Source organism: Mustela erminea, chromosome 16, assembly GCF_009829155.1.
Source record: "Mustela erminea isolate mMusErm1 chromosome 16, mMusErm1.Pri, whole genome shotgun sequence".
NCBI lineage: Eukaryota > Metazoa > Chordata > Mammalia > Carnivora > Mustelidae > Mustela > Mustela erminea.
Window position 1 is genome coordinate 42,957,820 of NC_045629.1, and position 71,541 is coordinate 43,029,360.

Consider the following 71,541-nt stretch of genomic DNA (forward strand, 5'->3'; position numbering starts at 1 on the left):
ATGGAAGATATTAGAGAAACCCTCTCGAGAGATATAAAAGCCCTTTCTGGAGAAATAAAAGAACTAAAATCTAACCAAGTTGAAATCAAAAAAGCTATTAATGAAGTGCAATCAAAAATGGAGGCTCTCACTGCTAGGATAAATGAGGCAGAAGAAAGAATTAGTGATATAGAAGACCAAATGACAGAGAATAAAGAAGCTGAGCAAAAGAGGGACAAAGAGCTGCTGGAACACGAGGGGAGAATTCGAGAGATAAGTGACACCATAAGACGAAACAACATTAGAATAATTGGGATTCCAGAAGAAGAAGAAAGAGAGAGGGGAGCAGAAGGTATACTGGAGAGAATTATTGGGGAGAATTTCCCCAATATGGCAAAGGGAACGAGCATCAAAATTCAGGAGGTTCAGAGAACGCCCCTCAAAATCAATAGGAATAGGCCCACACCCCGTCACCTAATAGTAAAATTTACAAGTCTCAGTGACAAAGAGAAAATCCTGAAAGCAGCCCGGGAAAAGAAGTCTGTAACATACAATGGTAAAAATATTAGATTGGCAGCTGACTTATCCACAGAGACCTGGCAGGCCAGAAAGAGCTGGCATGATATTTTCAGAGCACTAAACGAGAAAAACATGCAGCCAAGAATACTATATCCAGCTAGGCTATCATTGAAAATAGAAGGAGAGATTAAAAGCTTCCAGGACAAACAAAAACTGAAAGAATTTGCAAATACCAAACCAGCTCTACAGGAAATATTGAAAGGGGTCCTCTAAGCAAAGAGAGAGCCTACAAGTGGTAGATCAGAAAGGAACAGAGACCATATACAGTAACAGTCAACTTACAGGCAATACAATGGCACTAAATTCATATCTCTCAATAGTTACCCTGAATGTTAATGGGCTAAATGCCCCTGTCAAAAGACACAGGGTATCAGAATGGATAAAAAAACAAAACCCATCTATATGTTGCCTCCAAGAAACTCATTTTAAGCCCGAAGACACCTCCAGATTTAAAGTGAGGGGGTGGAAAAGAATTTACCATGCTAATGGACATCAGAAGAAAGCAGGAGTGGCAATCCTTATATCAGATCAATTAGATTTTAAGCCAAAGACTATAATAAGAGATGAGGAAGGACACTATATCATACTCAAAGGGTCTGTCCAACAAGAAGATTTAACAATTTTAAATATCTATGCCCCCAACGTGGGAGCAGCCAACTATATAAACCAATTAATAACAAAATCAAAGAAACACATCAACAATAATACAATAATAGTAGGGGACTTTAACACTCCCCTCACTGAAATGGACAGATCATCCAAGCAAAAGATCAGCAAGGAAATAAAGGCCTTAAACGACACACTGGACCAGATGGACATCACAGATATATTCAGAATATTTCATCCCAAAGCAACAGAATACACATTCTTCTCTAGTGCACATGGAACATTCTCCAGAATAGATCACATCCTCGGTCCTAAATCAGGACTCAACCGGTATCAAAAGATTGGGATCATTCCCTGCATATTTTCAGACCACAATGCTCTAAAGCTAGAACTCAACCACAAAAGGAAGTTTGGAAAGAACCCAAATACATGGAGACTAAACAGCATCCTTCTAAAGAATGAATGGGTCAACCGGGAAATTAAAGAAGAATTGAAAAAAATCATGGAAACAAATGATAATGAAAATACAACAGTTCAAAATCTGTGGGACACAACAAAGGCAGTCCTGAGAGGAAAATATATAGCGGTACAAGCCTTTCTCAAGAAACAAGAAAGGTCTCAGGTACACAACCTAACCCTACACCTAAAGGAGCTGGAGAAAGAACAAGAAAGAAACCCTAAGCCCAGCAGGAGAAGAGAAATCATGAAGATCAGAGCAGAAATCAATGAAATAGAAACCAAAAAAACAATAGAACAAATCAACGAAACTAGGAGCTGGTTCTTTGAAAGAATTAATAAAATTGATAAACCCCTGGCCCGACTTATCAAAAAGAAAAGAGAAAGGACCCAAATAAATAAAATCATGAATGAAAGAGGAGAGATCACAACTAACACCAAAGAAATACAAACTATTATAAGAACATACTATGAGCAACTCTACGCCAATAAATTTGACAATCTGGAAGAAATGGATGCATTCCTAGAAACATATAAACTACCACAACTGAACCAGGAAGAAATAGAAAGCCTGAACAGACCCATAACCAGTAAGGAGATTGAAACAGTCATTAAAAATCTCCAAACAAACAAAAGCCCAGGGCCAGACGGCTTCCCGGGGGAATTCTACCAAACATTTAAAGAAGAACTAATTCCTATTCTCCTGAAACTGTTCCAAAAAATAGAAATGGAAGGAAAACTTCCAAACTCATTTTATGAGGCCAGCATCACCTTGATCCTAAAACCAGACAAGGATCCCACCAAAAAAGAGAGCTATAGACCGATATCCTTGATGAACACAGATGCGAAAATACTCAACAAAATACTAGCCAATAGGATTCAACAGTACATTAAAAAGATTATTCACCACGACCAAGTGGGATTTATTCCAGGGCTGCAAGGTTGGTTCAACATCCGCAAATCAGTCAATGTGATACAACACATCAATAAAAGAAAGACAAGAACCATATGATACTCTCAATAGATGCTGAAAAAGCATTTGACAAAGTACAGCATCCCTTCCTGATCAAAACTCTTCAAAGTGTAGGGATAGAGGGCACATACCTCAATATCATCAAAGCCATCTATGAAAAACCCACCGCAAATATCATTCTCAATGGAGAAAAACTGAAAGCTTTTCCGCTAAGGTCAGGAACACGGCAGGGATGTCCATTATCACCACTGCTATTCAACATAGTACTAGAGGTCCTAGCCTCAGCATTCAGACAACAAAAGGAAATTAAAGGCATCCAAATCGGCAAAGAAGAAGTCAAATTATCACTCTTCGCAGATGATATGATACTATATGTGGAAAACCCAAAAGACTCCACTCCAAAACTGCTAGAACTTATACAGGAATTCAGTAAAGTGTCAGGATATAAAATCAATGCACAGAAATCAGTTGCATTTCTCTACACCAACAGCAAGACAGAAGAAAGAGAAATTAAGGAGTCAATCCCATTTACAATTGCACCCAAAACCATAAGATACCTAGGAATAAACCTAACCAAAGAGGCACAGAATCTATACTCAGAAAACTATAAAGTACTCATGAAAGAAATTGAGGAAGACACAAAGAAATGGAAAAATGTTCCATGCTCCTGGATTGGAAGAATAAATATTGTGAAAATGTCTATACTACCTAAAGCAATCTACACATTTAATGCAATTCCTATCAAAGTACCATCCATCTTTTTCAAAGAAATGGAACAAATAATGCTAAAATTTATATGGAACCAGAAAAGACCTCGAATAGCCAAAGGGATATTGAAAAAGAAAGCCAACGTTGGTGGCATCACAATTCCAGACTTCAAGCTCTATTACAAAGCTGTCGTCATCAAGACAGCATGGTACTGGCACAAAAACAGACACATAGATCAATGGAACAGAATAGAGAGCCCAGAAATAGACCCTCAACTCTATGGTCAACTAATCTTCGACAAAGCAGGAAAGAATGTCCAATGGCAAAAAGACAGCCTCTTCAATAAATGGTGCTGGGAAAATTGGACAGCCACATGCAGAAAAATGAAATTGGACCATTTCCTTACACCACACACAAAAATAGACTCAAAATGGATGAAGGACCTCAATGTGCGAAAGGAATCCATCAAAATCCTTGAGGAGAACACAGGCAGCAACCTCTTTGACCTCAATCGCAGCAACATCTTCCTAGGAACAACGCAAAAGGCAAGGGAAGCAAGGGCAAAAATGAACTATTGGGATTTCATCAAGATCAAAAGCTTTTGCACAGCAAAGGAAACAGTTAACAAAATCAAAAGACAACTGACAGAATGGGAGAAGATATTTGCAAATGACATATCAGATAAAGGACTAGTGTCCAGAATCTATAAAGAACTTAGCAAACTCAACACCCAAAGAACAAATAATCCAATCAAGAAATGGGCAGAGGACATGAACAGACATTTCTGCAAAGAAGACATCCAGATGGCCAACAGACACATGAAAAAGTGCTCCATATCACTCGGCATCAGGGAAATACAAATCAAAACCACAATGAGATATCACCTCACACCAGTCAGAATGGCTAAAATAAACAAGTCAGGAAATGACAGATGCTGGCGAGGATGCGGAGAAAGGGGAACCCTCCTACACTGTTGGTGGGAATGCAAGCTGGTGCAGCCACTCTGGAAAACAGCATGGAGGTTCCTCAAAATGTTGAAAATAGAACTGCCCTATGACCCAGCAATTGCACTATTGGGTATTTACCCTAAGGATACAAACGTAGTGATCCGAAGGGGCACATGCACCCGAATGTTTATAGCAGCAATGTCCACAATAGCCAAACTATGGAAAGAACCTAGATGTCCATCAACAGATGAATGGATCAAGAAGATGTGGTATATATACACAATGGAATACTATGCAGCCATCAAAAGAAATGAAATCTTGCCATTTGCGACAACATGGATGGAACTAGAGCGTATCATGCTTAGCGAAATAAGTCAAGCAGAGAAAGACAACTATCATATGATCTCCCTGATATGAGGAAGTGGTGATGCAACATGGGGGCTTAAGTGGGTAGGAGAAGAATAAATGAAACAAGATGGGATTGGGAGGGAGACAAACCATAAGTGACTTTTAATCTCACAAAACAAACTGAGGGTTGCTGGGGGGAGGGGGTTTGGGAGAAGGGGGTGGGATTATGGACATTGGGGAGGGTATGTGCTTTGGTGAGTGCTGTGAAGTGTGTAAACCTGGTGATTCACAGACCTGTACCCCTGGGGATAGAGTATTATGCCTCCATCAGAAAGGATGAATACCCAACTTTTGTAGCAACATGGACGGGACTGGAAGAGATTATGCTGAGTGAAATAAGTCAAGCAGAGAGAGTCAATTATCATATGGTTTCACTTATTTGTGGAGCATAACAAATAGCATGGAGGACATGGGGACTTAGAGTGGAGAAGGGAGTTGGGGGAAATTGGAAGGGGAGGTGAACCATGAGAGACTATGGACTCTGAAAAACAATCTGAGGGTTTTGAAGGGACGGGGGGTGGGAGGTTGGGGTACCAGGTGGTGGGTATTATAGAGGGCACGGATTGCATGGAGCACGGGGTGTGGTGCAAAAATAATGAATACTGTTATGCTGGAAATAAAAAAAAAATTAATATAAAAAAATAAATAAATAAGAAATAAAAAGCTAAAAAAAAAAAAAAGCTATGAAGAAGAAAAGGTGAATATTTAATTGATCTCAAATTGGGAAAGGGCTTTCAAAATATAAAAGCAAAGTACAATGATAAGTACTAATAAAATGGACCACATAGATGTACATATCTATTTGTTTTAAACCACAAACTTAAGTTACGAATTAGTGAAAAATATCTTTAGCAAATATAATTTGTTCAACAAAAATTTATTGACTGTCTATTACATGTAAGACACTATTCTAGTTCCTGGGCACTCACTGGTGAATGATGCAGCAGGTGTCTGAACACATGTAGTCTAAATGCTAGCAGGACAGACAGGCACAAATTGGACTCATTATCCAAGCAAGGCCATACTTATAATTGTGATCAGTGCTACAGAGAAGTATGGGTTATCAAATAGAGAAGTGATTAATGGTGGTTCTGCATCTTGCAGGCTATCTAAAAAGAAAAAAAAAGTATTGTAACTTTTATAATAACAAAGCAATAAATATGTAAGAATTTTTGAAGAAAATAAAAATTTGAGGTACCCTCTTTTTTAATAATCAAATATATATTTTTCTGTAATGTTATCTAAATAAAAAGGAAATGTTTCTGAAAATTATTTCAATGATTCAGTTACTTTTGGAATACAGATCTGGACATAATCTAATAAATGACTGAACTTTTCACTCCATGGTATTTGTCATAGAAACACTGTATTCATTAGTTCCTGCTCACCATCAGAATGAAAAGTATTTCCAAAAATTGGTGATCTGAAGACACATTACTCTTTCTTCCCATTAGGCTGAGCCTTTGAGTATGTTAAACTACACAAAATTTTCTTTGATGCAAATATAGTCTCAAACAGACTATTTTAAAAATTTGCTTCTGTGGGTTGAAAATATAAGAGCACAATGAGCTATGATATAACACAGATTTTGACTGTGATATTCTTTGTTAAAAAGATAAACATATTGTTTCAGTGACCATTACAGCTAATAGTCAAAAGAGATGCTCCCAACTCTTTTCTCAGCAGGCTAACTATTCCCAAAACAATTTCAAGAAAACGCTTCAATGAGAAATTTGGAGTTTTCAGTTTCAAGTGATGTCTAGCTAGCTGTTCCCTGGAGAACAGGCTGATTCCAAGTCTTGAGAAGAGTAGGCACAAGGTGAGTCTGGGACATCTTGTGCCAAAACCTAAGACACATTTAAGAGTGAGAGCACGTCAAACGCAGCAGCCAGCTGGAAGGGCTCCCACTGGCCAACTCTTGGGTAACTGGAACATCAAAAAGAATAATGGCTGCAATCATTTGTAATACCTTGACTAAGCAAAATCCAACTGCTCACTAAAAATATCTGTGAAGACTCAGAGAAGCCAGTATCAACACTGAAAACAAAGAAAAAAATTCATATGGATAGAACTATGACGCTAATATGTGAAATACAACTGGTTGCTAACACATGCTTTTAAAGTTCAGAAAGATAATCTTTCAGTCCAAAGGATGAAAAAAAAAGTTATAAAGTATGCCCAAAATATAGTAGTTTGAAAATTTTTAAATTTCTGTCAGAAAAAAAAAATGGTCATTTATATTTAGTTTGATCCTTTTAAAAAGTTACTAGGACCAAGACATGAAATTAATGGGCCATGAATAGAATATAACTATTGTCTTCACATTCATAGGTGATATTTATTTAATCATTTTAAAGATCTTATTTATTTATTTGTCAGAAAGAGAGACTGAGAGAGAGAGAGACAGCACAAGCAGGAGGACTGGCAGGCAGAGGGAGAAGCAGGCTTCCTGCTGAGCAAGGAGCCCAATGTGGTCCTCGATCCCAGAGCAGAAGGCAGACCACTTAACCAACTGAGCCACCCAGGCATTCCTCATGGGTAATATTTAATGTACAGCAATTATTATTAGTTAGCAGTCATTGAATACTTGTGGTTTTCTAGGCATTGTGCAAATGTCTCACGTTTTCATTTAATCTCCACAGCAACATATGAGGTGGACACCAATATTGTCACCTTTGTGCAGATGAGAAGCTTAAGAATCTGTAAAATGAGGACACCTATAACTACAGTAGTAATAGTAGTAGTAGTTGTTGCAGCATCTACTTCACGATAATTTCTATCGTGCATCCAGAGTTGAGCACCACTACATTGTGAAGACTGGAGAAAGTAGTATAATACAATAAAAAATGTAAGGACTTCCAAGTAAAGATAATAGAATAAAGCTGGATCACAGAATCCTTTCCCTCGGATATCTGACAAAATAAGCAAATAAATAAAGATCACAACAAACTAGCAAAAAAATTACAAGCAAAAGTAAAACACAGTAAAAGATACTAAATCATGTCATAAACCTTGAAAAGTTTCAGCCATGACTGGATCATAATTCCATATCTTCTTCCAATGGATAGTTATAAGGTTTAACTTATATAAGTATAAGGGGAAATAGTGACTTGAACTAAGTCCTGGGAATTCTCCCTTTTATCCACAAATTTTTAGAGAAGTGAGAAAAGAGAGTAAATAGGCAGCTCAGAGAAGCATCAAGGAAAATCAATGACAGTAGAATTTTTTACTTTTCATTCAAGATTTCCCCAGGGCCCGCAACCTAATTCACATTAGAATCACCTGGGAAGCTTTTTAAAATTACCAATTCCAGGCTGCATTCCAGATAAATTATTATTTTTATTGTTAGGACACAGGCATTGGTATATTTTAAAGCCCTTCAGGTATTTCTATTGTACATCCAGAGTTGAGCACCACTACACTAGAAGAATCTCTTGAAGTAACTGCATCCCATGGGCACATGCTGATATCCCCCACCATAAGCATAGGATCTACTGCAATTACATGGAGAAAGCCCTGACAAAGGATATTAACAAAGACATCAAAATATAATAGGACCCAGGTCTTCCAACAGAGGAAATATAAAATATATCAAAAAACCAACTAGCAAATGGTTGATTTTAATATTACTATATAAATTACTACATTAAATGTAAATGGTTTAAACAAATCAATTAAAGACAGAGGCTGTTCAGTGGATTAATAAAAATCTAACTATATAAGAAACCCATTTTAAATATAAAGACATAGATAAGTTAAAAGTAAAAGGAAGGGAAGGGTTATACCATGTTAACACTAACGAAAAGTATATTAATATCAAACAAAATAGTCTTCACATTAAGGAATAGTACCAGAGATAAAGAACAGTATTATACAATCATCAAATTGTATACACTTATGCAATCATCAATTCATCAAGAAAATGTATCAATACATTAGATAACATATATATATATATGAAACTAACAACACAGATTCAAAATGAATGAACAAAACCTGATGGAACTGAAAGGAGAAAAAGAAAAATCTATATAATTACAGCTGGAGATTTCAACATTCTTATTTCAATAAACTGCAGAGCAAGTAAAAAGAAATTCAGGGGGCGCCTGGGTGGCTCAGTGGGTTAAGCCGCTGCCTTCGGCTCAGGTCATGATCTCAGAGTCCTGGGATCGAGTCCCGCATCGGGCTCTCTGCTCGGCAGGGAGCCTGCTTCCCTCTCTCTCTCTCTCTGCCTGCCTCTCCATCTACTTGTGATTTCTCTCTGTCAAATAAATAAAACCTTTAAAAAAAAAAAAAAAAAAAAAGAAATTCAGTAAGGTTATAGAAAATCTGTAATACAATTCTACCAATCACTTGACCAAATTAGCATTTATATAACATTCAACTCAACAGCAGAGTACAAATTCTTTTCAAAAGCGTATGAAACATTCACCAAAATAATATTCTCTTTTTAATTTTAATTTTGTTTTTAAAATTTATTTTTAATTTAAATTCAATTAATTAATATATAATGTATAATTTGTTTCAGGGGAACAGGTCTGTGATCCAAAAGTCTTACATAATACCCAGTGCTCATTACAACATATACCCTCCCCAATGTCCACCACCAGTTACTCCATCCCCTGTCACCCCTCCAGCAACCCTCAGTTCATTTCTAAGATTAAGAGTCTCTTATGGTTTGTCTCCCTCTCTGGTTTCATCTTGTTTCATTTCTCTCTCCTCCCCTACAATCCTCTGCTTTGTTTCTTAAATTCCGCATACCAGTGAGATCATATGATAATTGTCTTTCTCTGATTGACTTATTTCATTTAGCATAATATCCTCTAGTTCCATACATGTTGCAGAAAGCAAGATTTCGTCTTTTGATGGCTGCATGATATCTCTCTCTCTCTCTCTCTCTATATATATATATATATATATGCCACATCTTTATCCATTCATCTGTTGACGGACATCTAGGCTCTTGCCATAGTTTGGCTATTGTGGACATTGCTGCTCTAAATATTGGGGTGCATGTGCCCCTTCAGATCACTACCTTTGTATCTTTGGGGTAAATACCCAGTAGTGCACTTGCTGGGTCATAGTGCAGCTCTATTTTCAACTTTTTGAGGAACCTCCATACTATTTTCCAGAGTGGCTGCATCAACTTGCATTTCCACTAACAATGTAGAAGGGCTCCCCTTTCTCTGCATCCTCAACAACATCTGTCATTTCCTGACTTGTTAATTTTAGCTATTCTGACTGGTGTGAGGTGGTAAAATATATAAATTTCTGAGCCATTAAAAAATCCTTCAGGTGTGCTTGGCTGGCTCAGTCAGTAAAGCATGTGGCTCTTAATCTTAGGGTCATGAGTTCAAGCCCCACGTTGGGCACAGAGACAGAGATTACTTTGAAAAAAAAAATCCTTCAACAAATTTGAAGGAATAAAAATCATAAGATGTATATTCTCTGATCATAACAGAATTAAACTAAAAAAATCAGTAACAAATAGATCTGTAAAATTTGAAAATTAAGCAGTATACCTCTAAATAACCCAGGAGTCAAAGAGGGATCCACAGGGAAATTTTAAAATATTTTTAATTAAATGAAAAGAAAAACACAACATATTCAAATTTGTGGATGCAGCAAAGGGAGTACTTGAGGAAACTGCATAGCATTTATATATTATTAAATCATATATTAGGAAAGAACAAAGGTTTAAATACCATGATATAAGCCTCTATCTTAAACTAGGAAAAAGGGGTGCCCGGGTAACTCAGTTGTTAATCGACCACCTTCGACTCAGGTCATAATCCCAGGGTCCTGGGATCCAGCCCTGCATTGGGCTCCCTGCTTAACTGGCAGTTTGCTTCTCCCTCTCCCACTCCCCCTGCTTGTGTTCCCTCTCTTGCTGTGTCTCTCTCTGTCAAATAAATAAATAAAATCTGAGAGAAAAAGAAAGGAAGAAACAAACAAACAAACAAACAAACTAGGGGAAAAAAGAAGAACAAATTAATCCTATAACAAGCAGGAGGTAGAAAAGTAAAAGAAAGGGAGAGGGAAAGGTAGAAAGAGAAAAGAAACCAAATGGGACCAAAAGCTTGTTCTTTGAAAAGATCATTAGAATTGATAAACCTCTAGCCAGACTAATATAGAAAAAAAAAAAAGAGAGATAGAGAGAGAGAGAGAAGACATAAATTACAAATCTCATAAGTGAAAGAAGGACCATCATTACTTGTCCCACAGACATTAAAATACTGATGATGGAATATGACATATAATTGTGAACTTATAAAGTCAATAACTAGGTGAAATGGACTGATAGGGAGCATTGAGTCAATGTAAAAGTACAACTGAGACTAAACCACTGTATGGCTTTCAGTTTCAAATATATTGTTAGTAAAGTTGATAATATAAAAAATAGTATTATTAATAAAAACAAAATGTGGGCGCCTGGGTGGCTCAGTGGTTAAGCCGCTGCCTTCAGCTCAGGTCATGATCTCAGGGTCCTGGGATCGAGTCCCGCATCGGGCTCTCTGCTCATTGGGGAGCCTGCTTCCTCCTCTTTCTGTCTGCCTCTCTGCCTACTTGTGATCTCTCTCTGTCAAATAAATAAATAAAATCTTTAAAAAAAAAATGTGAGGAAAGGGAAGTGATAGAAAGTATAAAGATGCTAATTTCTTTATTCTTCATAGCAGAGTTCATCATAGAACCTGAAACTGAACTACATGCTTATAAAATACAAAAACTTCATGGGCACCTGGGTGGCTCAGTGGGTTAAAGCCTTTGCCTTTGGCTTAGGTCATGATCCCAGGGTCCTGGGATCAAGCCCTGCATTGGGCTCTCTGCTCAGCAGGGAGCCTGCTTCCTCCTCTCTTTCTGCTTGCCTCTCTGCCTACCTGTGATCTCTGTCACTCAAATAAATAAATAAAATCTTAAAAAAAAAAAAACTTCAATTCTTAATGACTTCTGTAATATCTCCTTTTTTAAACCTTAGATCTTCTAAAAGCTAACATCTTGTGGGATGACAAATTTATTTTCTGAATTTTAAAATATCCTTATGCTCTATTTTTTCCTCTCTCATTAAATTCAATAAAATTTATTTTAATTAGAAACCATTTCTAAAAAGTATCCTATTTTCCCCCAGTTTCTAAACCTACAACCACAAAACTTACTACAAAATTATAGTAATCAAGACAGCCTAGTACTGGCATAGAGATTAGGGTATAAATCATATAAATCAACATAAAAATAAATGGAAAAGAGCTAAGATCCAGAAATAAACCCTTATACTAATAATGGCCAGTTGATTTTCAACACTGAAATGTCAAAATATTCCAGTGAGAGAAAAAAATAGTCTCTTCTACGATGTTCTCAGATGACTAGATATTCACATGCAAAACAGCAATTTTTTAATTTGAAAAATTAAAATTTAAAATTTGAAAAATTTAAAATTGAAAAATTGAAAAAATTTCAACTCCTTCCCCATACATAAAAAGTAACTCAAAATTGACCATAGACAGAAATGAGGTATCAAAACTAGAAAACTCAGAAGAAAATATAGGAGTGATTCTTTATGACCTCAGGTTAAACAAAGCCATCTATGTCTAAAAAACAAAGGTAACAAAAGAAAAATCAGATAAATTGGATTTCGTCAATATTAAAGAATTTTGTACTTCAAAAGATGCCTCCAAGAAAGTGAAAATACAATTCATATAATGGGAGAAAATATTTGCAAATCATGTATCTGATAAGGAACTTGTATCTAGAATATATAAAGAACTTTCATGCCCAGCAGGAACTTTCATAACCCAGAAATAAAAAGACTAATAGCCAATTTTTAAAATAGGCAAAGGATCTACATAGACATTTCTTCAAAGAAGATATACAAATGGCCTATTGGGGTTAATATCCAAAATATATGAAGGACTTATACAACTCAATGCCCAAAAAAACAAACAAAACAACAGAAAAAAAACAAATAATCCCATTAAAAATGGGCAGAAGACCTGAAAAAATTTTTCCAAAGAAGATACACAAATGGCCAAGAGATCCATGAAAAATGCTCAATAGCGCTAATCATCAGGGAAATGTAAATCAAAACCACAATGAGATATTACCTCACATCTGTCGGAATGGCTAGTAACAAAAAGACAAGAAATAACAAGTGTTGGTGAGGATGTAGAGAAAAAGGCACGCTGTGCACTCTTGGTAGGAATGCAAATTGGGGCAACCACTGTGGAAAACGGTATGGAGATTCTCCTAAATATTAAAAATAGAATTACCATAGGATCCAGTAACTCCACTACTGGGTATCTAACCCCCCAAAATGAAAACGCTTATTCAAAAAGATATACACACCCTTGTGTTTATTGCAATATATTTATAACAACCAAGCTATGGAAGCAGCCCACTTATCCATTCATAAGTAAATGGATAAAGATGTGATAAAAAAGAATTGTGATCTAGCCATTTCTAACAACATGGATGAACCCAGAGGGTATTAACGCTTAGTGAAATAAGTCAGACAGACAAAGACAAATACCATATGATTTCACTCATATGTGGAATTTAAGAGACAAAACAAATGAACAAAGGAAAAAAAGACAAGCAAACAAACAAACAAAAAACCAGATTTAAATACAGAGAACAAACTGGTGGTTGCCAGGAGGAAGTGGATGGAGAAATGAGTGAAACAGATAAGGGGAATTGAGAGTACAGTTCTTGTGATGAGCATTGAGTAATATATGGAATTTTTGAATCATTACATTGTACACCTGAAACTAATATAACACTATATGTTAATTATACTTCAATTTTTAAAAATAAAGAAAAAAAGACAAATAGCCACTAAGAACATGAAAAAATGCTTATTATTAGCCATCAGGCAAATGGAAATCAAAACCACTATGAGCTATAATTTTTTCCCACTAGGCTAGCTATAATCAATAAAGTCAGAAAATAACAAATGTTGTGGAGCACCTGGGTGGCTCAGCTGGTTAAGCAGCTGCCTTTGGCTCACGTCATAAACCCAAGGTCCTGGGACCAACTGAGGGAGCAGGGAGCTTGCTTTTTCCCCTGCCCCTACGTCTCTCAAATAAATGAATAAAATCTTAAAATGAAAATAACAAATGTTGCAAAGGATGTGGAGATACTGGAGCCCTAATACACTGTTAGTGGGAATGTAAAATGGTGCAGCCACTTTGCAAAGTAGTCCAGAAGTTCATCAAAAGGTTAAACAAACTGTTACCATATGATCCAGCAATTCAACTCCTAGGTATATACTCAAGAAAAATACAAACATATGTCTACACAAAAACTTGTACAGAAATGTTTATAGCAGTAATATTCATAATAACCAAAAAGTAGAAATAACCCAAATGTCTATCAATCGATGAATGAGTAAATCCAATTGGCAGATCCATACAATGGACTGTTACTCAGCAATAAAAAGAATAAACAACTAATACAGGTTACAACATGAATGAAACTTGAAAACATTATCCTGGGGGTTGGAAGGGTAGGGATAGGGTGGCTGGGTTATGGACACTGGGGAGGGTATGTGATATGGTGACTGCTGTGAAATGTGTAAGCCTGATGATTCACAGACCTGTACCCCTGGGGCAAATAATACATTATATGTTAATAAAAAAAGAAAAGAAAAGAAAAGAAAACATTATCCTAAGTGAAAAGTCAATCACAAAAGACCACAGGTTATATTCTAGTTACAGGGCATACTGAGAAGAGGCAAGTCTATAGAGACAGAAAGTAGATTACTGATTGCCTAGGGCTGCGGGAATTGAGAAGAAAGGGAGAGTGACTGCTAATGTGTATGTTTCTTTTTGGGGTAATAAAAATGCCCTAGATTGATTGTGGTAACGGTTGCACAAATCTGTGAATATACTAAAAATGACTGACTTGCACACTTTAAATAGGTGAATTATGTGGTATGTAAATTATATCTCAATAAAACTATCTTAAAAAGGAGGATTAGGAAAATAAATTGTAGTCATATCCATTAAAAATGTTTTTTCACATTAATGCCAACTTGATTTGTCTTACATATCTATAGGCAAGTTTCTCTTGGTTTCAAGTAATTTGATCCACTCAAAATATCCCTAGTTAAAATGGTTTAGAATTGTCCCAGCTGTAACCAAATAGGCTCTCTGCTCTGCAGCGAGCCTGCTTCCCTTCCTCTCTCTCTGCCTGCCTCTCTCTCTGCCTACTTGTGATCTCTGTCTGTCAAATAAATAATAAAATCTTTAAAAAAAAAAAAAAAAAGAAAAGAATCTGTTTAAATAAAGAAAGAAAGAAAGGCCAAACTATGTATGGGAACTTGACACGTGACACATAAAAATCAGCTGGGATGGGGGAGGGGCTGAATAATTCAATAAATTAATCTGGTACAACTAGTTATCCATATGGAAGAAAACAAAATTAGACCCTTCCCTTCTAGTACATACAAAAAAAGATTCCAACTAGATTAAAGTCTAATATTAAAAACTTGTTCTGCAAAAGTTATTACAAACATGAAAAGATAAGCCATCTCTTACAGACACTCTAGAGAAAATAAAGTGCATATACATTGCAGCATACTTTATAACATAAAAAACTGGAAACAACCAATATTCATCAGAAGAATACAAACACTATTTATACAATAGAAATCTACACAGCACTAAATAAACCTCTAAAACATAATATGTTAAAAAGTAAATTTCAGGGATGTCTGGATGGCTCAGTGGGTTAAGCCTCTGCCTTCAGCTTGGGTCATGATCTCAGGGTCCTGGGATGGAGCTCTCTGCTCAGCAGGGAGCCTGCTTCCCCCTCTCTCTCTGCTTGCCTCTCTGCCTACCTGTGATCTCTCTCTTTCTGTCAAATAAATAAACAAATAAATAATCTTTTTAAAAAAGTAAATTTCAAAAAGGTATGTAAGTATTATGCCAATTATAAAAAGTTTAAAAACATAAAAAATTCCATATCATTGATGAAAACATACATATAAGAGAGAAGTGTATAAACAGACATGTAAAGAATATGTACCACTTTGAAGATAGTGATTATTTTAAGAAAAATGGAATGAGGGAACAAGATGAAGGGGTAGGTAGGGTTTTAACTTAGCTGGAACTCTTGTTTATTAAAAAAAATTTGAAGCAAATATGGTAAAATCTACCTTATGATTATAAAGGGGTAAGTTAATTATTTTCTGTATGTTTGACATATTTCATAATGTAAAAAACATTAAATAATGCCCAAAATAAAAATTTAAGACACACACAAAAATCCTATTTTTATAAGATTGCCTTCATGTTTCCCATATGTATGTAAGTGTATGTGTGGATACATATAAATGCTCTACCTCTACCTAACAGATAGCTAGATATCTAACAGATAGCTAACAGATATCTAACAGATAGCTAGATAAATCATTCTAGAAAAATAGATACATAGATAGACTAGAAGACATTCACCCAATATGAACATAAAATTTTATCACATAATGCTGGCAATTTTTCTTTATTAAACTTTTCGAGTTTTGATGGACCTTCTAATAATGAATACATATTCATTTTTTTCTAAAAGTCAAAGAACTTTGCTTTATTTTTTTCCATATTTTATTCAGATTTCCTTAGTTTTTACTTTTTACCTAATGTCCATTTCCTATTCCAAGATCCAATCCAGGAAACCACATTACATTTAGTTGTCCTATTTCCTTAAGCTCCTCCTAACTGTGACAGTTTCTCAGACTCACCTATTTTTGATGACCTTGACAGTTTTGAGTACCAGTCAGATATTTTATAAATTGTCCCTGTATTTGGATTCATCTGATGTGCTTCTCACAATCACCCTGGGGTTAAGGATTTCGAGGAGGAAGCCCACAAGTGTAAGTTACCATTATCATTACATCCCATAAAAGGTACATACTTGTAACTTATCACTGTTGATATCGACCTTAATCACCTCGTTGAGGGGGCGTTTGTCATGTTTCTTCACTGTAAAGTTATTCTTTTTCTCCCTTTCTTCAGAAAGAAGTCACTATGTGCTGCCTACACTTAAGAAGTGGTAGTTAACGCTTTTTGAGGCCAGAGAACCTGCATAAATTATTTGGTATTCTCTGCACGGGACATCTGTCCCCCTTCCCCTTACTTATTTATTCTTTCCTTCATTCATTCAATCGTTGATCTCAACGCGGACTCAGGGACCTTTGATTTTCACCTCAGGTTATAATCCATCACTATTGTATTTTATTGCTCATATTTTTCCAGCTTTGGCCACTGGAAGCTCTTTCAGTAGGTCATTGTGTTCATCTGACATACCGCCCTTCAGTGTGTGGTTTTTTTTTGTTATCAAATTTTCAAAGCAGTATGCAAAAAGGTAAAGATATTAATAATGAGAGAGATGTTAATAGATCTACTACTAGTGCTTAGTACTGGGGCGCCTGAGCAGCTCCGTTAAGCATCTGCCTTCGGCTCAGGTCATGATCTCATGCAGATCCCTGCATCGGGCTCTGATCTGCAGAAGAACCCCATCTCCCTTTGCCTGCCTCTCCCCCTGCTTGTGCACTTGCTCTCTTACTCTCTCAAATAAATAAATAAATAAAATCTAAAAAAAAAAAAAAAAAAAAAAGGCGCTTAGTACCATATGAGCACAAAGACCTTAATCAAAAGAAAAATTACTGATACAACTTAACAATATTAGCTCAACAATATTATTTTAAAAATCCTATCTTATTTTTTGAATTTTCCAAATTAGAAACCACTGGCTGGTCTATGATATTAATGGGAGCTAACCTTTGTGGACTCACCATGTCAAATATCCTGCTAAGCACTTCGCATCTACTGCCTCATTAACCCTCACAACAACCCCGTGGCTAACCCTTGAGGAACGTAAGACTGAGTTTCATCGCTCTAGGAGTTAAGGATCGCGCTTCTCAAAGTATGATTTTGAAAGAGGACTTTACTTTCATTTTCTCCTTATGATTTAAGTTCCAACTGATTTAAGTTTCCAACTGATTTAAGTTCCTCCTGACTTAACTTTGAACTGAGGCAGAAGACCCAGCTGGCAAAGCATCCCTTGATGGGAATCAAACTCTCCCCTGCCCCCGAGCAACAAGGACTGCCCAGATGCCACCAAGACTCCCCATGATCAACTCCAAGACAATGACTGACCTGACCAGTATTGCCCACCTACATGGACTCACCAACCTTTGTCACCCATTTTCCTTACATAAACCTACCAGTATTTTCAGCACTTTGGAGACAGTCTTTGTGATATTAGTCTGCTGTCTTATCAGTGTCCATCTCAGGGATAAATCCCTTTCTTGTTTCACTGCCTTGTCTCTCTGCCTCTGGATGTTGATAGAGGTGAGTGGCTGAACCTGGTCTGCTTGGGACCCCTGGATCCAGCTGCTCCTGCCTCCTCAGGCCCTGGCTACAGTCCCTGGAACAGCGGCATCAGTATCTCCTGAGAATTTGTTTATGAATGTATATTCTTGGCTCTCACTGCAGACTTCCAAATCAGAAACGCAGGCTGGGGCCTAGAAGGCTGTGTCTTCACAGGCCCTCTAGATGACTCATGCACATCAACCCTCTAGAGAGTGATTAAGCTGGGCTTTAAATTTAGGGATGAGACCTTACAGCCCATCAAAGCCCATGTGCTTAATCACTTAATGATACTCCCACCTTAATATACTAAGAAAGCCAGTTGTAGGTGAGTTCTCAAAAACTCAAAAACTGATAATAAAAAAATAGGAGTCTGAGGTGGGGCAGTTTCATCCTTTGCCCTTGGCTTGCTGCGCTTGACCAAATAATGTCAAGTACTACATTTACCACTAGAGGGAGTGCTTATATCCCCTCAAATAGTGAATCATCAAAGTAAAAATAAACAAAATCAAACAAATAAACAAAACCATTCGCTAGAGAGAGGTTTTTTTTGTTTGTTTGTTTTTTTAACCTGTGTATCAGCATTAAAACAATTTGCTAAAACTATCTGCAAATGCCCCTCGGAACAATGTACTACTTAAACTAGAACCCCTAGATGATTTTACTAGTTGCCAAGCACATTTAGATACGGCCTTAAGAAAAACATATACTGGCAACAGGTCTCTGCGGGAAAGGACGATATACGACCTTGAAGCTGCACAGCTGGGGATACCCGGCTAGCTCAGGCCGGAATGCCGCCTGCTTCCTTTGTCCGTTGTCTCTCCTTTCTCCTCCCAAAAGCGCCTGTTGTTAGTTAGATGTGTCCTTTGAATGTGCTTGTTTTACTATAAACTTTACCCTCCTTCTTGTTTGTCCACAAGACATGTGACTAATGTTTGACCTTCATCGACTCTTGCGTTGGTTATGGTTTCTATCTAATAAAAGTGAGACCGAGGAGTTGCTTGGTGCAGCAGTCTTTTCGATTGTTGTCCCTTGCTCCCTTTCTCTTGTAGCTGACTTGTTTGTGCCTAATTCTTCCCCTGTTCGCTAATTGGAAGCGGCAAGTGGCACCCTAACAGGGACCAGAAACAAAACAGGAGAAGAAGCCCCAACGTGATGAGTTTTTGCACGGTCGTGCCTTTTTCCCGCTGGTGAGTTGTGGGTACTTATCGCAGGGTATGGGTCATCTAGAGAGCACAAACGATTATCACCCTCACGTTTGCTTACTGAGATGGCTCCTAAAGGCAGGAGGAGCAAAAGTCAGCGAGGGCCAACTTATGGAGCTTTTAAAGGTAATTAAAGAACATTGCTCCTGGTTTTCTATATTAGGGCCTTTAGATTGACAAATATGGGAAAAAGTAGGTCATGAGTTAAAACTTTCGTATACTAAAGGAAAACCAATCCCAATGACTCTATGGCCTACTTGGACCCTCATTCGCTCCGTTTTTGAGCCTTTACAAACCCCTGATTCGGAGAGTGATAATGAATGTTCAGGAGAAACTAAAAAAGAGGAACCTGAACATGCCATTCAAGAGGAGAAAGAAAATACTAAGGTTATCAGAAAGGAAATAAAGGAGGAATCTCCTCCTCCTCCAATAACAGAACAAAAGTTGCAAATGGCACTTCGGCCATTGGCTCCACCCTTTCATAAGAAGGCACCATTTAATGAAAAAGATGAAAAATACATGCTATTGGCCATTGAAAAAGGCCTCCTTGAAGCACAGTGAGCGGGAGACCTAGATCCCTTACATTTTAATTTCCCAGTTATTATTACAGAACATGCCCTTCCAGGACATGATCCTAACAACCCTAATGGTATCTATGAGGCCAAACACGAGCCATTTCCCTTCAAATTATTGAAGAACTAAAACAAGCAGTACAAAACTATAGAGCTAATTCTCCATTTACAATGGGAATCATTGAAGGCATCGCAGAAAGCAATTGACTTACTCCGATTGATTGGTCATTGCTAGCAAAAACAGTTCTATCTCCAAGTGAGTTATTACAATTTAAAACATGGTGGCAAGATCACGCAGAAACAGCAGCTGCCCATAACAGAGTTCGTAATGTTCCTATTTCCATGGAACAGCTCATGGGCATTGGGCCATGGACCCAGGTGCAAGATCAGGTACTAATGAATGAACAAGCTATTGAGCAGCTCTGGCATTGCTGTTTAAGAGCCTGGTAATACTGGATTAGATATCCCCATTCCCAAAGATTATCTTTTTTTTTTTTAAGATTTTATTTATTTGACAGACAGAGATCACAAGTAGGCAGAGAGGCAGGCAGAGAGAGGAGGAAGCAGGCTCCCCACTGAGCAGAGCCCGATGCGGGGCTCGATCCCAGGACCCCAGGACCACGACCCGAACCGAAGGCAGAGGCTTTAACCCACTGAGCCATCCAGGCGCCCCTCAAAGATTATCTTTTAATGCCTACCAAGCTTCCTATTAAAATTCCAACTAATATTTATGGCCCTTTATCAAAGGGAACCACTGGGTTACTTTTGGGGAGATCTAGCCTTACTTCAAAGGGAGTACTAGTTCACACTGGCATTATTGATTCAGATTATACTGGTGAAATTTCAGTGATGTTAACTACTGTGGCTGCATACCATTTTCCAAAAAGGAGACTGCATTGCCCGGATGTTAACTTTTACCCTATCTCCAGGGTCAATCTAAAACAAAGAAACTCCAATGGGTTTGGAAGTACTGGAAAAACTGGAGCATAATTTAACTGAGAGAATTTATCAAGATAGACTGATTTGTCATCTTAAAATACAAGGAAAGGAATTTTCAGATCTAATTGATACTGGAGCTGATGTCTCTATCATAAGCTCATTACATTGGCCTAAAAAGTGGCCATATAATTCTTCTTCTGTTACTGTTACTGGATTAGGAAAGGCTGGCAATGGGCGTCAAAGCTCCAATATTCTTTTCTGTGAAGGACCTGAGGGTCAAAAGGGTTATTTACAGCCATATATTGTAGACTTACCCATTAACCTTTGGGGTTGAGATTTACTAAGTCAATGCGAAGCCTCTCTGGTTATATCTTCCCCTAAGGAGGATTCCCAGATTTTTCACTGAGGGCCACTGCTCCTGAACCCATTAAGTTAAATTGGAAGAATGACAAACCCATTTGGGTGGAGCAGTGGCCCTTAACACAAGAGAAATTACTTATTTTGCAGCCTTAGTAGAGGAACAGATTAAAAAAGGACATATTGAAGAATCTCACAGTCCTTGGAATTGGCCAGTTTTTGTTATTAAGAAAAAATCAGGAAAATGAAGACTTTTAACAGACCTGTGTGCAGTTAATTCTGCTATCCAACCCATGGGGTGTCTCCAACCTGCATTGCCTTCGCCTAATCTAGTCCCACGTGGATGGCCAATAATTATCATAGATTTACAAGATTGCTTTTATACTATACCACTTGCTAAGGAAGACTGTCCCCATTTTGTTTTCACTATTCCCAGTGTAAATTTAAAAGAACCAGCCAAACGATATCAATGGAAAGTTCTTCTACAAGGAATGTTGAATAGCCCCACTATCTGTCAGGAGTGTGTGGCAAAAGTTAACACAGCCAGTTAGAAATCAATTCCCACAAATTTATCTTACCCGTTATATGGATGATATATTAATGTGCAGCCTCGGACAACATGCAGTTGCAGGATACATTCAGAATGCTCCAATTGCAATTTGAAAAATACAAACTAATTATAGCTCCAGAAAAAATTCAAGTCACCACACCTTTCTCATATTTGGGGTTATTATGGACAGGGCCTCAGTTAAACCACAAAAAGTTCAAATCCGTAGAGATAAAATTACAACCTGGAACGATTTGCAAAAATTATTGGGAGACATTAATTGGATAAGACCTAAAATTGGAATTCCCACTTAGGCTTTACAGCACCTATTTGCCTCTTTAAAGGGAGATCCTAATTTAAACAGCCCTAGGACCCTATCAAAAGAGGCCTTAAAAGAATTACAATTTGTTGAAAGCCAGATTCATTCAATGCAAACGGATAGAGTCCAACCTGAGATACCGTTAGATCTTCTCATTTTTCATACCCCACATACACCCACTGGGTTATTCAGAAAAAATTAATTATAGAATGGATTTTTCTCCCAAATAATACTGTTAAAACACTCTCTACTTATATAGACCATCTTGGCAGTATTATTCAATTAGGAAGAAAAAGAATTCAGAAAATACAGCGGTATGATCCGCAGGTTATTGTTCTGCCTTTAAATAAGACACAAATTGAAATGGCATTCCAAAATAATTTAAATTGGCAAATTGCCCTTAGTGGCTTTACTGGAAACACTTCTCATTATCCCTCTTTACCTGTTGTTTCCTTTTTAAAACATACTGCTTTTGTCCTTCCTAAAATTACTTCTAAAAATCCAATAACAGATGCCCTACTTACTTTTCTGATGGCTCTGTCAAAGGTAAAGCTTGTTATTATGGTCCTACTTCGAAGGTCCTATCTACTACCGGTCTCTCAGCACAAAAATCAGAATTAATGGTGGTTATTGCATTGTTTCAAGATGTACATTCTGCATTTGATCTGTTATCTGATTCTTTGTATACAGTATATGTTTTACAGCATATTGAAACTGTTACTATTTCTACTTCTGATGTCTCCCTCCATTCATTATTTCATCATTTACAATCCCTCATTCATCAGTGTTCTGTTCCTTTCTATGCTATTCATATCCGAAGTCACACTGGCCTTCCTGGGCCATTAACTAGAGGTAACAAAATAGCTAATTCTCTTATTTTCTCAGCTTTTCAGGAAGCCTCCGATTTTCACTCTCTTGCATATTTTAACCAAAAAGGACTTCGGCACAAATTTTTCTATTACTAAGGAACAAGCAAATTCTGTTGTTCACTCCTGCCCTTCATGTGCATCTGCCTACACAGCCAGCAGGTATCAACCCACGAGGCATAACAGCCAATGAGATATGACAGGTGGATGTTACTTACTCACATCCCTTCATTTGGGAAACAACCTTTTGTTCATGTCACTAGAGACACACATTCTTGCTTCATTTGGGCTACAGCTCAAACAGGAGAAACTGCTGCGCATGTTACCAGACATCTCCACTCTGCTTGTAACAGTTATGGGAATGCCTAAAGCCATAAAAACTGATAATGCACCTGCTTATGTTTCCAGTAAGTTACAATCCTTTTTTAATTTATGGAATATTAAACATTTCACTGGCATCCCATATAATCTTCAAGGTCAAGGAATTGTAGAATGGGCTAATCAAATATTAAAATTACAGCTTCATAAAAAAAATACAAGGTCCTCCTCAAGAGGTATTAGCACAACTTTTATTTACTCTTGATTTTTTGAATCGTGATGATAAAAACACTGCAGTGACAGACATTTTAGTAAACAAAAACCAGACAAAATATATCCTCCAATCTGGTGGAGAAATATTACTTCTAATCAATGGCCCCCTGGTAACTTAATTACCTGGGGAAAGGGATATGCGTGTGTACTACCCAACGAGGCCATCGAGTCAGTATGGGTGCCCTCTAATTTCGTAAAGGTTCATCATGAGTGAGAGGAAAAAATTTGGATTCAAACCGGTCCCACCACCGATCATCAGCTTCAAGGGTCTCACCTTAAAGAACACTCGAGTCCTGATACCTGGGATAGAGAGAGCAAAGATCCCAACTTGGGGCCAGATAAAGAAGCTGACCAAGAAAGCAGAAGTAGTTCTGGAGAATGAGCAGGGTCCTTTCACGCCTAACAACATGGCAGTAACTATGATGGCTCTCATCATGGTAGCTGTAAGTCTTCCTGGATGTTATGCACAAATACATAACTTTACTTACTGGGCTTACATACCCAATCCTCCTCTGCCCCATCCAGTAGAGTGGGGAGAAGATATAATACCAATTTATTTAAATGCCTCAAAATGGGTACCTGGAATTCTGGATCCTAGATTGCCGCTATTGCCCTTAGAGGAGGGCACAAATAATTAATCTTACCTTAGGATATCAAAATAGACCAAGATGTATCGGCAATCATTCTAGTTGTCTTATCCCTGATGATCAGAGATGGTTGGTTGGTGGACTTTCCTACTGATTCTTATCTGACTAAAGTTCAGTTACATTTACTCTCTACTAAAGGATTCCTAGCCAATGAATATCGGGGTCCTAGTTATAACACAGCAGCACCCCCTATTCCCAAATGCAAACTAACACAAATATGGTCTGATGAGGGAATTCGTCCTTTATGGGAGGATTGTCGAGCTTCTCACCCCAGTATTGTTATTAATGATTCCTATGGAATTGTATAGGACTGTTCCCCTAAGGGAATGGCAGTCACCAATTGCACTGGGAGACCCTGCTCCTCTCATTGAAATTTAAAATGGCAAGTTTTTGATGATCTCCTCTTACCACAAACCTTAACCTCAGGAGATGCACCTCTGTTCTGGCTTGGGCAAGGACTTTCTATGCCTTCCCCTTTTGTTAATTAAAAAGACAAAAGAATTTATGGAAGGTCACCACTGCTTTAAATCACATAAGAGTTTGGAACTGCTCTTATGATCATCATCTAATGGCTATGCATTTTCTCTTTTCCTAATGGATAAAGAATGAGTAAAAGCTTGTGTTAGAGATTCCTATGTTTTTGTTATTGGAAAAATGACTTTTGATCATAGCAATAGAGAAATAAACTGTCTCAAATGTAAAATGTTCACCTGTGTAGATGTGAATGTTTATACAGACAATTCTATCATTCTCATAGCTAGAAGAATAGGCATTTGGTTACCGGTGAAAGAAACACCAACGTGTTTGGGGAAATCTCTCCAGATATACATACACTTTTAACAGTTTTGAAGGACTGGGTCCATAGAACGAAAAGATTTCTTGGGTTGCTTGTAACAGCTACTTTAGGAATTATAGGCATTACTGCTACAGCTACCACTGCGGGAATAGCCTTGCATCAAACTGTACAAACTACACAATTTGTACAGAAGTGGCACAAGAATGCTAGCAAGGCTTGGAATCAACAAATGATCATAGATCAAAAATTAGATGAAAGTATCTCTGATTTAGGAACAGCCATGATCTATATGAGATTATCTTAAAAATATAAAGCTTAGACTTCATATGTTATGTGACTGGAATGTTGTTTCTTTCTGTGTTACTCCCCATGCCTATAATGAATCAAATATCTTGGAGCAAAATTCGCCGGCATATTACTAACCATTATGGTGATAATCTAACTTTAGATATTAGACAACTTCAAGATACTATTCTAAGTATTACTCACTCATAATTACAATCAGTTCCAAGAGGGAGTTTTACTCAGAGAATTAACGATACTCTGTCTGATTTAAACCCTTTCACTGGGATCGAACAAACTGGTCTCGCATTACAGGTGGAATGATTCTTACTGCGATAATCTTTTTATGCTTAGTCCTTAGATGCATGCGAAAATCCCTCCGATAACTGAAGAATCAAGAAGCTGCAAAACCAACTTTTCTACTTCTTCACAAACAGAAAGGGGGAGATGTAACTGCCCCTCAGAACAATGTATTACTTAAACTAGAACCCCTGGATGATTTTACTAGTCGCCAAGCACATTTAGATACGGCCTTAAGAAAAACATACACCGGCAACAGGTCTTTGGGGGAAAGGACGATATACGACCTTGAAGCTGAGCAGCTGGGGATGCCCGGGGCTAGCTCAGGGTGGAATGTCGCCTGCTTCTCTTTTCCATTGTCTCTCCTTTCTCCTCCCAAAAGCACCTGTTAGTTAGATATGTCCTTTGAAAATATGCTTGTTTAACTATAAACTTTACCCCCCCTTCTTGTTTGTCCACAGACATGTGACTAATGTTTGAGCTTCATCGACTCTTCTGTTGGTTGTTTCTATCTAATAAAAGTGAGACTGAGGAGTTGCTTGGTGCAGCAGTCGTTTCTATTGTCCACTGCTCCCTTTCTCTTGCAGCGGACTTGTTTGTGCCCAATTCTTCTCCCGTTCAGTGACTGGAAGCGGCACTATCTAATACAGAACAACTATATCTAAAGTTACATTGTTTTGGCATAAACAATGGCCTATAAATGCACTACATTATGGTTATTCACAAAGTGGAAAGAGCTAAGATTAAGAAAAGAATAAGATGCCTAGGTGGCTTAGTCGGTTAAGTGTCTGTCTTTGGTTTGGGCCATGATCCCAGGGTCCTGGGATGTCCTGCATCAGGTTCCTTGTCAGCGGGGAGCTTACCTCCTCCTGCTGCTCCCCCTGCTTGCGCGCTCTCTCTCACTCCCTGACAAATATATTTTATTAAAAGTGGATGCTCACATTAAAAAATGACATATAAAATAATCTAATTCAAACTGTATTATCACCTCAGTAACAGATCCAGTTACGTGTCAGGCTGTCTCCTTCCACCTTACACAGGGCACTTGGGTTGAAGAATGGTAAATCCTGGTACATGACAAGTTCTCAGCAAACAGTGCTGAATAGATGAAGTGAATGTCACTCTTTGCCTCCACTGGACCTTTCTTAAAGCAACCTCAATAAACTGGCATTCATTCAATGTTATGCAAACTAAGATTGTGCTATTTTCACTATGAAGATACATATATGTAATAGTCTAAGAAAAGTCAGTGAAAAGGCAGGTTATACTTCTTATAGCTTGAAACAGTAATTCCAGAGATTTTGGAATGCTATACCTCTGACGTACTAATCACTGACATACACCCTCCTTATTCCATATATGGAATGTCGTTCATTGGCTACTTAAACTAATTGATGTAATGTTTCCATTTAAGAACTTTGAAAAAAATGTGTGTGTGTGAAAGATCGATTTCTAGAGAGACCAATCTTGGCACAGTGGAAAGAATGCTGGAAAGAGAAGACAAAGGACTTAATTCCAGCTTCTCTACGATTTTATTTTTTTCTTTACAATTTTATTATGTAACTATGGCCAAAGCCCTTGGTCTTCTCAGGCCCCCAGCTTCTCTTCTATAGCATGATGTGTACCAGGAGAAAGTATAGCCTATTCAAAAGTGCCTCCAAGTAGTGAAAAGATTTAAAAACAATTATGTTGATACATGTTTTGAAATGTCTGTTAACAAGAAAGTGAGACCAAAGGGCCTGGAGCTCAGGAGAAGGGTTCCTAGAACATAGTTATTCCATATGCTGGGTGGAGGCTGAACATATACATATTTGTTAAAAATTTTTACGTGAGGCATTTGCTAAATGATTTAAAAGTTACCTAATGAATAAACAGTGGTTGCTATAACATATAAATACCTTTACATCAATGCTAAGATAAGGACTGTGATCCTTAATTTGCCTCAACTTGACTGGGCCACAGGATGCCCAGACTTTTGGCCAAACATTATGCTGGGCATGTTTTTGAGGACAGTTCAGAATGAGATTAACATTTGAATTGATAGACTGAGTAAAACAGATTGTCCTCCTGAATGTAGATAAGCCTCATCCAATCAATCAAAGACCTGACTAGGAACAAACAAGCTGAGAAGGAATATTTCCCACTTGGCTGCTTAAACTGGTATATGGCTTTTTTTCCAGCCTTTTGACTCAGCTAGAAATATACCAGCTCTTCTTGGAGTTTCCTGTCTAACAGCTTTTGGATTGGAATTCATACCATCAGCCCTCTGGGGTCTCCAGCTTGCTGACTGCATATCTTGGGACTTAGCCTCCATTATCACATGCGCCAGTTCCTTACAGTAAACCATACAGATAGATAATAAAAACACATATTTAGGGGCGCCTGGGTGGCTCAATGGGTTAAGCCGCTGCCTTCGGCTCAGGTCATGATCTCAGGGTCCTGGGATCGAGTCTGGCATCGGGCTCTCTGCTCAGCAGGGAGCCTGCTTCCTCCTCTCTCTCTCTGCCTGCCTCTCTGCCTGCTTGTGATTTCTCTCTGTCAAATAAATAAATAAAATCTTAAAAAAAAACCCACATATTTATACACACACTATATTTAGAATATATATACCTATACACTATTGGTTCTGTTTCTCTGAAGCAAGGATGAAATCCTTAGCATGGCTAAAAATGCCTTACGTGAGCTGACCTCTCTGTACCTCTCCAACGACATCACATATCTTGATCCCACCACCTCCACTCCAGCTTCATTGATTTTATTCCATTTCCTCAAACACACCATGCTCTTGCTGTTGGGGGGTTTCACTCATTTTTTTCTTCGGTAAATTCAACGAATTACTGAGCTCCTCCTGTGAATAAAGGACTTTGGTACTGTGGAGAATACAATGTGAACAAGATAGCAAAGTGCCTATTTTCATGCAGAATATATTCTAGTCACGGAGACAAAAATAGCCTATAAACAAACAGGTTAACTTCAGGGAGTGACCTGTGCTTCAAAGGAAACAAAACAGAGTGATATGGTATAACAGAGTGACCAGAGAAAACCTCACTCCGTGCCTACAGAATCCATGTGGTAAGAAGGGGACAGCCATGTGAAGATCGCAGGGAAGAGTGTTCTCCGCAGAGAAAATAACAAACACAAAACTGGTTCCAAAATGAGCTTAAGGGTGCCTGGGTGGCTCAGCGGGTTGAGCATCTGCCTTCAGCTCAGGTCATGATCCCATGGCCCGATGGAGTCCCGCACAGGGCTCCGTGCTTAGCGGGGAGCCTGCTTCCTTCTCTTCACCGGACTCGTTGCTATCTCTGTCACTATCTCTGTGTCTCTCAAATAAATAAATAAAATCCAAAAATAAAGAAAGAAAGAAAGAAAGAAAGAAGAGCTGGATATGCTAGGAACAGAAGGAAAGATATTGTACCTCTAACAGTGGGGCAGTGAAAGATGATGTGTAGGCAAGAATGAGATAAAGGCTTTATAGCCAGAATAAAGATTTAAAATTTGATTTTAAGCGTAGTGGGAGTCTGTCTTAATCTATTTAAGCTGCTATAGCAAAGAAAACAAAACAAAAAAACACAAAACACTATTGTAAACTGGGTAGCTTATAAAAACAAACCAATCCATAACTTTTTACTTCTCACAGTTTTGAAGGCGCTAGCTGATTCGGTGTCCGGTGAGAGCCTGTTCCCTCCTGATAGCCTTTGTCTCAGTTAACAAGGCAAAAAGAGCTATGGAGCTCTCTGCAGTCTCTTTTGTAAAGAGCACTAATAAAGTACCCCTAAGGCCCCAACTCGTAATATTGTCACATTAGCGGCTAGGCTTTCAACATATGAATTTTGGGGAGACGTAAACATTCAGGTGATTCAGCAGAGGCTTTGAAAGGTTGACAGGATCTGATCTACATTTTTTATTTTGCATTGCCAGGTGTAACTGTGGCTGTGGAGAGACCAACAAGAGGGCTGCAGTAAAAGGGAATGGTGATAGTAGCTTGGATTACCGTGATGCAGAAGAAAAGAAAAAGGATGATTCAGGATATGTTTTGGAGGTGGAATAGATGGAAACTGTCAGTGTGCCTGGGGAAAGGAAAGGGTGATTCCTAGGTTTTTGACTTGAATAATCAGTGGGACGGTAGTTCTGTTTTCCGAGACGGAAATTAGGGTAGATGGGAATGGGTTGGGGGTGGGAGGGAAGGACTCTGCCTATACTGTCCCTCTCTCTGGACTGGGTTTCCATCCTTCTTCACCTAGTTAACCCCTCCCCAATCTTTGGATCTCAGTTCCAATGTCACTTTCTCCATGAAGTACTTTCCCAACTAGCTCAAACCAAACTTCTCTATTAAGTATATGCTATCTTGGCACCATGCACTTCTCCTTACTGTACTGTACTGCAAAAGTAGTCACTGACATGTTGCCTCTGTTGCCCTTCCTGATGGCCTTCTCACCCCTTCTCACCCCTAGTGAAACCATCCTCCTTCATTCAGTCACCGGGACCCACAGATGACCAGAAAGATATAAAAGAGCCCACTTGAGCCAACCAAAATACAAGAACCACCCAGCCCACTCACAGAATGCTGATGAGTTAGCTAAAGAACTGCTGTAAGCCACTAGGTTTTGCCATGGTTTGTTACATAGCAAAAGTAGGTACAGGAGCACATACCTCAATTGTAATTTTACATCTATGTGTTTGATGAGTGTCTGTCCCTCTGAGGAGACCGTGAGCTCTAAAAGAGCAAACACTGCTTTGAGTTTACCACTCCCCGATCAGAGCCCAGCATAGTATCTGGAATACAACAGGCATTCAGCAGGCACCTTGCAGAATGAATGCAAGGGCGAGAAGAGAGGAATACATTGTAACTTAAGAGAATAAGGGGAGTTTCCTGAGCAGAAACAAAGGACCGGAAACATCCATTTGTCCAAAGCAAAACTTTTTATCAGCAAAAGGCACTGGGGAATGTAAGACCAAAATTACATTTCCTCTGCTTCCAAGAGCTCTGTCTAGACTAGAGGAGGCAGTACAAAATCAAGAAAATATACTACCAAGGAAGAGGCCCCTAACCCTGTCAGGAAGACAGAAATGTCATGGTTGTCAGGAGAGGGTTCTTGAGAGACAGAAAGTTCGAATGCAGTACTAACAGTATTTTCTTGGAATAACAGCCCAAGGAAAGGCCAAAAGAGCCCAAAGAACAAGGGTGTTCAAAGGCAAAAGAAAGTCTCCAGCTCGTTATATATCTCAGGGTGTGTTGTTCAACCATTTAAGCGGCTGTCACCTCATCGAACTCTAAGGTCCTTCAGAATGAGGGTCCTTTCTTCTCATCTGTTAGTCCAGTGTCTAACGCGATCTTTTCCAGAAAACAGGAACTCAACAGATACCTGCTGAAAAAAAAAAAAAAAAGAAAAGAAAAGTTAAAGATGAGACGTAAGCATTGCTCCTACCAAAGGCAGCTTTCCAAAGAGCCCACATTTTCAGATTCAACACAGGGACACTCCGAGCAGATGTTCTCAGGCTAAATGGCGCAGAAGCAGTAACTGGGCCCCATTGGCGTTTAGTTTTACGTCTCCGTCCTAGTTACTGGTTATTGGCTTTTTCCCTCCGTGGCTCACAATCCAGGCTGGAAGGACTGCCCGGAGGCGGTGTCTGGTAAGCGGCTCTCCGCCAGGATCAAAGGCCTGGCAGCAGGCACCGGCCTCCGCGGCGCGCCAGACACACGCGGCGGGAGGGAGCGCGCCAGGCGAACGCGCCGGCGGGTCTCGGGGTGGGCGCCGCGGCCCCCGGCCCTCCCTCGCCGCGCTCCCGCGACTCCGGCCCTGAGCGCGGGGACGCGCCGCGTTGCCGTAGGAACGCCGGGGGCCGGCACGGCGGCGCGCGGGGCGGGCTCTTAGGCTCCGGGAGGTGGCGGCTCGCGCCCCGGCGCACGTTTGGGCGCCTCCGAGCCCAGGTCGTTGGGCCCAGCCGGGTTCCCCGGCGGTGCGCAAGCCAAGATGTTGAGGCGCAGCTTGGAAAACCGGTAAAAGTCCCGGGGCCTCCGCTGGCCGGGGGCCCCCCACACGCGAGGGCTCGGGTGGGGGAAGTGGCGCCTCTCTCCGGGGGGCCTCCGCGCCGAATTCGACCCCCGGGGCGGGGTTCTGGACCGAGACCTTTGCGCTCTGGGGCCTACCTCCCCGGGCCGCAGCGAGCCCCGCAGGCCAAGGGTGGGATGGGCGATCGGGGCGTCACGCTCCCGGGGCCCCGCACTGCCGCGGGCTGTGCAGACGGCTGGGAGGCAGTCGGGCGTCCAGGCCTCGCGGAGCAGCCGGAGCCGCCGCCACCCCGGCACGGCTGGCCAGAGCCCGGCCTCTTGGTGCGCCTGTACTGTCCGGATATTAAAGCCAGGCCCCGAAGGGAAACCTAGAGGACCAGAATCCAATCCCCAGAGATGGTTTGTGCCTTCGAAGCTGAAAAATGCCCCGGGAATGTTTGCATATCAAATTAACGGATATGAAGCCATCTCATCTCGAATGAGAATGATTGGCGTTTTGTGTCCTCTTTTCCCTAGGGACTCTCAAACCAGACAACTGCAAGATGCTGTCACAAATGTGGAGAAGCATTTCGGAGAGCTGTGCCAAATCTTTGCTGCTTATGTAAGGAAAACTGCCAGACTGCGAGACAAAGCAGACCTGCTGGTGAATGAAATAAACGTGTATGCCTCTACAGAGGACCCCAAATTTAAAGCAGGGCCTGAAAAACTTTGCCGATGAGTTTGCCAAACTTCAGGATTATCGACAAGCAGAGGTATGGAGGTCTCAGCGTCATTGTTAGCAATGAGCCCTGAAGTAGTGGATGAAGGACCTGTGAAGACTTTCACTTGTAATCCACCTAACTGCAGTAGCGAACGCACCCTTGATGACAAACGTACATTCTCATGTAACGTTGTGTGAGTCTATTAAAGGGAAGATTCCTGTGATTTGTGATTTTACCGTCTTAAAACTAAACTTCAGGGTATCCTGAAGTCCTCAATTTCCCCACTTCATTTGCCAGCTTTTGGCCAAGGGGTGGCTATTAACAGGGGGTAGTAAACATAGTACCCATGGGGAAGAAAAGGAGCATGACTTGTGTCTTGTATGCACGTAAGTATATTTTCAGGTATGTCTGGAGATGGTTGAGTGGTAATGTGAGTGGATAAGTAATAAATGGACAAGAGATCTTTGTTGCTTCAGTGCTCTGGAAAGTTGACCAATATGGCATTGACAAAAAGAATATCAGCACTGATGTACTGATTTATATCGCAGATACTAGTGAGACTTTTGTGGGTGCTTTTGTTTTGTTTTGCTATGGAAAGGAGGGAAGAAGGTGGTGTAATTGCTTTCTTCCTAAAACCTCATTTTTTTTAATACCTCAGAAACACCTTCACTTATATTTATTTTAGGTTTCAAGATACAGATTAAATGTTAGAAGTTTCCCAGTTAGAAGCTGCATTACTTCTCTTGTGCTCCTCTCATGAGTGCTTTTGGTACCTTTAAAAAGCCGAATACAGAAATTTCAGGCATCAAAAAACTCACAAAAACAAAGTGGAGATAATGATCTTTGAACCTATACTTGCTATTCATACAGAAATTTGAGTAGTAATTACATTTGGAGGTACTTTTTGAGAAAAGTTGAGTTCTTGTCATAAGATATTCTGTAATAAGAAACTCAGTAACACATTCACTGGAGACTTCAAAAAAAATTTATTCTCACTGATAACCCTAAAATCCCATGTTACGACAATAATTTCAGTGCCCCCTTTTAGAAAACCTTTATGCTATTTATCAAATAGCAAAGTGAATTGATTTACATTTGTTCTCCTTTTTTATTTCCCTTGCTTACCAAATGGTGGAGGTGCTAATGAACAATGAACAAAAAGGTAGGCGACAAAAAGGAGAACAGAAAAAAAGACTTGAATAATCCTTACACTGAATTATCGGTGTGTGGATTATTTGAAATGGTATAGGCTAAACTATCCTGAGTATTCATGGTTTTGATTTTAGGATTCCTAATATTTATAAATGCTCAATGAGAACTTGATTTTTTTCATTTTCCTAATAAGTGAAACAATCATATACATCTTGTTTATAGAAAAAAATCAGTATGAAATGAAATGTACTATATAAACATGTATCATCCAAAAAAAAGCCTTCTTCCTGCTGCAAAAATAATACATGTTCATTTTAAACAATTAAATAATGTCATTCTGTATTACTTGTCCTGATGAAGAAAATATTAATGTCCAGGAGTTATTTTTCTTTTGTTATATTTGCCTTTAAAAAACTTATTTCTTCATTGCCTTCCACTAGTGCTGTTAATTAAAGGAAATAATTACTCAAAATGTGATAAAAATTGTAATGTATAAGAAAAACAGTTTAATTGTAAATAAAAAGATCAACCATGCACTTTGACAGCTCAGCAACACTGAGACCATTTATCTTTTTCTCCAAACTTTGGTCATATACAGTGGCTTCCCAGAAAAGAATTGCAGCTAATACAATTCTTTTTTGCTTTTGAGGATTGTGTTGCTTAAAATTTTTCCAATATGCTGTATCTTTCAGCTTCAATTTTCTTATCTGGAAAGTTAGACTGTTACATTTCAGGGATAATTTATGTAAAATATCTGACACCGTCCTAATACACTGCAAGTGGTAGCTGTACTAAAATTTGAGATGTCTTGAAACTTATGCAAAAGCTACTATAATGAAGAAAAATAATACAGAGATGATCGTGTGGCAGAGATGAATTTCTTAGAAACCTGAGATTGTTTTCTTTCCATATTCCATACTAGGTACTTTTCTGCTTGCTTTTTTTTTTTTTTTTTTAAACTTTTCTGCTTTCACTGTTACTCTACATCTTAACAGCTTTTATTGTGTTTGACTTTAGATTCTGAGTTTTATTAATTTCTGGTAATTCTTTTATTTATTAACTGTGATATTTTAAACATTTTAAAACACTCTATGTAGTAATTAATTATGTTCAGGTTAAATAGCCCAGGTTTTATTTCAGAATTTAAATTTTGATATGTCTATGTTTCTTTACAGTTACATTTTATAATAATTTTCAATAGGTTGAAAGACTTGAAGCCAAAGTAGTTGAACCTTTGAAAGCTTATGGAACCATTGTAAAAATGAAACGAGTAAGTAAATTCATTTTTCCTGCTATTATTAACTCTTATGGAAAAGAATGTGAGGTTTCTAATCTGTCCTCTTGATAAAAAGTACAGCGTTGTTACCCAGTTTTATTTTTACACACTCTGTGATGCATTATTTCTTAGAACTTTGAGAATAATGGGGGCACCTGGGTGGCGCAATTGGTTAAGCTTCTACCTTCAGCTCAGGTCATGATCCCAGGGTCTTGGGATGAAGCCCCGTGTCCCCACAGCATCCCTCTAGCTCAAATAAATAAATAAATAACTTAAAAAAAAACTTTGAGAAAAATGAAATATTTTTAGTGAGCTTACTAAGTAAACCATAGCAACATGAAGCAGTACTTTATTACAGAAACTTTAAACTATTAATATTTATAATCATGAAGAACTTATTTTACTAAATGAATATGTTTATATTTTTCTTTTTAGAGCAGGCAATAAAATGTATACTAAAAGTGAGTGTGACAAAGTTCTGTGGGTTTTTTTTGAGGTATAACTGACATATTAGTTTTAAGGGTACAATATAAGGATTCAATAGCTGTGTATATTGTGCAATGACCACCATAAGTCTAGTTAACATCCATCACCATACATTGTTAGAAATTTTATTTTCCTTTGATGAGGACTTCTAAGATGTAATCCTAACAACTTTCAAATATGCAATCCAGTGTTAGTGACTATAGTCACCATATTGTATGATACAACCCCAGATTCTATTTTTTCAACCTACTTGGACATATAATTTACAGGCAATAAAATTCTCCTGTTTTAAGTGTTCATTGAGTGTATACACATACATATGTGTACATATATACACATACAACTACCACCACAGTCAAAATTTTATATATGTGGTTAGAGGTTTGCATTGAAATTATCTTGTCTGTGTTATTATTTGAGAGGGTATTAAAGAAACACACATGCACACACTCACGCAAAGACACACACTAATTTTGCAGTAGTAATAATGCCTGGACCAAACAGTGTTCTCCCATTCTTAAAACAGAGTATGTGTATTTTATTTCTTAAATCAGAGATTTTCATTAATCAGAATGCTTATTTTCAGGATGACCTCAAAGCAACATTAACAGCAAGGAATCGAGAAGCTAAACAGTTAACTCAGTTAGAAAGAACACGTCAGCGAAACCCATCTGATCGACATGTCATTGTATCCTTTGACTTTTGATCTTTAAAAATATGCTTTGTAAGGTATGCCGTACAAAAGTAAATATGTATGGAAATTAGCATTTCTACTTTTAAATGTGCAGAAAATTTGAATATAACGGTTGAAAAACACATGCATTTACAAATTCTAATTATATAAAAATCAACTAATTTTAAAGAGAATACACCACGTAATTCAATTCCCTCATACTATTTTCCATAATAGATATTTTAAAAAATAAAACAGTTAAAACCAATGATGTTTGTATAAAAAGTAAGTTCAAAATTCTGGAGTTTTTTTTCACATAGCTGAATATTAATTATAAAATTAACTTAAAGATCTGTTGTGAATCCTAATAAATAGATCAATGCCCTGTCTGCCCCACTTTTGAGAAAAAAGAGTCATTTTGCCGCAGTATAAGTCCCTTCACCTTTAAAAACAACAACAACGTGAAACCGCATTTAACAACTAGCAGCCAAAGACCCTTAGGAGATTCTAGAGTAAAATTGAGGTTCATAGCTGGACACAAAAGGATCTAGATAGGACTGTCTACTGTAACAAGGTGTTAAGAATGACTGTTACCTAAGCTAGAATGTACCCTGTTCATGACTAAAGAAAAGAATAGAAAATAGTGCCTGGCTAATTGCCAGCAATTGGGGTAAGTGCAGTTGTATAGAAAGTACTTGTTTATCCGCTGCCTCTCTTTCCCATTCCTTCTTACATCTCCTTCCTACTTCCTGGAGGTTTTTACTGCCCAGCTCAGCCAGAAACCACATGAGGAGTGGCTCTGTGGGGGCATTTGAGGTTCCAGAACACCTCTGTTCCTGAGGGGAATCCCTTGAGCAGCGATTTCGGGCTGCATCAATTGCCTGGTCCTTCTTCCTTTGGACTAAAGGTACATATGCCCAACCTTGCAACAAACAAAAATGGGCAGCCATAGGTTTGGGAGTGCCCAATGGAGTTTGGGGCAGGAACATCTCATTGGGGCTTAAGATCTACAACTAGATTATGGAGTCTGGGTTTTAAGCAAGTCAGGCAAACCAGAGAAGGCTGGAAAATTTATGACTGACAACTAGGGACTAAGGGAGAAACCAGGTTGTCACCAGTTTTTAAGAAATCAGAGGTCAAAATGTTATTGTTTTGTTTGGAGGGAAATACATAAAGGCAGGAAAAAGGTCACATCTGGTATCCTGAGCAGGTTGGTAGGATTGAATCAGGGGTACTGGTCTGGAGACTCAACACAGAAATGAATATCCCTAAGACAAAAATGTTTCTGACTCAGATGGTCTGTCGTGAACACTGCCATGGAGGAGTCTTATACTGTAGATGAAACTAGATTTGGGGTCATGTGGGGAAAAATAAATACAACAAAGGAACAGATTATTGCTGTAGGAGAACTGCTGTGCTCACTGGGGAAATGAGTGGATTTTGACAACCTAAGACTAGAAAATAAAGGACAGTCTAGATATAAACATACTCAATATAAATATAAAAATGTTCAGTCATTGCATTACAGAAAATTTACCAGGATGGACCCTTAAAATTCATCTGACAATTCAAAAGAAGCATGTTAAAGTTCAGTATGTAAAATAACATGGAGTAGCACTGATAGAAGAAGATGGGGTAAAGAAGAATCTCAGGGCTCTGGCTCAAAAGCCCTTTTGCAGGGGCGCCTGGGTGACTCAGTGGGTTAAAGCCTCTGCCTTCGGCTCGGGTCGTGATCACAGGGTCTTGGGATCGAGCCCCGCATCGGGCCCTCTGCTCGGCAGGGAGCCTGCTTCCCTTCATCCCTCTCTGGCTGCCTCTCTGCCTGCTTGTGATCTCTGTCTGTCAAATACATAAATAAAATCTTAAAAAAAAAAAAAAAAAGCCCTTTTGCATTCAGGACTAATTTCATTAAATACACTGACACCTCTACTCATAGAGTTGTAGCATAGTATCATAATCAAAAGCATTTCCTACTCAAAAATCCATTATAGGATTTTGAAGAATTTTCAGAAAAAGAAGAAATAGAAAACCCATATCCTCTTTGCTAAAAATAGCTGTGTAATTTTGGGTGAGTTGCTATCCCTAAGTAAAAGGATTTGAGACTTTCAGAAATGAGTAGTAGTTGCTGGAGGGTCGTGGAAGATTAAGATGGCCCAACTGTAGCTCCTGCTTCCCCACTCTCCCCTGGTTTAGCTAATTCTACCTACCTGTCTAAATTTTAAAACTGTTTTTTTTTTTTTTTTAATGTGAAACTTTCGATAAAATGGGGAGGGCAAAGACATAAGTCAAAAGGAAGTAGTCACAAGTAAAGAACTGTATGGGTCACATGTAATATTAGTAAGAAATTAGTCTGCTAGAATATTCTCATTAGTAAGGTAATGTGTATCAAATAACTTAGAAATTTTTCATACAGATCTATAAAGGAGCTCTATTTTACTTTAGAATTTGCTGTGATAGTTACATTTTTAAAAACCTCAAGCCCAGTAATAATAGAAAATTATTATTATATTTTTTAAAGGTTTTATTTATTTGAAAGAGAGAGACACAGCAAGAGAGGGAGCACAACTAGGGGGAGTGGGAGAGAGAGAAGGCAGGCTCCCCGCGGAGCAGGAAGCCCGATACAGGACTCAATCCCATGACCCTAGGATCATGACATGAGCCGAAGGCAGACGTTTAATGACTGAGCCACCCAGGCACCCCTAGAAGATTATTTTTGATTACTGGGTATGATTAAAAGTTAAAAGTTTATATGATTTTAAAAAACTTTACACCCTATATGGCAAATGTACACATACAAACGTGTATTAAAATATTTTTTTACACCTAGTATCTTAAAATTGTTCATTTGAGTTAATCTAAATGTAAGAATAATCACCATGAAGCTATAATTAATGTATAATCTAATTACAAGATTATATAATTCAGTGAGCATATGATTTTATTTTTAAAAATTGTTCTTGAAATGTATTTTTTCCTTTATGAAAATTTTCAGTCACAGGTGGGTAATAAAGTGGTGTGTCAAGAAATGGATCCTTAGAGTAAACCCTTTTACTTATTTCAATTTATATCTTTTCTTGAAAGCAAGGGCTAGATATTAGAATAATATGTCACTACACTTTGATGAGAAATGCATATTTTCCCCATGGATTAATTATTAAATGATGATATTTGATACTTTTGAGTAAATATACTACATAAGTATAGGAAACAAAACTATTAGAATTAATCAGAAAATTAGGCTATGTTTTTTAAAACCTCTACTGTTTAACAAAATATTTTGGGGCAACAACTGTTTTAAAGCAAGAGATAATTTTTAGGAGAAATACATGGGTAGATTGGAAGTGTTCTGCCCTTTATTATAGCCACTAGCAACATATGGCTATTGAGCTCTTGAAATGCAATTAGGATAAATGAGGACAGAGTTTTTAAATTTTCATTTAATCTTCATGTAAACAGCCGCATGTGGCTACTGGCCACCATAATGATTATCAACACAGATCTAGGTAGTATGAGTGCTTGTGGTTACAATATATGAAGCAAAGCATTAGACTTGCCATCTAATTTGTTGCTGGTCTGTATATTTTTTGTACTAAGCACTAACTAAATGGTAATAGTGTAATACTATGAGCTTCTAAGAAATATACCCTGTGCTGAAATAAATATTTGTAGTGTATATTCTGCTATATCTGATTAGGATATTACAAGATTAGAAACATAATGCATTTGGAGAACCAGAAAATTGAAAATAGTTAAGTCACAGGTCCTTTTTTGGAGAGAAGAGATTAAAGGGGAAAGAATGAGAAGAAAGAGAACAAATGATAAATGGCATAGAAAGTGAAATAGGTGAGAACAGTAGAAAATTGTTTTACACTAAATAATCCAAAGGTGATACAGGAGAAAAAAATCGTTTTGTAGGAAGAAAGAGGAGTTTTATTTTCTTTGGTTTGAAGTAGGGAATCATGTCACTTAACAGATTTAAAGTTTCTTTATTCTGCACATGCTTATTACATAGATCATCTTATTTTATATGGTGAAATATATTACTGAACAGTTTACAGTTGTTGTGCCAAAAAGCCAGTAGTGCGTTGATAACATTTACGAATAGACTCAGTTGAATGGATTCTAACTTGAATTTTTTTATATCTTTGGCTGGGGAATTCTTTTGCAGGCAGAAACTGAATTGCAGAGAGCTACAATGGATGCTACCCGAACAACTCGTCATCTGGAGGAAACTATTGACAATTTTGAAAAGCAGAAAATAAAGGATATAAAGGTAAATAAAGTAACTGTTAAAGTTCAAAACATGTTTTCTAACCTTTTTTTTTTTGTTTTATTTAAATGTATGAAAAATTTAAACTACTGATTTTTTTTAGCCCATAGTCTATATGAAAAAGATACTATAAATAAAAAATAACAAATGTTATTTTCCCATTTCCTCAGATATTCAGCTTATTACCACAAGTATTATTTAATCAAAGGAAACTAACATTTATTATATTTTTGTACATCCAGTGCTGTTACAGGTACTATATATGTATTATCTTTTAATCTTTATAGTAACCTCATAAGAATTAGGTACTATTATCCATATCTTATGTGAAATCTAAGCAGAGATATAATTTACCCAAAGTATCATGGCCAAAAATCTGAACTAAAAACCAATAATGTATTTTAAAAATCTGTGCTTTCCATTATAACACACTCTCATTAAGTGCTCTCTAGTAACTACACATTACCAAGTAAATGAACAGGTAAGAGTAGCCAGTCACATAAAGTTGCATCTGCCAAGCTGCATCCACCATGATATGATATCACAAGAATTACCTTGTTTTATTGGAAAAAGCCAGTAGATTTGACACCTTTGGGATCATGGACTTCAGAAGGTCTTCAGTGACTTTGTCATAGGTGCCTGGACAGATTGGAGGATTGCTTGTGACCAAATTAAATTAAGTCCTTTAAAGCAAGTCATCTAGGATGTGTTTTGGCTCACTGCAGATTTTCCAGGATCAAGCTTTAAAGAAAAGTATTTTATCATTTTATAACTATTAACAAAGAACACATCCTTCAAAAGTTATGTTCTCATCAATAAAATAAGCATCTCCCACTTAATAATCATCATTCCTTTTTATACTCCGTTAGTCAACATTCATTTGCACTTTTTCTCCCCCCATCATAGTTTCAAACAATTTCAGAACTTTGATATTTCTGATAGCCATGTTCAGAGGTCTCTGGTTTGGTCCTGAAGACGCAAACCCTCTTTCCTAAAGCCTCTCGATTCACTTGGTACTCTGCTGTACACTGCATGAAGAGCATCTCAGAAAGCTGCCCTGCGACAGACTCCCATTTACTGAGGTGGGAGAGTGTGGGCAAGGTGGGATGTTTTACACTTGATGACATCATATCTTAACCTGAAGGAGAAAGGAAGGAAGGTTATTAAAATAATTAGCTTTAACCTAAACGATGAGAATGGAGACCTGTGAAGTATGCTTGATTCCACTGCCACCCAAGGGCTTTGTTCGTGGTGGCAGTCCGATTCCCCTCTCCTACTGCCCCGCATGCCTGCAAGATTGTCTTTCACACGTGGCAGTCTGTGTCTCTGATCTTTGGGCTCACATCAGGCTCGGACTACCTCTACAGATGTTTTTAATTCCCTGTGCAATCACCAGTTACAAAATGGGCAGAGAGAAAGTGAGTGCAGAATTCCCAACTGCAGTGCTACTACCTGGGATTGGCTGAAGCATAAGGACATAGAGGGACTGCACAGTGGAGGATGCACAAAGAAGAAAAGGGTTTTCAAGCTTTTCTTTTTGCCTACTGTATTATGCCCCTGGCAGGAAGTCTTTTAGTAGGTCACCAAAAGTATAAGACAAGAAGTATAAGACTTTTAATAAATTGAGATAGAATTCATACACCATATGGTTCACCCATTTAAAATGTACAACTCAGTGGTTTTAATGTGTTCCAGTATGTGCAGCCTTTACCACTCAATTTTAGAACACTGTTACCATCTCAAAGTAGGAACGAGTACTTTGCTGTTTCCCACACCCCTACCCTCCCACCACCACCCCAGCCCTATGCAACTACCACTAATCTGAAGTCTCTATGGATTCAGCTACTCTGACCATTTTATGTGAACGGAATCGTAACATGGTTTTTGTAACTGGCTTCTTAGCATAATGCTTTTATTATTAGCTATATATATGTGTGTATGTGTTGTATGTATATTAGCTATATATATATATGCTTTCATATCATAGTATGTATCCTGTGTCATGCATTCCTTTTCATGGCCAAATATTTCATTATATGGCTATTTATAAGATAAGAAGGCTTTGTTTGGATATATATTTTCATTTTTCTTACTCATGTATCTAATTAAATTGCTGGATTCTATGGTAACCCTATCTTTAATCATTTGAGAAACTTTTTGCACCATGTACATTCCAACAGATGGTATATGAGGGTTCAAATTCTTCTGCATCCTCACCTGTTCATCAGTTTCACTACAGCCATCCTAGTGGGTGTGAAATGGTATCTCATTGTGGTTTTGAGCTACATTTCGCTGCTAATGCTTATTGGCCATTGTATGTCTTCCTTGAAGAAATGTCCATTGAGATCCTTTGCCCATATTTTAATTGGGTTCTTTTTGAGTGGTAGTTGTTCTTTTTCTATCCTGGATACAAGTCCCTTTTCAGATCTATGATTGGAAATTATTTTCTCCTATTCTTAGGGTTCTTTTCAGTATCTTAATCGTATTCCTTGAAGCAGAAAATTTGTAATTTTGATGAAGTCCAATATATGTCTCTTTTGTTGCTAATGTTTTTAGTGTCAAATATAACAGTCCACTGCCAAATCTTGAGATCTCCCTATTTTCTTCTAATAGTTGTATAGTTTTCATGGTTCGGTTAAGCCTTTAATCCATGAGTTAATTTTTTATGTATGGTGTGAACTGAAGTTTAAACTTCACCTTTTTGCATGTGACTGTCCCGTTGCCCGAGCACCATTTGCTGAAGAAGCTATTCTTTCCCATTGAATAGTCTTGGAACTCTTTTTGAAGACTGGTTGACATGATTTTGTTTCTGGTTTGTCTTCCATTGATCTATAGGTCTCTCTTTATGCTAGTACCACACTTATCTTCATTAGCATTGCTTTATATGAATTTTAAAATCAGAATGTATGAGTTTTCCTTTGTTCTTTTTTAAGGTTGTTTTGCTGTTCTGGATCTGTTGTAATTCTGTATGAATTTTACAATCAGCTTGTCAGTTTCTATAAAGAAGTCAGGTGGGATGCTGGTACAGATGGCATCAACTCTGTACATCAGTTTGGGGAGTATTACCATCTTAAAATTTTTTCTAGTCCATGAACATGGAATATTTTTCCATTTATTTAAAGTCCTTAATGTATTTTCAACCATGTTTGTAGTTTTCAGACTGTAAGTTGTTCTTCTTAAACTTTTTCTTAAGTATTTTAGAATTCTCGATGCTATTGAAAATGGATGTTTATTTCATTTCTGGAAATGTTCATTGCAAATGTACCCAGAAAGAATTTATTTTTGCACACTGATCTTATATCCTGCAACCTTCCAGAACTCACTTATGAGCATTGGTAATTTTTTTAGTGGATTCCTTAGGATTTTCTACATATAAGATGTCATCTGGGGTGCCTGGGTGGCTCAGTGGTTAAGTCGCTGCCTTCGGCTCAGGTCAGGATCTCAGGGTCCTGGGATCGAGTCCCGCATCGGGCTCTCTGCTCAGCAGGGAGCCTGCTTCCTCCTCTCTCTCTCTCTGCCTGCCTCTCTGCCTACTTGTGATTTCTCTCTGTCAAATAAATAAATAAAATCTTTAAAAAAAAAAAAAAAAAAAAAAGATGTCATCTGTCACAACCTACACTTTATTTTTTTTTTTAAGATTTTTTTTATTTATCTGACAGATCAGAAGTAGGCAGAGAGGCAGGCAGAGAGAGGAGGAAGCAGGCTCCCCACTGAGCAGGGAGCCTGATGTGGGGCTTGATCCCAGGACCCCCGGGATCATGACCCGAGCCGAAAGCAGAGGCCCTAACCCACTGAGCCACCCAGGCGCCCCACAACCTACACTTTAAATGCAGACTCCCGTGATCTAGCAAACTTCCAGAAATGGTTTCCAGAAGTCAACATTAAACTCTGTTACGGTTCTAAATCTCCATTTTATACATCTTTCCTCCTTAGTATCAGATTGTTTCTTTTCCAAGTCAGGCCTCATGTGAGATCTTTTATGATGAAGAGGGATGCACAAATCCCATACCAGAAGCTTCAAAGACACGTCAAAAAGAGTTAAATTACTGCCTGCCTTTGTTGTTGTTAGTATGTGTCACATTTCTGTTTACAAGAAAAATTCTTAGAAAAGTAAAAATCATGGATGCCACTCATAATTTTGAGAGAAACATAGAACATTCTTATTCTTACCTGTAATCAGGCTACTGCTTCAGATGGGAACAGACCTTCTGGCTCCTTCCTTAACCTCTCTGGGGGTAGAAATGAGTGAGTACTGTATGTTCAGGGTGGGTTTAATTTATTACTCCATCTGAATTTTGGTAGCGTTAATCGGCAAGGTAGCACAATTCTTAGATATTTTTCATAGGAACCTTGCAAAATATTTGTCTGAGAAAAGTTATGGAACTTACTACACACAATGTGAATGAAAAATCAGTCCCTGGGGTGCCTAAGTGGCTTCCTCAGTTAAGCAGTTAAAAATCCCTGCTCTTGATTTTGGCTCAGGTCATGATCCCAAAGTCATGAGATGGAGCCCTACAGTGGGCTCCATGCTGGGCATACAGCCTCCTTAAAATTCTCTCTCCCTCTCTGCCCCTCCCCCTGCTCATTCCTCCTCCTGTCTTTCAAGGAAAAAAAAAAAACACAATCCTCTTTCTCATATAATTGGAAAATGAATCTCAAGGGAATTTCAGACCTATAGAAACGATCTTGACCAGGGTTCACTCCTGCAACAGAGAGGGACAGGAATGCATATGTGGTAAAGTAGCAGACATGAGCAAGAAACATCTAAATTTTTAAAAGCTTTATTTTTCTTACAACTGAATATAAAGTCACCATAAATTTTTTATAGAAGTATTGAGAAAAATGCAATAATCCTACCAGTCAGAAATAATGAGTTAGCATTCTGGTTTATAGCATTCCAACTTTTATTTTGTATGCATATATACACGAGATAATAACAACCAATTTTCTTAGATATTGACTATGTCACGTATTCTACACATTTTATGTGGATAAACACTTATTCCTCAAACATCCTTTTAAAATTTAATATATATCATGGACATATTTGCTAAGAAACAGATGCATATCATCCTTTTTGGTATCCTCATAGTATTTTGTTATGGATATATTACTGTATCTAACCATTCCTTATTGGTGGATATCTAGGTTACTTTTGCAATTATAAATCTCATTGTATCTTAAACATTGGCCTTTTTTTGATCCAGTTATTCTCTTGAGATAATTATCAGAGTGATACTTAACTCAAAGAGCATACATCTTTTAAATTTTGATACTTTCTGTCCACAAAGCTTTAAATTTCTGTCCACAAAATTTTAACTAGCATTTCTATAAAACCTTGAATGAGCAGCTTAGTATACCAATGAAATGTAGCAGTATTTTTAATAATAACTAATCCGACAGGTGAAAGAAACAGTGTCATCTTAATTTATAGTTACTATTAAGACAAAATTATTTTCATATAATGACACATTTACTTCTTTAGTAAATTGCCCACACTTGCCCTTAGCTTGTATTTTTATTAAATATTGGTCGTTTTCTTATGAATTTATAAAAAGTGTTTATATTGAGAAAATTAAACTCTTAAAGAGAAGCTATGTTGGAAAAGTATTTTCTCATTTTGTTGTTTACGATGTTTTTTTGCTTTAAAGTTTCATCTTTGTAGCCAGATCTGTTGGTCTTCTCCCTTTTGATTTCTGGCTTAGTGTCATGCTTACAAAGGTTGTTTTTATCCTTAAGATTATATAAATGCTTGTATTTTCTTCAAGTATTTGTGATATCTAATAATTTTTAAATATTTAAGCATTTTATCTGGTAGCTGTGTTTTGCATATGGTTATGAAGTATATATCTAATTTCATTATTTTCAAGTAGATAAAACTTACTCTTGACATCATTTATTGAATAGCCTCTAATCTGGAGAATCATTATTTCCCCTTTATTTGCCAAAATGTTAGTAAGACCTTTTATGACTTTTTTGCTAAAAGTCTTGCTTGCTAATTAAATCAGTTGGAGGCTTTAGTATTAGGAAAAAGAACATTTTCTAACCTAGCAAGTGTACTTCTTGAGTAATAAAAATAGCTACTTGCTTTGAGCACCCAGTTACATACTATATTAGGTTATCTCATTTAATCTTTAACCCCAAAATCTATGAGGTTGGTACTGTTATCCCCATTGTACAGATGAAAAAGACTAAAGAAAAGAATAGATAAATTGCTTAATATTATATAGCCCTTATGTTTGCATGATTGGAACCCAGATTTATCTTAATCCAGAGCCCATAGTCTTTACTCCTATACTCTCCTGTTTTACAGAACATTTGTCAACAGGTAAGAATTTCACATCAGCTCTCCCCCTACCCCCACCAATGAAAATTGAGTATGTGCCCAAATTGCCTTCAAGTCACACAAAATAAAATTGAAGGGACGCCTGGGTGGCTCAGTCGCTTAAGCAGCTGCCTTTGACTCCCGTGATGACCCTAGGGTCCTGGGATGGAGTCCCACGTGGGGCTCCTTGCTCAACAGGGAGCCTGCTTCTTTGCCTCTGCCTGCTTGTACTCTCTCTCTCTGACAAATAAATAAAATCTAAAAAATAAATAAATAGGGCACCTGGGTGGCTCAGTGGGTTAAGCCGCTGCCTTTGGCTCAGGTCATGATCTCAGGGTCCTGGGATCGAGTCCCGCATCGGGCTCTCTGCTCAGCAAGGAGCCTGCTTCCTCCTCTCTCTCTGCCTGCCTCTCTGCCTACTTGTGATCTCTGTCAAAAAAATAAAATCTTTAAAAAATAAATAAATAAATAAATAAAATTGAAAAGGGGAAAAAATGATTAATGTTTCTGTCCCTGATCATACTGACCCATTCTAAGTAAGATTACATGAGATCACTGAAAGTTAGCTAAATTTATTTGAGGAAAATTATTTCTAAATATAATGGTTCTTAGTTCCACCACCCTTCTGGTCATTCACTGAAAATATTTTATTTCAAAAACATGCTCTTTACATTCTTTCTTACTACATCAGTTGTCATCTAACTTTTACTGTTCCTTGCTGTTACTCTCTTTCTGCCTATTTTCAGATATTTTGTGAAATTCTAACTAGAAAGAGTATGATTGGCAGTACTCTCTTCTGACTATACTTGAGGATTTAACTTTCCTCTGTGATAATCTTTAGGCTTCATGACTCCTGAGTCAAAAGTTCCAAGTCTGGATACCAGATTACCAGTACTATTGATTTCCCATTACTGTTTCTGACAAAAATAAACAGTATAAACAATCAGTAGGGCCATTCTCCTCTTATTTAGGTGTTATAATAAGGTTTTGTCAAATAAAAGTTTGGGTGCCTGGGTGACTCAGTTGTTAAGCCTTTGGCTAAGATCACGATCCCAGGGTCCTGGTATCCAGGCCCACATCAGGCTCCCTGCTCAGCAGGAAGCCTACTTCTCCCTCTCGCACTCCCCCTGCTTGTGTTCCCTCTCTCGCTGTGTCTCTCTCTATAATACATAAATAAATAAATCTTAAAAAACAAAGTTCAAACCATAGGATTAAACCAAAATATCATAAAACTGGAGAATGATTCCTCCCACCTTCCACATAATAAATAATACCCATTTATAAAGATAATTTGTAAAGTAATTATTGTTAATTGAAACTAAATTTTGAGATTGGAAAATGGTAACAGACTAAAAGCTGATCAGTGTCTTAAAATGAGAATGTAGTAGTTTCTCTTATCAGGGATAATGAATAAAGAAAAATAATGTATTGCCAGACATACCTACATATTTTTCAGGGCTTATGAACTAAGGGGACTATAAATCCTATAAAATACAGTATTAAATAATTGTTAGTTCAGAGATGACACATTCAGAAATTCTGACCATCAGGAATAACTATGTTCACATATTTGAAAAATATTTTAAAATGCTGGCGTATTCTACAAAGTTACCACAGTGGAACAGATCTGAATTAGACCTAAATCTACAGATTTAGGTGTAATAAGGTTGTAAATGTTTGGATTTCATTAGTTACTAAGCAGTGTGTCTGTTAAAGATTTAGAATATACATCCGTGAAAATATTTAAAAATAGGAGTAACACCTCACTTGATTAAGCTTAAATCCCTTATTTGAGGCTATTCTATTTCTCAGATACTTTTATAGCATAAGGTAAATACCTTCTCTTCTCTCTCCACATAAGTAAACAGATGGTCTGTAAATAATCCCAAGAAAAACTAAAACATAGTTGACTATGTAACATTATAAAATCTGCTTCTCCACCTCTCTGTACTTACCTGAAACAAGTTTAAGGGTTTATTGTATAATTCTAAGCATAACTAAATGAAAAAGGTTTCTGTTCCAGCCTTGAATAAAAATAAAGTCCAACCGGGGCACCTGGGTGGTTCAGTGGGTTAAGGCCTATGCCTTCCGCTCGGGTCATGATCCCAGGGTCCTGAGATCGATTGAGCCCCGCATCAGGCTCCCTGCTCAGCGGGGAGCCTGCTTCCTCCCCTCTCTCTACCTGCCTCTCTGCCTACTTGTGATCTCTATCAAATAAATAAATTAACTAATAAATTAAAGTCTTAAAGTCTTAAAAAATAGTCAAACTACATATTTTTTATATAGTTCTTTATTGACTAAATGTAGAAAATCTCTAAATTTAAGATTCAGAAGGAAAGATGCAATGTTGTGCTTGATTGTTCCATTACCTAAAATGAGCTGCAGACCAAGAACCAAGTAGGAGTCTTCAGTGTTTTGGCTTATCATTGACTATTCCACCGTTTTCCCTCTAGGAGTTTCCACACTCCTAAAGGGCACTTGATTCCTTTCTAGCTAGGCAGCTTTCTTAGGAAGACAGACAACTAAGTAAGTCTCAGTCCTAATCAAAAGCCAGTTCACCTCGAAGGTATCTCCTGGGTATCTGAGATTCTTAGGCATAATGCTGTTTATTAGTTGCCATTACAGTATACCACAATCCTCTGTGACCTATAGGAATTGACAGTAAAGGTCACTGTTGAGTCATAATTGTGTCTTACTTCTTGTCTTCCCAGAGCCCAATCTTTGTAGACCAAAAGGGACACTTTTCAACTGTTTATATTTACAATGTTTACATTGAGTAGTGATCAGAAGCCTATCAGTACTCCCTAAAATAATTCTTTTAATCCTTAAGAAAGAATGGGGATAGGGGTGGGGGAAATTAAAGAACACTAAAGGATATCTGTGACACTGTCTTCCAAAGTGCAGGACCATTTCTATTATTTGACCCTTGTCTTCTATAACCCGTCTCTTCTCTCTTGCCCCTTTAAGGACAATGCTTGAGTATTTTCTACCTCATCCACTTCTTTAGGTGTTACAATACAGTTATTATTTTGATAAGGGACAAGTTAACAAAAGGAAAAGATCCTATTTTATTGAAAACTTGTCTGGTTTGTATCCTTTCCTTACCTACCGATGATCTCACCCCTGCTTAGATCAACATGTACATCTTCATTCTCCTGGTGCATCATCTTCCTTGTCGTAAGTTGTATCAAGCTTAGAGGGTTTACATGCAGTTTATTTATGAAAGAAACGACTGATTCCAGCAAAAATAGCACAGTACAATAAGTACGAACTGTAACCACTGAAGAATCAGACCCAAGTTTCAACATTCTAGCTGTGAGCAACACTAGACAAGTCATGTTGTAAACTAGAAGGCTATGCAAATGCATGATACTATCATCAGTGGTAACAATATATTTACCAAGTGATTCCTTTGTGGTTAGAGAGTACAAGAACACACAGAAATATGATGGGATAAAATTCCTGTCTAAAAAACATTCTATTGTTTAAACATCAGTTGGAATTAGAAAATACCAGGTTTAGAACTGACCTGCTTTATCTAATACTTACAGACAAATGATAACAGTACATAATGGTATATACATTTCAGTCAGATCTTTTTATCACAAATGTCAATTACAAGGTATACAAAAAAAATAACTTAAAAAATAAGTGGGAAGTAAATGGTGAGATAGGAAGTATTTTGTATAATTTCAAGGCTGTGCTGTAAAAGGTCTTTGCAACTGTTTTTATTCCTGTTCTCTTTTGTACTTCATTCGCCCTGTGGAAAGAGATACCTTTGTATTTCATAAAATGCCAAGACTGCAGTAAGGAATAAATTGACTGATTTTACAAATTGATGATTGTTTAAACTCAATATCTTTGGTTTGTTTTTTTTTTAGACTATATTTTCAGAATTTATCACTATTGAAATGTTATTTCATGGCAAAGCTTTAGAGGTCTACACTGCTGCCTACCAAAACATACAAAAGATTGATGAAGAAGAAGATCTGGAGGTAGGACTATGTCTATCCAAGTTCAGTTCTTCTATTAAGAGGGAATTATTTAAAAGAAAGCATTAGGTTGTGTGGATAAAAATACCTTAAATTTGAACTACAGTGGTTTATATTACTGTGTGCAGTCCCAAATAGCTAAACTTATATGATTTTCTAAGTATGCTTTAACTTTTCAAATTAACCATGGTCAAGTTCCCAGAGTTGATTTATTAATAGCTAGTTAATAAGGCCATTATGTGAAACAATGTATCATTTTTGACTGGTGATGTCACTTAAGTATACTAATCATGACACTGATTTGTGCTAACATTTGAGTGCTTATGCTATGCAGAATACCCAAAGCTTCACATGCATTTTCTCATTCACTCCTCACACAATCCTATAAGGTAGATGCTGTTATTATTCTCATTTTACAACTATCAGAACAGGTTTAGAGGCTTTAAGTAACTTAACTTGACCATAGCTGCTTAGCTATAAATAAGTAGAATCAGGATTCTGACCAGTTTCGTGTGATTTAATCAGTATGCTATGAAATAAATGTAGATTTATACTAAAACTTGCTTCATACTGAGAGTTCAGTACAAATCCAGTTGACCAGCTAATGTCAGAACAGCTAAATATCTAAACCTGGCTTCAGCAAGCACATCTGAAAAGTAAATATCTTACCCTCCTACATTCTAAAAGGGAAGAAAAAAGAAAATTATTTTTGCTAAAACAGATAAAATATTGGAGACATACTTTATCCATATTTTATCTCTATAGTAGAAGTGGAAAAGGCCAGGTAGTTTCAAGATACAACCAGAATTCTATATTAATAAGTGACAGAATTTGGGAGTGTCTGCCATTTGACAATTGTGAAGATTCCCCAAGTTGTTTATTTATTAACTGTCCATTATAAAGCAATCACCTGGGCCTTCTCACTACCTCCACTGGTTCCAGGAAACTAAAACAGACTACAGCTTGACTAAAATGAAGAAAGGCACATTTTTTAATGTGTGTATATATGTTTTCCAGTGCCAACATCTCATCTCCCAGTTTGTTATCAGTTATGCATATATGATATTTCTGTTTATCAATAGATGGTTTCCTAAATGTCCATTCTTTCCAAATACTAAAGCTAAGGTTTCTTAATTTTCACTCCTTTCATGTACTGTGTTTTTTTTTTTAAAAAAAATAGACCGAGCTTCTGTCATTTGTAAAATAATAAAATAGAAAATCTTTACACAGTGATTACTTGGACAGCTACTGATCTGTGCATTTTAATTATATTTTATTTCTCCCATCAACTTTGATAGAAGTACTTACTGTCCTCATATCTATGGAAGAGAAAAGTGAGGCAGAACGAGGTTAAGAAACTTCCCAGATGGTCCCATAACTAATAAGTAATAGAGCTAGGACCAAACCCGGAAGTCTGACTACTAACACTGTTTGTATTTCCCTTTCTGCCCTGTGCAGAGTGTGCTTCTTGGTGAGTGATGTGCACCATTCCCTACAAGAAACAACACTGCACTAAATGGCAGGTGCAGAATTGATCCCCCACTTTTCCTCTTCACAAGTATTTTCATTCTCCTTTTTCTAATGCCCTTGACGTGCCACTTGTTAACGGTCACTAAAGTTCCTTCATTTCCTTTAAACCCCAAGATCTTCCTTCTCATTCCAGAGGTCCTAGCTAGGTTTTTTTGTCACACCATTTCTCTTACTAATATTAATCAGGTAGCTAGGGAGCTCGAGAGAGGAGATTCAAGAAAACCTAAGGATCTCAGGGCTGTGTGGTAGATATATTTTCAACAAAGTATCAAAGTCCCCACTTCATAGTGAGGCAATATTGAGTAAGTTTTTCATACTTCAGCTTCCTTATCCCTAAAATGGAGATAAACTATTTGCCTCATTAAATGTTCATTGAACAACTATTTATTGAGCACTTGCTATATGGCAGGCAGCATTCTGTAAGTTAGCACTGTAAGTTAGAAATGATCTGATCTGTCAGAGCAAAAACTTAAAAATCTACCTTGGAGTTCACACATTAAAAAACATACAGGCATACCTCAAGAGAGATTGCAGCAGTCCAGACCTCTGCAACAAAAGGAGTATCACAACAAAGCAAGTCAGATGAATTTTCCAGTTTTCCAGTGCTTAAAAAAGTTACATTTATACTATACTACAATATGTTTTTTAAGTTCTTAATTTTAATTCCAGTATAGTTAATATATGGTATTGTATACTATAGTCTCTTAAGTATCCAACAGCATTAGATCTTTCAAAAAGTATACAAACCTAAATTAAATGTTTTATGGCTAAAAAATGCTAACTATCATCTAAGCTTTCGGTGAGTCATAATCACTGTTCACAGGTCACCGTAACATATATAGTAGTAGTGAAAAAGGTTAAACTATTGCAATAATTATCAAAATGTGATACAGAGATACGAGGTGAGCAAATGCTGCTGGGAAAATGGCACTGACAGACTTGATTGAAGCAGGGTTGCCACAAACCTTCAGTTTGTAAAAAACAGAGTACCTGAACTACAGTAAAGTGAAATGCAATAAAACAAGGTATGCCTGTACTGTGTAACTATTTAAGTTTTATAATATGACCAGTCTCATAAAAAATATAGTATATTTTAAGCATATATGATAGAGGATTCTAAATAGTGTAGAGAAATCAAAGAATGATTTCTCAATGAGAAGTTTGAGGGATGTGTTAAGAGAACCCCTGGCAACACTGTTCAGACAAAGGATACAGACAGCTACACAAAGATCCTGAGGCATAACAGACTATAAGCAGAAAATGTATTGTGGCTATCGAGACTGGCATGGAGAAGAGAGGAGTAAAGTCTAGGGACAGCTGTGGGACCAGGGGAAGTAAAATGATACCAAACAAGTACCAAGGAGAAAAGTATCCTTTAAATAAACGTTTCTTGGAAATAAGTAGAGAAAATATCTGAAGAGGAACAGAGAAAGAACTTGCTATTTTTCTTAGGTAGTCCATGCTTTACAAGAACTGCTGAGACTTATTCTGGTAGCAGCTAATTTTTTGCAGTTAGGCATCTAGTTATATTACAAACCATCTTACCTTATTTGTTCTTCACATAAAAAAGCATTGTTGGGCTCATTTCCCCTTCAAAAGATCACCTCTGTGCAATCACTTCAGAACATCTTGAGACTTACTCCTAGAAGAGATCTTGGACCATACTGGGAAATGCATTATTGCCAATAAATATTCCTGTAAATCCACTGTTTTGCAGAGATTAATTTTCATATTTACCTGGTTTGAACTTTAGTCTCGTGAATGTATACTGTCTTCCATTTCCCACTTTGAACCTCATCTTTGCTAGGGCAGTTAAAAAAGGAATGTTTTTCTAACAAAAATATATCCTTTCCAAATACTAGTTGATTAATGAGTCACCTAGTTTTTATATCATACTTGGGTGCCAGTGTTCATATCTGGCACCAAAACGTTATTCAGTCCTCAGTAACATGTAAATAATCTAACTAGCATGGCTGAAGTGCCCTAAAACACAAGTCTCACCTGTGGAGCTAGGTTTCATCCGATTTCTTTGGTGTCTTGCACTGCTCTAAGGTTTAAAGAAATGTGCAGAGACATCCGTTAGTTTGAGGTTTTTTCCCCCCAAAACATGGGGATTAAGGTCATGTTAACATCATTCACTTATCATGTTACTGTTTTAAGCTGGGAGGAGTTGAAAAATCAAATAAGGCTCCTTGCTCTAGGGGAACTTAAAACTAGTAGGAGAGATAGATCTGTAATTACAGAACCATGAAATGAAAGCGGTGTTGAAAGTATGAACAACAGGAGCTAGAGAACAGGAGAAATAGACTGCCTAGAGGATAGGAGAAACTGGAAGATGGGTGTTTGACTTGGCTCTTGAATGGTGAGTTTCTGGGCTGAGAAGTTCTGGGCTGAGAAATCAGCATTGCAAAGGCAGAGTAGAATATGTTATACATGTAGGTTCATAGGCTAGAAGTGAAGAGTAATAAGTAGGTTAAGTGGTCTTAAGCCTTGGATATCACCTAAAGAATTTGGATCCTGGGTAGTCAGGAGCCCAGAAGGTTTTTTAATAATAGATTTTGGTCTTCAGTAAGATAATTCTAAGTAAGCTACAAAGAATGATGTGTAAAGTCAATAAATTAAAATAGAAGTACCTCAGATGAGAAATTGAGGGACAATGTCCAGGGTTTAGTTTGCTTTACTAAATGTATGGTAACATCTTTCATTGTAAAGGTTAATGTAGAACTACACTGTCCAGCACAGTAGCCACTAGGCATATGTGGCTAAAGTTAAACATTCAGTTCCTCATTCACATGAACTACATTTCAAGGGCTTAGTAACCCCATGTAGCCATTTTGGATGGCACAAAATAGCAAGCATTTCCATCACCTCCAAAAGTGCTACTAGACGGTATTGGTCTGTGAGAACAGAAGGTAGTTGGGCACAGAAGTATGGCTACCAGGAGAAAGCCTATAGAGAATTCATTGAAAGGTGGGTATTAAACACTAAATAGATAAGATCTTTCAGAGAAAGGTGTAAAAAGAAAAAAAAATGGCCTAATATTTAAGGTATAAGCAGTAGAAAAGGAGATTTGAAGAAATAGGGCAGCTACCACATGGAGAGTTTAGAGATGGCATGCATGGAAAAGAAGTTTCATAACCAGTAAAGATCAAGATGTCCTTGGTGATTTTTTCAAGAGCCATCTCAGTGGAAGGTGAAAGCCTACTTATATGTTTTTGACAAAGATGAAGTAGAGTATTAAAAAAGACTATCTTGAGCTTGTTTGCTGGGGGAAAGAACTTGTGGAGAAAGCAAGTGTTTTTGGTTTCAAGTTTTGCATACAGGAACTATGCACTGTGAAAGAATCAGAATGACATTTGCTTAAAAGGGGCGGGAGGAGGGAAGGGTGAAGAAGAGTTGAGGAAAAAGGGAGTGAAGTTGAAGAAATTCACATATGGTAACCGTACCTATTTGTATGTTAGAGAAATGGGAGAAGACAAAGGTATAGACAGGCTTAAGAGAGTGGTATTTGGAACTGCTGCTTTAAGGAAAAAAACTGACAAAAGTATTCCAGTTTCTAGTGAAATTGGAATGCATAAATTATACTGGCTCCAACTTAGGTGATATACTAGCAGAATACTGCAGCTAGCAGAATACTGCAGTGAAGTTAAATTGGTAAGAGTTGAGATAGGCAGAAGACAAAGAATCAAAGGTATGACTGAATTGAAGCCTCAGTACTGGCAAGAGTCCTCTGAGGGTAGCAACTTACACATTTCCTCAGCAAAAGCTCTCATGTGATGGTTTTAGGACCCATTGTCACTTTACTTGGCTCAAATAAACTTTTTAGCTTTCATCTTTACAACTGAAAATATTGTTTGTTTTGGGGTATCTGGGTGACTCAGTCAAGTGTCTGACTCTTGATTTTGGCTCGGGTCATGATCTCAGGGTCATGATCTTGGGGTCATGAAATGGAGCCCTGAGAAACCAGCTTCTTGCTGGGCATGAAACCTGCATGGGATCCTCTCTCTCCCTCTGCCCCTCCCTTGCTTGTGCATGTACTCTCTCTCAAGTAAATAAATGTTTTAAAATATACATTTTTTTGTATTTAATTTTTTAAATTAACAGTAATAGAAATTTTGTCCTGGGAGGTGGAAGTGGGTGGGTGGATGTGGTTGCTTAAAAAAAAAATCTTAACTAAGAGGAACTTAATGTGGCTTTCTGGACTCCCAGTGTTTTGTATCTGTTATAATGTTGCTTTATCATCCCAACAGGTTTTCCGAAATTCTGTGTATCCACCAGATTATTCATCCCGTTTAGATATCGTGAGAGCAAATTCAAAGTCACCTCTTCAAAGATCACTCTCGGCTAAGTGTATATCTGGAACAGGACAGGTAAGCTAGAAAACATACATAATTTTAAAGGAATTTAAGCAGCTGCCTTTGTTGTTCAGTACTAAAAATGTTTCCCTTAAGTTCTGATTTAATATTTACCCTCCTACCTTCTTATATAAAATGATGGAAGATTATACTAGGTGCAGCTGTCTTCTTCTTTTGTATACTACAGCACATAATACTCTCCAAAACAGAATATTTGAGAGCAGAGGTGGAGAGGACAGGAGAATGCTAATCTAGATTTGTTCTGCAGTATAATATGAAGAGCCAGATTCTGAAGTCAAACTGCTTAGGGTTTAAAAATTCCACTATCATGACTTACTAAAAATTATTCCTAAAAAAGATTTTTTTGCTGAACATTATCTTAGATACAGAAGCACATATCTTTAGGTAAGAGTCAGTTTTCTCATTTCTTCCATATCAGGAAAGCCTGAGTTACCTGAGATCTAAAACGGGGAGGGCTGAACAACCTTGCTTTCTAAGAAGCTGTAGAAAAATGGGCCATATGGTCTATGTCCCTAGTAAGGGCAGCCATAAACAATACGTTAACAAGTCCGCGGCTGTTATAGTAAGACTTCATTTACATAAACAGGAAGGAAACTGGGGTGTAACACTTGCCAACTTCTGATCTAGAGATCTATACCCTTTTTCATATCCAGTATTCAGAATTAAAATAGAGCAGAATACTTTCAAAATTTAACTTTTTGGTAAACGTGACCCAGTACCTTCTATTTTCATTTGGTTCTCCTCTACGCATTTATTTACTGCTTTATATGTATGCCTCTCTCCCAGAACCAACTTACATTTTTATTTTCCAGCGTAAAGTTTCTTACATGTGAGTTCCATATACCTAGTATCATAGTACATACAAAGTTTGTTTCTATTTCCAGGTACTAATGTTACCAAAATGAGCTAACATCTGTGTAGTACTTTAAAAGTACATCATTCTAGGGTTTCTTGACCTCCCACTATTGACTTTGAGCCAGCTAGTTTGGCAGGGGAATGGGGAGTAATGTCCTGTGCATTCTAAACATGTTCAGCTGCATCACTAGCCTCTACCCACAAGATACCAGTAACATACACAAACACACCCCCCTAGATGTGACAGCAGTGACTCCAGACATTACCAGATGACCCTCAGAAAGGTCTGAAGCAAGACGACCCAAGTGGCAATGATGAGGACTTAAAGCCAAGTAGTGAATTCAGATTCTCAACTTATTCCATTTAAATCACAGTATTAAATTTTAGTATTTCTTTTCCTATACCTTTGACGATTCTCACTGAAATGCCGGTTTACAAAAACCTTGTGACCGAGGAATTACTTAACCTAAAATATATTTGACATAATATCCTGAATCTGTACCCTTTCTCTGAAGTATTTTATGTTATTGAAGTGCTGGTATCCAACTGAAATGGAATGGTTAATTTCCTGTTTTTGCTCAAACATAACATGAAAAATGAATGAAGAAACTCTGTGACTGTTTTCAGCTTTAGAATACAGTAATTTAGGGGCTCCTGGGATCGAGCCCCTGCATTAGGCTCTCTGCTAGGCACTGCCCATCCCCTGCCTGCCTCTCTGCACACTTGTGATCTCTGTCAAATAAATAAAATCTTAAAAAAAAAAAATAGAGTAATTCATAGGAAAGCTTCATTACTAAAAATTAACTTCCTGAAATATGTTCTATGTGCCCTTCTCTGTAGGGGAATATTAAAAATATAAGCATGTGAAAATATTTTAAGTTAATATATTTTTTAATGTGTTAACTTCTAACAGGTATCCACCTGTCGACTAAGAAAGGATCAACAGGCAGAAGATGATGATGAAGAGGATGAAGACTTAGATGTCACAGAAGAAGAAAATTAATTTTCTTAAGTAAACTCCACCTTTCAGTTTTCATCTTAAATGACTTGGAATCCAGAATTAATACAATGTAAAACTTTATACTGGCTTCATACATGATAAACCTCAAAATGAAATCCCACTGGAAATGAAAATTAAAGGAAATTTGTGCTGACAAAAACTGAAGGTTTTAAAAAATATTACACACCAGTCATTTCAACATCCTATCCAACAGTATGTGATTTTTGTATAGGTTCCATTTTTTTAAAAATTATGTATTTCAAAAGTATTTCATATTGATGCACTATACGTAGTTGACATTGCAATATAACTAGGTGACAAAAAACAAGAGATCTAACAATTTGACTTGTTTCTTTTGCTTTCATTGCCAAAAAAGGGTCTTTAGTCATTCTGATTAAATACAAATTCTATTCCATAAAGCCTTAATAAAAAAGACAAGGGTCTTTTTCCTTTCCTCTTTTTCACTTTTACTGTAACCTTAAGTTTCATTGTTTGATAATTTACTTTTCAACAAGAGTGTTATTACTTCTGATTAAAGGTAATGGGCACTAGGATATCAGTGTCTTAAATTTTAGGGGAAAATTTAGCATAAATTTTAGATTGACAAAGAAAGCTACGTTCAGCCTGATTCGGGTTTCAGAATGAAAATGCTACCATACTACAGAATTATACACAAAACTGCAACTTTTGGAAAGCTGTAATTTGGTAGAATGTTGCTAAGAAAACATCATGGAAAATCATTAAACCAAGCCACCATCTAATTAATGAAAGAGGATAGAGTTACTTTTATTCCTGAAAACAATTTAATCAGAGCCTTTCAGTATGCCCATTTGTTTCTTTGGACGGGGACTGCACTTTTGATATTTCATGGATATTAGTCAGGCATATAAAAATAATGAAATTTTTAAATCATTTGGGATAACACAAAAAACAATTATTCATAAGAGACAAATAAAGACTTTACAGAAAGCCTTTTGACTGTTATTCATGGTTCTGTTCTTAACAAAACATTGCTTCCCGACAATAGTCCTAAGTGATAAAATTACTTTAGTACTTTTTAAGCAAAATATTCAAAATGTTTTAAAACCTAAATGAATTAAGACACTCAAGCTATTGCATTTTTATTTTTTTGGTATGCAACTGTGGTGTTGTAGCTGGGAGGAATAAAAAAGTTATAGTATTTCTTGTTTGTAATAGCAACTCATGTCTCTTGAGCATTAGTTGCCCTATCTATAAAGTTAAAATAGTGCCTGATACATAAAGCAGTCAGCAAATAGTTCTGATATAAAATGAATTCTCTGCCTACTTCAAAGAAATATTCTAGGGCACCTGGGTGGCTCAGTTGGTTAAGCATCTGCCTGTGGCTCAGGTCACGATCCCAGAGTTCTGGGATCCAAGTCCTGCATCAGACTCCTTGCTTGGTGGGGAGTCTGCTTCTCCCTTTCCCTCTGCCCTTCCTCCCCGCTCGTGCTAATAAATAAAATCTCAAAAAAAAAAAAAAAGACAAAAGGATTACTATACATAATACTTCCAGCAATGTAAAATTAAGTTTCTTGTAGAACAGATTTAGGCTGGCAAACTTTTTCTTAAAGGGCTGAAGTATTTGTGTGCTGAGAAAACAATCAACGCTATTACATAGGTACTTATGTAATCACTTAAAATGTAACCACCTTTATACCCTAGGTGGTTAGGGTGGATGTCTTTTATGATAATCACCTGTGACCAACAAAAAAAATAAGCCCCTAAAAAGGAAGTAAGCCATTGAAGGTGTTATCATGAGATGTTAAAAAAAGATCCAAGTTCCCTGGTTATCTTTCTATAGAAGAGGCAACCCTGTTGGGACACCTCTCACTCTTGAGAGCTTTTTCTGTATCTTCACTTTAATAAACTTCTATTGCTTTACTCTCTCTCTCTCTCACACACACACACACACACACACACAAATGTAACCACCTTTAAAAACGTAAAACCTCTTTCAGCTTCCTTGTAAAAAAAAAAAAAACTGGTAACCTAACCAGTTACTTTTGGGGTAAATGGCCCATAAAGGCCTCCATTTCTTCTCTCCAAAATAAGTTTATTAGGGTTATTGAGAATAAATGATAGTTAATTCATAATTATAGATCATAAATATGTAGTATCTAATGCAGCTCAGTAATAACATTTAATACAAAGATGGAGGTAATAGGGTCACTAAATAGGTGATACCAAGAGCCACTCCTCTACAGTATTCTCAGTAAGTGATAAAAGTGTACTCCCAATGTAATGATTAACCTGTTTGTTTATGGGATTATTTTTACTTTCTAGACATAAACTGTATTTTCCAGATACCTTCTGACAAAAACGTCTGGCTTTAAGATAATTAAAATGATGCTGGATATTTAGCTGGAGAACCAGTAATGCTCTTAGTGTACCTGATATATCTGGGAGTAGGAAAGAGGAGGCAAAACCGGCTGATATTTGAACTATGCCAGGGTCAGGGGTACTGACCTCTGTGCAGTTGAAATCCACATAACTTTTGATTCCCCCCAAACTTAATAGCCTACTCTTGATCAAAGGCCTTACCAGTAACAGTTAATCAATGTGTATTTTGTGTATTATATATTGTATTCTTACAATAAAGTCAACTAGAGAAAACAAAGTATCATTAAAATCATAGGAAATACCTAGTGTTACACTGTATTTATCGAAAAAATTCTACATTTACGTGGTATTTGCAGTTCAAACCCAGGTTGTTCAAGGTAAACTGTAAAAATGGGTGTGTAAGAACTTAGCACAGTATTCTCTTCTATGTGTTTGAAATTGGTGGTGTGCTTGGTAAACTGGCTCTCCAACATGGAAAATGCCCTGATTTGTTGCATTTGCCAACTTCCGTGGCATCAGAACTCCTACCATGGCCAATTTAAGTCACTAATATACCACTGAAAGCAGAGTTGGGAAAAGATATGCAAAAATGGGTCCCAACCAGTAGAAGCCAGTTTTCTGTAATTAACTTTTAATTTTTAAAAGTTATGAACTAAATGATTATGGGGTAACGTTAACTGTTCCTATCAATTCATTTATTTTACAATCAAAATACAAAGCTTGTGTTTACTACTGTTGACCTTTTATTTACTACCAGCCCATATTATGGGGTATTTCACTGTTAGGCTTCATTTTAGTTCTTACTGATATTTATTTGAGCAGTCTTCCATACATTCCCCAAGACGACTGATTCATCTATATAATCTGAGCATTCAAAAATATAATTTCTTCCTATTTTGATGTTTAGTTTATTAATTTATCATTCTAGCTATTTATAAATTTACTAGTTTAAAGACCCATACTGATGTAATTTTACCAGTTTATTCATTCTACTAGAAGTTACATTCACTAGAACTAAACACACAGAAACTTGAGTTGGTTTCTCTTAGACTTCTTAAATCACTGAAGATTCATCCAAAATGGTGGTAAATAGCTAAGTGCTGACAAAGTATTCTACTTCTGCTATATCCTATTATTAAGTGACTAAACTACCATATGTAAATTCAAATTTTATTCTTATTTGCTCAGGAAATAAGAATAAGTAGGAAACCTCTGGATCACAGAACTGAGAAAAATTAACCTGGTTTTATGTAAACTAAAAGGCCAAAGCCAAATCATATTTGATAAACAATTTTTAATTAGAAGTCAATATCTAATGTTACTATCCAAGAGAAGCCCTGGATACATAAAAACTTTTAAAGTTAGTTTGTCTTTTATGAACAATGAGCATATTAATTTTGCTTTTAATGCTATTTTTAAAGCAGCAATGTGTAAAGAACATACTGGTTTACTCTTCAAAATATCTTCAGCATGATCTTACTAAAATTAGAAGTACCACTTAAAGTTAATAGGCAAAAGTGTTAAGAGCATGAACTGGAGTCAGTGGTCTGGGTTGAAATTAGCTCCATGATTTACTAGCTATGACTTTAGGCAAGTTACTTAACCTCTAAACTTCATTATCTCACTTGTTGAAATAGATATAATAGTCCATACTTCCTAGGGAATATTTAAACTGAGATTATGCATGTAAAGCACTTTCACTGCCTAGCATACAGTAAGTACCTAATAAATGTTAGCCATTAATATTATTATGGGCTATTAAAAAAAGCCAAATCCAATGTTTATAATATAAACGCCCACACTAAATATCGAAGAAGTCAAAATTCAGTCTCATAAAAGTCTGATTATATTTAGTTATTGAGTCTTTGGATTCAAAGTCTTGAAATTTAAAAATGAGAACCTAATAAAAACTACCAAAAAAAAAAAACCTACTAAAGGACTAAATTCTAAATTCTTCCTAAAAACAAACTATATCCATTTATCAAGATTCTTCCCAGCAGAAGCCTGAATGTCCTTTATAGCTACAGTTACTTTTTGTCTTCTAAGTATTTTGAGTAAAACTTAGCAGTTTGGTTGATGAAATGTAGAGGAAACCACAGATCTACAGATAGCTCTCTACGCTATTATTACAGGATGTTTGGTCCGTTCTATCATAAATACTAAGGTAGCTGTTGAGAACTTCACAGAAGAAGCTGTAATTTTTTTTATATGAATACAAGTAAAGTTAATTAGTGGTCTATACATTTGCAATTTTTTATTTTTATAAAACTTTGCAAAGTTATGAACATGAAAACTTCAAGAATCTTCTAAACTTTTTACATAAGTAAACTTCAAATTCACAGTCTGTCTATTTTCAACTATTTATAATTAACGGGAAGCTAACACAGTAATATCTTGGACAAAGAAGAGGGCATTAATTCTGCAGGCAAATTAGCAATAAAAATGCTAAACCTGAACAATCAGTCACTGACCATTTCCTTATACAGTATAAGATGTAGACTACAGACGGGAAACGAAAAGTGAATATAAAATGTATCTTCCCCAAATACAGCTCTACTATACAAGTTTTGAGGTTTACCCAAGACATCAACAAAAATTAATGCACTTGTAATTTTCTCCCCCACTGTCCAAAAAAAAAAAAAAAAAAGCCATATATAATTGTAAATGAGAAAGAGTGGCAGTTTGCAAGCAAAAGAAAACCAGATTCACATTCTAATATTTACATTTGTTCTACTCACAAGTCAAACTAAAATGTTCCTTTTCATTAGATCATTAAAAACAAACACTTAAAAAAAAAACAAATGCATTTTACTGCATCAATACTGTGGGGAAGTAACTCTGAATTTAGAAATGCTCTCTAGAGCAAAATTAACTTAACTTTGCGAGGGCCAACTGGCCTATCATTTAGATCTTTAATAGCAGCCATAGCTTCATTATAGTTTATCATAGCAACAATGGCTTCCCCTGTAGGTAATCCTTGCTCATTATACTGTATCGAAACTGAATCAGGTATGATTCTATAACCATGGAAAAAGTCTAGAATTTCATTAACATTAGCTTTAAATGGAAGATTCATTATCTTGATAGGTGTTACTCTACCTGAACTACAATTTAATTTTGGATCAGGCATAAATCTCCCCTCAGGAAAACTTCCCATACTGCGCTTTCCAAAATCAAACTTGCCACCTTCTGGGCGACCAAAATTCACTAACGGGCGATGACTTCTAAAGTCATCAGGTGGGTTCCTAAACTCCTCACCAGGAGGTCTAAAACTGTCAGGAAGTCTAGGGTCCTCCTCTGGAGGTTCCCTGAGGTCTTCCTCCGGGAGCCGCCTGAAGTCCTCATCAGAAGGGCATCTAAAATCTTCCTCCTGGGGGCTCCTGAAGTCCTCCTCAGGAGGATGCCTAAAGTCTTCATCGGGAGGGCCTCCAAAATCTTCATCCGGTGGGTGCCTGAAATCTTCCTCTCGGGGGCGCCTGAAATGTTCCTGGGGTGGCCTGCGGAAATGCTCCTGGGGCGGCCGGCGGAAGTGCTCCTGGGGCGGCCGGCGGAAATGCTCCTGGGGTGGCCGGCGGAAGTGCTCCGGCGGCGGCCGCCTGAAATGCTCCGGGGGCGGCCGCCTTAGGTGCTCCGGGGGCGGCCGTCTGAAGTGTTCGGGGGGTGGTCGCCTGAAATCCTCCTCGGGAGAACGCCTGAAATCCTCCTCCGGAGAACGCCTGAAATCCTCCTCGGGAGGTCGCCTGAAGTCTTCCCCTGGAAGTCGCCTGAAATCCTCCTCAGGGGGCTGCCTGAAGTCCTCCTCAAGAGGTCGTCTGAAGTCCTCTTCAGGTGGTCGTCTGAAGTCCTCCTCAGGTGGTCGTCTCCATTCCCCTTGAGGAAGCCGCCTGAAGTCCTCCTCAGGAGGCCGCCTCCAATCCTCTTCAGGTGGCCGCCTGAAGTCTCCATCCGGGGGCCTCCTCCAGTCCTCCTCCGGGGGCCGTCTCCAGTCCTCCTCAGGGGGTCGCCTGAAGTCCTCCTTGGGAGGCCGTCTGAAATCCTCCTCAGGTGGCCGCCTCCAGTCCTCCTCTCTAGGGTACCTGAAGTCCTCCTCCCGAGGGTACCTAAAATCCTCCTCCCAAGGGTGCCTGAAATCCTCAAGAGGCCGCCTGAAGTGTTCCTCCCGAGGGCGCCTAAAGTCTTCTGGGGAGTGCCTGAAGTCCTCTGGGGAATGCCTAAAGTCTTCTGGAACGCTCCTATCAAGCTGTCGGAAATCCGCCTGGGTTTGCCTGAAATTGTCCAGTTGCCTGAAGTCCTCTTGCTGATGCCTAAAGTTTTCAGATGGGCCAACTGAGTATATTGGTAGATCACTTGAGTCAAATGAATGGGAATGGTCATCTCTATCACATGACTGTGAATGGTCTTGCATTCTCTCAGTGGGCATCAAGGAAAAATTTACACCAAACTCCTGCATTTGTGCCTCAGATATAAGTCTTAACAATACCTCTGTCCCCAAGAATCTCCGCCGGTTTAAACGTTCAGCTTTCATGGCCTGTTCTTCTGTTTTGAATTTCACCAGTGCTTCTCCCAGACCAACTCCTTTGTCGTCATAAAGTAAGTAAATGTCCTCTTCTCCAAGAGAAAAGTCTGCAAAGAACTTTTGCACTTCCACTTTTGTAACATCAAAAGGAAAATTTCTTATATATATACACAGTTTCTGGCCAGGGTAGCCTTCTTGAGGGTATTTTTGTGAAATATGTCCAAGCCTTTCTTTTTCTATTGACACTGGTCTTTTCTTTTCATAACATTCGATGAATTTCAGCATTTGTTTTCTAGAAACAGGATCAATATGAACAGGACGATACTGTAAGACAGTCTTATGTAAACCCAGAGCAGTGTTATAGTCTTTCAGAGTTTTGAACATCACAAAAGCGTATCTTGTTCTTCTTTCATCTTTATATAAAAACCTAATCTGTTCATTAGTCAGATCAGTATCTCTAAAGAAATTTCTTAAATCTCTCTTGTTAATACTTAGGGACAGGTTTTTTAAGTGAACATAAAATCCAAGAGGAGAACGAGAACGTGTTCTTCTGGGAGATTTTGAATGAGATCGTTTTCGAAAATGTCGATCATTAATTCCTCTTGGTGGAGAACGTTCTTCAGTTCTCACAGGAATGTCAACCTCCTTAATTACATTACCACCAAACTCAATCCACTGTTGTTCTGAGCCTTGCATTACTTCTATGAATCTTGAACCCATAAAACTTCTATGACATTTAAGACCGCCTGAAGCATCAATACATGAAGCAAATTTTACTATGGCATCACCATTATTTCGGCCATCATGATGTTTCAAGAAAATCACGCCATCCACACACAAACCAGAGAAAAAGACACGTACATCATCTTCATTTACTAAGTAAGGCAAACCTCGCAGAAACAAGTAAGGATTCTCTGCCTTCAATGGCCGTGTCTTTCTTGGCCTTAAATCACCATGTCCTGTACCATTAGTATGAAACCCAGCATCTTGATTAATTGGAGAGCCATATCCAGAATTACTTGCTTCTTCTTTAATAGCCTCAACAAAGTTAGACAAGCTGCCAGCCCCCGACGCCCCAGATCCTGGTCGCTCTCTTCCTATGCGATCAGTCCTTTTCATTTCTATAGTCTTCTGCATTTCTGCCTTACTACTAAGAAAGAGCTCTACAGATGAATCCTTGATAAACCCTCCTGAACGACTTATGGCACGTCTTGCATCTTCATCTGTTGCAAAAATAATAAAAGCCTCCCCAATTTCCCCTCCAATTATATGCACTCCTCCATCAGGAATAGTCAATCCCGTGAAGAAGTGACGAATATCCACAGGCCCCGCAATAAAAGGAAGCCCCAGTAAACGGATGACTACAGCCATGCTGAGCTCAAACCACAGCAATAATGACCTGCAGACAGAAAGGTACACATAATAGCAAGTCTTATTTTTGAAGTACCTTATCCCAGACTAAACTTAATAATTATTTGGTTCCTACCTTCTTCAGCATTTATAAATGAAAACAAGGTACGAGTTCACAAAAAATAAACTATATCTAATTTCTTAAAGAATAAACCTTCTCCCATCTAAACATACAAATAAACCAACTATTTCAAAGATCTTTCATATCACCTATCCTATACAAAATGAGCATCAAAAATATCAACTCTACTTTTTAAGTCTGCCAAGCACTGCTTCACAACAAGACCAAACTATTTTTCACTTAGAAGCGTATCTTCTACTGAAGCATGAGAGAGAGCTTCGCGGGTTAAAGAATTTTACCAACCAAAATGAGTTTTACATATTTGAAAAGCCATCTATGGTCAGTATATAATTTTTGCTTATGATTATAAACGGTCTACCACTAGTGCATTACTGGCCAGAGGTAAAGTACAGAAACCACGTGTACCTACATGTCCTACTCTACTTTACATTTTTTTGTCAAGCTTCTGTGAAAAGCCTTAAGCTCTGAATATCTTACCTTTTTAAAATTTCTTGGAGACCTGTTAATTCTGTAAAAGCAACTTAACTGTGGAAAGAAAATGAAATATAATTAATCCTCGGACTCTGTAATTGATCTTAAACAACGCCAGATTAGGATATTCACTTCAGAATTACCTATTAAAAGTGAAGCAATAATAGGAACCACAACTATGGGCATTACAAAATGGTCTTCTTTGTTCCAGAGGAAATTAATCATCTCAGCAAAAACGAAGTACAAATTCCAAGTAGACATCTGCAAATTATTTTAAAACAAAAAAAATTCTGGAAATTAAACAGCTCCTTGATTGGAAGTAGCACAAGGAAAAGGGTGATAGAAATGTTATACCTTTTGATTAGAGTGTTGGTTATATGGGTAAAAACTTACCAAAACTAAAGGAGCACTATTCTTAAGGTCTGTGCATTTCATGGTATATAAATTTTACATCCACTTTAAAAAAAAGGGCAGGTGTTCTACATGACAATTTAAACTTACCAAAAATTCCCCAAAAGCTTATCACTTCCACTCAGGAAAAGAAAGACCAAACACCTAGCTCATTAAGTCCTACTCTCTTGCAATTTTCCTCCCTTTTAAAATATAAGACCAAATCAAACTAGTAAGGCAACGATTCAAAATGATACAATAAATGAACAAGACACTAATGTTTTGAATTCAAAAACCAATATTTAAAGCAATATATCCAAACCAGTGACTACCCCTTTGGATACAATTTTAAGTTCTACACATACAGCTCACACTTTCAAACATGGAACCAAGTCTCCAGATTCTAATATAATTAAGGCAAATACTAAAATACCCCTAAAATTGGGGCACCTGGGCAGCTCAGTCGGTTAAGCATTCGACTCTTGGTTTCAGCCCAGGTCATGATCTCAGGGTCATAAGATCAAGCCCCTCATTGAGCTCTATGCTCAGCATGCAGTCAGCTTGCATTCTCTCTCCCTCTGCCTCTCCCCACTGCTCTCTCTCTAATAAATAAAATCCTTAAAAAGAAAATAAAATACCTCTAAAACAAACAAACAAAAAAATCTCAGCTACTACTTATCTTAAACTCCTAAAACAATTACTATTAAAATTCACTTTAAGCCAAATAGAGAGCGTTCCAATATAGAATCTTACTATGCTAACAAGTTTATTCCATTTCAAACAGTCCTGCATTGAGAAAATCCAAATGACATATAGAAAATAGAATAAAAGCACATTTATTTAGAATGTTTAGGTATTATCAGTATTAACTGCTGAAAAATTTTAACTTAGTATTTCCTTAAGGAAATTTATATCTAATATTTTCAGAGATATCCAAAGTAACAATATGCAATACAGTCTTAGTAAGTCTTTAAGAGGTGCTAAATAATTAAGTTTTTGATGTGCCAATAAATGTTGCTTTAATTCAGTATTTACACTTAAGTATCACTCTTCCACAAAGTGTGGTCCAAAGACATATTCTTTGAAGTCTGCAAGGTTTATTTTCCTTTGAAAATGGCCCAATGATTCAACTTTTTAAACTAACAAAGATATCAAGAAAATGCTTGGCATATTCTACACCTGAATTACCAATGCCAAACTGGTACTGAAATATTAATGACATTTATTATTAAAAATATTTACATGAGGGGCGCCTGGTTGGCTCAATCTTTAAGCATCTGCCTTTGGCTCAGGTCATGATCCCAGGGTCCTGGGATTGAGCCTCGCATTGCCCCGCGTCTGGCTCCCTGCTCTGCAGGAAGCATGCTTGTCCCTCTCCCACTCCCCCTGCTTGTGTTCCTTCTCTCCCTGTGTATCTCTCTGTTAAATAAATCTTTTTAAAATATATATTTACATAATACACGTGTGGGGGCAGGGGTACATGGGAAATTTATGTATCTTCTGCTCCATACTGCTGTTAACCTAAAAAATTGCTCTAAAAAATGGTCTATTTAAAAAAATACGTGCACAGTACCAAAAATAAAAAATGAGTACAAGCCTGTTTCCTTCAATAAACCAATATCCACACCAACATTTAAAAAACTATAAATGGCTTCTATAATAGTCCCCACTAAAGTTTCAAGATTCCTTCCTATGCAAACTGACTTAGCTCCTTTACTTTTATATTTTAGAAAATAAGATACACACCATTTTCTCTCTCCTAAGCTTTTTCAAAGATTTAAAAGGGATTTGCCCTGAGAACATAAATATATCTACAAGATACTTAGGGATGTTTGAAGGAATATGTCAAATTCAAAAAATTTCAAAATTTCTTCTTCTCCCTTGCTTACAAACAGTATTTTAAATAGTTCCATGAGTACAAATCTCATGATTCCTATTCAAACAGACAATATAAAGTATTTTTTTCTAATTTGTCACGTATAACTAACACCTAACTTTTCTGCCCTTCGGATGGGAGGGAAACGTACTATTTTCTCTCTCAACGACACACCTGAGAGACCACCTATAAGAGACCAGTTCTCAAAATGAGCACTTTTCCTGTGGTTCCATGTTATTTCCTTAAGCAAACTCCTCAGCAATTCCACCCTAAGAACATTACACAAAAATCGAAATACACAAAATACCCAAAGGTCACTGCACTTAAAATTTTTTCTACTTATGAAGGCAACACACGTATTCTTTTGACTGTGTTGATTTAAAGACCATGATGTTAGAACTTCTAACCTATGAAAAGATATAAGTGAGAGAGTCCTTAAAAGCTCCTTTAAGGGCAACTCACTGAAATTTGTAAGTTCATTTTAAATAATCTTGCTGATTTTATCCAGGATTCATCCCACTTGATCACCATTATCCACTAAACAATACAAAATGTGCATCTTCTAATCAAGTCTGAAGGGCACAAGAGACTAAATTTAAATAGGTATTATTATCTCAGACCTATTTGATTTTAACTAGCGAATAACAAGTCATTTTCCAGATATGGTGGGGGAAAGAAAATGACTGTTCTTTAAAACCCAAAGTTATGATGAAATCCTAAACACAGGAGTTTCCCCTGCCGAAAATAATCTGGCCCAGTCCGCAATTATTCTTTATGAAGATCTGCCTTTTATCATTTTATAATGTAGATGGTTAAAATAAAAACCAAAGGTATGACGACACAGAACCATAGTCCTTAAGGGGAACTGGAAATGAAGACGAATCCACACGGCACAGGATTTCCCATAATATCCATCATCCTCAAATGGGGATCATCCGAAGGCATTGCTTCTATAGCCCAAAGCCTTTGTCCATACTCCCAGGGGTCAGAGCTTCCTTCTTTCGCGCCAGGCCAAAGTTGCTACGTGGGATCCGATGCTGTCGCCAGACCTTCAGCCACAATCAGCCTTCAAATTAACCTGGACCGCCCAACCTCCGTGCCTTTCCGTTACGCTGTCCCAAGGGCAAACACTCCACCCTAACTCGCCACACGGTGTACTGCCCCATACCTAACTCAAAACACTTTGGGCCACTCTCATGCCTAACAAGCTGGGCCTTCAGCGCTTTTCTGCCACCACTGACTACGATGACATAGCAAAGAAAAAAAAAATACCTATGAAATCCTTCGATATCTTCACTCTTAAGAAAACTGGGCAGCGCGCACACAACACCACATGGGGACTGACGGGAGAGTCGGTGTTTAGCAAGGAATGAGGGTGCCCTAACGGCAGAAGCTGCGCTAGCTCCTGGCGCGGCTGCGGGCCCCGCCTTTCCCTGTTCTTCCGTCCCCATCGCCAAACCCCTCCCCACCCCCGACGCCCGAAGGGTAACTGCTTCGCACTTGGTAATAAACACACACCACTGCTGCCGAGTCGGACACACAAGGCCGGAGTCGGGGGACACTCTTCGTCGCAGCAGCCTGCCCAGGTGGAGCCCTCAGTGAGCCTAGAAGAAGATGGCGCCCACTCTCCCCTCCGCTCCGGACAAACGGACGTACAGTTTGTCTGCCCATGCGCTCTCCAGGCGTAACCCACCACCCCGGCGCCCCGGCCACGTTTGCGCAGGCGTCTTGACGCTCACCCGCTTCCCGTTGTCAGGGGAAGGGAGGCGGAGCCCGCGAGCGCGCCGTCCCGCCCTGGGTTTGGTGAGCTTCTGCGCATGCTCAGATTCCATCCAATCCGGGAGTCTCCACCAAAGAGAGGCGATATTCCTAGACAAAGTTCGGAGTCGACTCATTGTGGTAATGAGAAGCTTCAACAAATAACTCTTGAGGTACGTTGCACAAACGTTCGTGATTTCCAGGAGTTAAGGAAGGAGATACAAAAGCAGAGAAAAGTTGACAATTTCTTTCTGTCTTCAGCTCTGCAGTAATCGTGTGGCGCAAGCATCTTCTGAAAGGCTCTTTATAAAATCTGAAAGGGGATTAAAAATGTTTTATTGCCTTAGATGTTTGGCAGATACGATGCCAACACCCAGGGAGCTTAATAAATGCATGCCTATTTATATTATATTAAATTATGCCGAATTTATAGACACTAAGAACTTTGCGAAGCAATTTTTTTTGTTTGTTGTTCCTACTTTCCAGTTTTTTGAAACATGAGACAGACCAACCTTGAAAAAATGGTAAGTGAAAAGCACAATTACAGAAATGTTCTGTGATGCCGGCTACGTAATGGGTGGTGAACAACCTTA

General features: G+C 37.7%; 2 protein-coding genes across 3 annotated transcripts; one reads left to right on the plus strand and one right to left on the minus strand.

Annotated features, from left to right (window-relative positions):
- Nucleotides 1-31,237: 31,237 nt before the first annotated feature.
- On the plus strand, nt 31,238-58,244 carry CIBAR1 (CBY1 interacting BAR domain containing 1). The gene is given in 10 exon segments (XM_032315556.1): nt 31,238-31,436; nt 31,965-32,124; nt 32,126-32,200; nt 34,503-34,571; nt 35,650-35,751; nt 38,729-38,734; nt 39,905-40,009; nt 50,213-50,326; nt 56,104-56,223; nt 57,998-58,244. Coding segments are annotated over 10 exon segments (867 nt in total). The 5' UTR covers nt 31,238-31,410; the 3' UTR covers nt 58,088-58,244.
- A 3,166-nt stretch (nt 58,245-61,410) lies between these two features.
- Nucleotides 61,411-70,859, minus strand: RBM12B (RNA binding motif protein 12B). 2 transcript variants are annotated; one of them, XM_032315555.1, is made up of 4 exons: nt 70,709-70,859; nt 67,068-67,185; nt 66,931-66,978; nt 61,411-66,360 (listed from the first exon to the last, which is right to left on the minus strand). In XM_032315555.1, exon 4 carries the CDS (start codon nt 66,330-66,332, stop codon nt 63,303-63,305), a length of 3,030 nt encoding a protein of 1,009 aa, XP_032171446.1. In that variant the 5' UTR covers nt 66,333-66,360; nt 66,931-66,978; nt 67,068-67,185; nt 70,709-70,859; the 3' UTR covers nt 61,411-63,302. The 2 variants fall into 2 exon arrangements, with proteins under 2 accessions (XP_032171446.1, XP_032171445.1); XM_032315554.1 differs by lacking the exon at nt 67,068-67,185.
- Between the last annotated feature and the right edge of the window lie 682 nt (nt 70,860-71,541).

Excerpts from the sequence above, each read along its gene's own strand:
- RBM12B (XM_032315554.1), bottom strand. The coding sequence starts at position 66,332 with ATGGCTGTAGTCATCCGTTTACTGGGGCTTCCTTTTATTGCGGGGCCT.